This window comes from Misgurnus anguillicaudatus, chromosome 22 (genome assembly GCF_027580225.2).
Source record: "Misgurnus anguillicaudatus chromosome 22, ASM2758022v2, whole genome shotgun sequence".
Taxonomy (NCBI): domain Eukaryota; kingdom Metazoa; phylum Chordata; class Actinopteri; order Cypriniformes; family Cobitidae; genus Misgurnus; species Misgurnus anguillicaudatus.
Window position 1 is genome coordinate 42,027,119 of NC_073358.2, and position 72,089 is coordinate 42,099,207.

A 72,089-nucleotide genomic window follows, 5' to 3' on the forward strand; every position below is an offset into this window, starting at 1 on the left:
AAATGTAACTAGTTTTAAAAAACATGCCTTACTAAAAACATTACTTGTGTGCATTTTGAGGCAAAACAAAAGGCACTGTATTTAATGATATATCAGTGCAAGTTATTTTAGGCTACGTTTACATGGAAACAATCTGAAAAGAAACTGCAAAAGTGGCGTTGCGTTATCACTTTTTATTCTGCGTTTATACAAGCATTTTGAGGGGGAAATCTGCGTGCATATGGTGACGCAAAAGTGTGTGATATGTAGTATGCACTCCAGGCGGCTAGGTGGCAATGTGAAGCACTGACACACAACAACAACAAAGCCTGCGTACAACCTTCTTCCTGGTTCTCCCAGGTCTCGTCCAAAGCCGTCTGGTTTGCCTCTGACGAATTGGCGCATCAACAGTTTCACCGAGATAATTAATGCGCCTTCTCTGATCAGTAATACTTGCTGTGAATAATTCGTACAACTGCTGGAAAGACTTGTACATTTATCAGAGCTGCTATGGCAACTTGAAGGTCCGACGTATGGAAATAATCTGACATGTTTGTTGTTATTTTCCTGAACTGGTGCATGCCTTTGACGTAAACGCGTACGCGACGAGAGCCACCGTGAGCAGACTTTTGCGTTTTTACTCTTTAGACGAGAACGCGATGGTAGATCGTTTTTAAGATTTCCACTCTGAAGGGTGGTTTCACTTTTTTGCGTTTTTAAGCCCCCAAAACGCCGTCGCCGTGTAAACGAAAGGCACATCCGATAAAATATTTTTACGTTTTCATCCTCGAGCGTTCTCGTGTAAACAGGCCCTTAATCTAGGACTAGTCAAATACCTGTTCAGGAAACCACCCCCAAAACCACAATATGAATCTATAAAAACTGAAAAATGTTAATAAAGCAGAATCTAAAACAAAATGTCTTGGATTGTTAGACAAATATTCTGTAAAAGACATCACACGATTTGAGGTTTCATTATTTCTTTATTGGTTTCTCCTGCCTGGCAAGTTAGTGACTCAAACCAAAACAAGCCAGACAATATTACAGTGTGGTCAGCACGTGGGTAACCACAGAAAACCCTGCACACTAAATACCTAATATTCACTAACACTAACCGGGTGTTTAAAACACAGCCCAAACACAAGACCTAAAAAACATAGGAAATTAAACTACTATTCTTTCAGGGTGGATCTGAAGCAAAACTCAGTGCAAAGCTGTAAATTGAATGTGAATGTGAGAACTGCCATTCAGTCATTCTTTTAAGCTAAGTGACTGACAGTGAAGTAATTACAGGGCAGCCGCCTGGAGCAACCCGAGGTTGAAGGTAGTTCACTCAAAAATTAAAAATGTGTCATTTATCTCAACCTCAAGTCACTTCAAACCTGTTTGACTTTATTTCTTCTGTGAACAAGAAAAAATTACTATTTACTAAAGCACCAATAAACAACTTCTACTAGTAAAGTAATGGACTACATTTTTCAATGCATTACATGATTTACTGAATAAGACGATTTTAAAGAACATCGATATCCCCGTATTACATTTGAACCCGTTACCTACACTATCTAGAGCAAAAATTACAATATTAAAAGCCCACCTGACATAAAAAACACTTGAAATGTGCAGCTACGTTTAATGAATTGACGTAATTTCCACTAAAACAAAGTTAGGGTGGGACAATCTGAGTCCACCCCCCACTCCCTCTTAAAATACCCCGTAGCGTTTAGTTCACTCACTTATTGGAATTTGACGAGTACATAATGACGTCAAAAATATCACTGATCCATATTGGAGGAATTGAGCGATTGTAAGTTTTGAATGCTTATATATTCTTAAATGTGAATTGTGAATGTTTTAGAGCACACTAATTTACAGACATCCTTAAGGATAAAATATTAATAGTAAATTATACTAAAAGCTGAAAAACATTGCATGGGAAGTGAAACGAAATTCCAAGGGCTTCTACGGAAAATTACTGACTATACTTCTTACAAAAAGCCCTCTAGACAGAAATCATACTCGATATACAGTTACACAATCTTGGATATGCTTGGATAATCCACACCTACAGGAAGTTCGAGCAAATTACTAAACGTGTCGTGCAAGCTTATCTTACATCTTCTACGTTTGAAACATGACTGCGTGTTTAGTTTTTGGATTGAATTGATGATCCTACAGTTCGACTGGATATTGTTTAAGTCCCTTTATTAAATCCTAACAAAAAATAAACAACTTTTAATTTTGTCCCACGGGTCAAACCAGTGCAGCAATTTTTAAACTGACAGCTCTACTCGCGCGAACAAACCAAGCAATAAATTCATAGGCAACTTGTGTGGCTTATGTTCACAATGACTGGGTTGGTAAATAAAAGTGTTTAAAAATTAGTTTTTGTTTAGTGGCCACCAAAAATCTTCACCTAAACTTATCTACTAACAAAAATTCCTACATTTAAAACCATTCGTTAAACTTAAAAACCTCAATCCATCTAAAACAATTCACATTGTCAGATATTAAATCACGATATTCACATATGTCAAATATTTAGGAAACATTTCAAATGATTAAGAGTTCATCATTCAAACAAAACAAGATCAACTTTTGCTTTAAAACATCAGCGACGTTCAAAATGAACTGAATAGCTTTCAGTGCATTAAATAAATGCATTAAAATTCCAAACACGATATAAAGCATGACTCAAATGACGAATTTGTTATAGAAATCCAGAGTTTTGAGCACTGAAGATCCGGCCTGATCCACGCTGCCATTATCCATTCGCATGGGCAGATTTTCAAATCCAGCAAAGTTGCACTTACGCATACCAACTCAAATCTTCGCCTCACGCTACAAACATTGCACGAGATGAAGTATTTTCTCACCCTTACCTTCTCAGCTGTCGATGAAAAATATATATCCCTGTCCGACTGTATGTTTGCGATATAGTCGGCTGTAATTTCCCAGTCGCAGTCCCTGATCGCGCGAAGGTTCCCTGTGACTCTACCTCACGCAACTTGTCTGAGAGGCGCCGGAAGCCACGCCCTACTTTATCTTTCCCCGCCTTACCAAAACACGATTGGATGAATATAGAACGAGTGGCGTCAAAGATGACCAATCACGGAACAAAAGATTGGTTACCCCGCCTATTCGACGAGTAAACAGGTATGAAGTTCAGTGTGGACGACGTGACTGCATTACAAGCAGAACCGGTTTATTGTTGCTGACGTCATAAATACATTAAAATCGGTTATACTTAAAATATTAATTTTATTATATAGAGTAGTAAGCTGATAGTTTACCAACGAGAAAACAGTGAGCTGTAAACACAATAATTAATATGCAAATTGATGTAATGAGTTATGTAAAAAATGTGAAATCAAGTATTAGATATTTTTTCTAGTCTTATTTAATGTATGTCTCACTTCAATGCCATGCTGATATAAAGGCATTGCCACAAGATGGCACCATTATGCCAAAATAATCAATTTCGTGAGAAGAAATAAATGCAATGTTATAAAAATGTAAAAAAAATCTTATTGATTAATTTTTAAAATGTGACAGATATTAACTACAGTTTCATTTATTTTCAAGCACTCTCAGTCAAGCATTGAAAAAACCCTTAAGGTTTCCACCCTTTAAAACGTTTTGCATTGCAAAAGCACTTTCCTTTCCAGACCAACTGTCTTACCTTTTTTCACTGAAGCTTTCCTCTCTGGCACTTTGTCGGGTGACTTTTTCGGTGAATCAAATGCTGCTTTCATCTGTGCTACTTTCACAGACTGTGTTGGATCCAAGTTCAGGTCGACCCGGGTCTCTGTAGGCTTGGTCCACTCCTTCATCTTCTTCTGCAACTCAATGGTTTCCTTTATCATGTCAGAAACATGTCTGCTTTTGTGGACACCTTGTGTTAACTCCATAACTGTGGAAGCAGCATCTGCGTTCAGGTTGCTTTGAGTCGCATGCTTATCGTCAAGCAGACTTGAAGGTTTCTCCTCCGTATTGGAGGCGAGCACATGCAAAGTGTGCTTGCGCTGCACATTATCTTGCGTACTTATTAGGTTGCACATGATGGAGGAATGTTGCACGTCTTGTGCGGCAGATGTGTTCGTTGCGCTGCCTGATAATGCAGGTCCTGCAGCACATCCATCGTGGACTTGATCGGATTCATCTGTCGGGCTTACTGTGGAATGGGCTGCCTCATTTGTTAAAGTCTTTGTGAAATCTTTTTTGTAATGTTGAGGGGAACCAGACAGAGCAAATTTAGTCTTCTTGTCCACACTTGGAAGAGGTGGTGTGATCTTTGGCCTGTCTTTGGGATCTGGATCTGTCTCAGGCTCAGCTATGAGCTCAGAGGAACCGGTTGCAGATGTTTCCTTATCTATCTGTAAGCTAATGATATTTTGATTCGACTGTCCGTCTTTGTCTCTCCCTGATGACATCACATTATTTGAGCTTTTGTTGAGGTTTAATTCTTGCTGGTCAGTAGCATCAATCACTGCATTATGGAAAGAGGTACGATTATGTGTAGCATCATTTAATGTCAAAGGCAGGGTTAGTATTTCTAGCTTTGGACCTTCTAGACTTTCCTCTGTGTATACTTTGGCCTTCTGTGAAAGAGGGGAATCCTCAATTTCGTCTTTTGGAGTAACTTGAACATCGGATTTAGAAGGGGGGTGAGAATCTGTAATGTCTTCAAAGGATGTAGCACATCTCTCATCTTCATAGCTTTGTTGAACGGGTTTGTTTTCAGTCGGCGTACTTACGTTAGATGTCACACAATAACCCTCCTCCGATTTTGTTCCATGCAGAGAAAGATCTTTAATCTCGTTTTTCATTGCATGGGAAAAAAGCAGGCCCTTTGAAGCACGCTCCAGATTTTTTATTTCTTCAGCCTCCCTTATGCCATCTTTATTTTTTTGACCTCCAGCAGGTGATCTCTCCAGTGAACGTTCCTTTGTCTCAAAGCTCTCCAAGTCTGACACATTAAATTGTTGCTCATCCTGTGCAAGTTCGCCTGCAGTTATTTGCTGATGGCTCTCAGTTTGACCCAGGGGTGATTTGGATGCCACTTCTAAGGAGCTGAACTCCTTTTGGCTCACAGTGTCTATGACATCATCTGCTGGTTGAAACCCTGCAACATTTTCTTTACCTCCGCAGACACTTTTCATTGTACATCCCTGAATTTCAGCGTTCATTGGGGAGAGTTTAGTGTTTGGGTTTTCCGCTACATCCTTATCTGGATCCTCTGATGGGTTCTCGATTTCTTTTTTGACTTGCTGAATTGCCTCATTAATGTCCTCTGAAGTCTCAGTTGGCGAGTTCATCCCAGGGTTTGATGTTCTGGGCACATTTATCGGCCTTTTGTTGTGTGATTCATCTGGGCTGTTCTTCAACGTAACATTTTCTTTGTTTGTTATGGAAACAAATAAGTGAACTTTTGTGTTGGCAGGTGATGTACCTGTGTTATGATCTTCACCTTCCATGTGTCCATCAGCTTTCAGTGGTTTTGGATGGTTCTCCTTCTCCAGAACCTCAGAGGTCACATCAGCAGGCCCTGTATTTGTTAAACCAAAATCACAGGCACCTTTCACAATCCTGCTTGTATTTATATTTAGGAGATCTGTAGCGCCAGCTTCTAGTTTTCCGTTTCCTTCTTGGCACATAAGCTTGTTTTCAATTCCATAGACAGATTCCATTTTGTCCTTTACGTCTGTTTCCTTTTCACTCCCGTTTTCTTCTTCATGAGGCCATTCAGTTTCGTCTTTGCCAACAGGGTAACAACTAAGGTTCCCCTGATGCTGATTTTGTTGTAGATTATCTTTTAGCATATACTCCAAGTCTACTAGTTCACCAGCTTTTGCTTTTTCCATATCCTCTCTCTCGTGAACAGGTTCACTAGATCTGGCCTCCCATATGGCTTGCGTGCTTTCAGACCGCCTGATTTCATTCATCTGCTGTGGAGCCAGTGGTTCGGCTCTGCCTTGCTCACAACTCTTTCTACCTCCCTCTTTTTCTCCATCCCCTCCCTCCACCAACCCCCCATCCGTGGGAGCGCACACCTTATCATGAGATTCCAAACCCGGCTCCAGCGTAGGTGATGTTGACTCCCTGCCTGGGCCTTCGTCCAAGCTTCCACTGGCTGCTTTCTCTTCGTCTGCCACAACATTACGAGTCTCAATGGTTGGATTTCCTTCCTCCGATGCTCCCCCAGGGTCTGGGTTTGGTCCCTTTTCCTCTGGTCCTGCCGTGCTGTTGTCCTGCCCTGGCTCCCCCTCCTTTCCCTGGTTTTGTCCCATTGCATTCTATGGAAAAAGAAAAGGTGTTATTGGCAGTGTATTGTGGTGGACCACAAGATGTTGATGATGCCATTGCTGTGGCATGCAGGTTGTGCCAGTGTTTATCTAATTACCCTTCACTCCCCGGTACATTGTTTAGATTTTACTCACTTTCGCTAACTGTCTTTTTTATATTTCTGTTTCCACTTTTGTCATTTGGCACAAGTTCATTTCTGTAGTTGTATAAACTTACATGGCGTTTTAGCTGCAAAGAGGACATTTTAATTCCAAAGAGGCTTGTAGGTGACATATTCATAGATTTGATAGTTTAATTTCATTTTGATTCAGTTTTATATACAAGGCCAGTTCTTGCCGGGTATAGAAAGGTGGGCTGGCAGACTGGCAGACTGGCAGATATGCTGGGATTAGACAGACGATGAGAATTGACGTCAGATAGATGTTGGGTTTTGACCTCAAAACCCAATGCCATTCTGATGTCAAAACCCAACTTCATCCTGATGTCAAAACTCAACGTCAGTGTGACGTCAAAACCCAACGTCCATCTGACATCAAATCCCAACGTCGGTTTGACGTCTGAGATCGAAACCCAACATCCATCTGACGTCAAAACTCAACGTCGGTTTGACGTCTGACATCGAAACCCAATGTCTGTCTGACAACAAAAACCAACGTCGGTTTGACATCTGATGTCGTCATTGAATGCCGGATTTACGTCAAAACCCATCATCCGTCTGACATCAAAACACAACGGCGGATTAATGTCAAAACCCAATGTGGGATTGACGTCAAAACCCAACATCAGTCTGACATCAAAACCCAATGCCGGATTAATGTCAAAACCCATTGTGGGATTGACGTTAAACCCAATGTCTGTCTAACGTCAAACCCAACGTCGGTTTGAAGTCTGCTGTCAAAACCCAACGTCCGTCTGATGACAAAAACCAATGTCGGATTGCCGTCAAAACCCAACATCCATCTGACATCAAATCCCAACGTCGGTTTGACGTCTGAGATCGAAACCCAACATCCATCTGACGTCAAAACTCAACGTCGGTTTGACGTCTGACATCGAAACCCAATGTCTGTCTGACAACAAAAACCAACGTCGGTTTGACATCTGATGTCGTCATTGAATGCCGGATTTACGTCAAAACCCATCATCCGTCTGACATCAAAACCCAACGGCGGATTAATGTCAAAACCCAATGTGGGATTGACGTCAAAACCCAACATCAGTCTGACATCAAAACCCAACGGCGGATTAATGTCAAAACCCAATGTGGGATTGCCGTCAAAACCCAACATCCATCTGACATCAAAACCAAACGTCGGTTTGACGTCTGAGATCAAAACCCAACATCCATTTGACGTCAAAACTCAACGTCGGTTTGACGTCTGACATCGAAACCCAATGTCTGTCTGACAACAAAACCAACGTCGGTTTGACATCTGATGTCGTCGTTGAATGCCGGATTTACGTCAAAACCCATCATCCGTCTGACATCAAAACCCAATGCCGGATTTATGTCAAAACCCAATGTGGGATTGACATTAAACCCCATGTCTGTCTAACGTCAAAACCCAAAGTTGGTTTGAAGTCTGATGTCAAATCCCAATGTCCGTCTGACATCAAAACCCAACGTCTGTCTAATGTCAAAACCCAACATCTGTCTGACGTCAAAACCCAACGTCGGTTGATGTCTGACGTCAAAACCCAACATCGGTTTGACGTCTGACATCAAAACCCAATGTCCATCTGACAACAAAAACCAACGTCGGTTTGACATCTGATGTCGTCATTGAATGCCGGATTTACGTCAAAACCCATCATCCGTCTGACATCAAAACCCAAAGGCGGATTAATGTCAAAACCCAATGTGGGATTGCCGTCAAAACCCAACATCCATCTGACATCAAAACCAAACGTCGGTTTGACGTCTGAGATCAAAACCCAACATCCATTTGACGTCAAAACTCAACGTCGGTTTGACGTCTGACATCGAAACCCAATGTCTGTCTGACAACAAAACCAACGTCGGTTTGACATCTGATGTCGTGGTTGAATGCCGGATTTACGTCAAAACCCATCATCCGTCTGACATCAAAACCCAATGCCGGATTTATGTCAAAACCCAATGTGGGATTGACATTAAACCCCATGTCTGTCTAACGTCAAAACCCAAAGTCGGTTTGAAGTCTGCTGTCAAAACCCAACGTCCGTCTGATGACAAAAACCAATGTCGGATTGCCGTCAAAACCCAACATCCATCTGACATCAAATCCTAACGTCGGTTTAATGTCTGAGATCGACACCCAACATCCATCTGACGTCAAAACTCAACGTCGGTTTGACGTCTGACATCAAAACCCAATGTCTGTCTGACAACAAAAACCAACGTCGGTTTCACGTCTGACGTCAAAACCCAATGTCCGTCTGACGACAAAAAACAATGCCGGATTGACGTCAAAACCCATCATCCGTCTGACATAAAAACCCAACGACGGATTAATGTCAAAACCCAATGTGGGATTGACGTCAAACCCAACATCCGTCTGACAGCAAAACCCAACATGGATTTGACGTCAGACAATAAAACCCAACATCCGTCTGACATCAAAACCCCATGCCGGACTAATGTCAAAACCCAATGTGGGATTGACGTTAAACCCAATGTCTGTCTAACGTTTAAAACCAACGTCCATCTGACGTCAAAACCAAACGTCCTTCTGACGTCAAAACCCAACATCCATCTGACATCAAAACCCAACGCCGGATTGACGTCAAAACCCAACGTCGGATTGGCGTCAAAACCCAGTAAAATGTGAGTTACTATTGGGCATTTTTCATTTTGGGGTAAATGAAGTAAATGAGATGTCTAAAAGATGTCATTTTTGGTTTTCTTTCTTATTGGTGCATTTAATTAATGCAAAACTAATATTTTAGAATGAATAGAACAGCAGTAATGTATTTGGCTCTGGTGGAAAGTGTGTTTCTATTCCTCTGTCTTGTGACTACAGCCTATCAGAGCAGCCATTCATGCTCGCCTATTACATGAACTGTAACGTCAGCAAGAAAACAAGGAATTAGAATCACAAGATTTTGCAGGGGAGCTCTGCGGTTAAAGAAACTTTATGTTTACACTGCATAAGATATTAAGAGAAATGTTTCGCCATCAACTACATTCTGCATGTGTGTGACAGCTAACAAGACTGAACAATATCCCAAATTCAAAAACACACCACATGAAAGTTTTTTTCTTTTATTCTTCGTTAGAAGGTTTTCTTTCAGAGTTTTAAAGGATCTAAAAGTTTTCATGCAACAATGTTTCTTGCTGCTGACAGTGATGTTGATGAAGATGGGAACATTTCTTGTAATCCTGCCCTCTGTCACGCCATTTGAAATACTTATGGGCTCATGAAAACACGCTGATGAAATCTATACTTCCTCTCTGTTTCCCCTTTCTGCTTTCCCCAAAAATATTAGATGCATCTGTCTTTAATACCTCATTTCTGCCTGACAACAGTGATCCACAACATGCATTTATTTTTTAAATTTCAATGTCAGCATTACAACATTATAGGCCATTTCATATTGAGTAATATTGCTTCTAGTAACCGATGTCAAGGAGGGCAATAACACACCAACAATCTTGCATTTAATGGACAAATATGTCCCCAACTTTGCCTAAAGCTTGTAAGTTTGTCTAGTATATTAGTTTGTGTATTTATCTTCTGCACCTAACACTGGTGCAGAAGATAAATACACAATAGATGAGTCTCTACAGTCACAATATGTTTCCTGTTCACTGTCTACTTCATGACAGATTGCAAACACATTTACAGGAACTCGCACACAGAGCTGCCGGCATCCACGTCATATGACAGAATTCAACATGTTTTTGGTTCTGTCCCAGGACGAAGAATAGACAAACTGACAACTTTAGGCACATATTTGTTGGGAACAAATGTTAAAGCCACAGATTTCATATTATAACTTCTTTTCACTGTCCCAATTTTAAATTTCCAAGATTGTTGGTGTGCATGTCACACAGTCCTTGTCCAATATTGTGTAAGCAGCAAAATTCATTTATCAAACTTCTCTCATTTAACTTCCAGTATAAATCCATCCCATCCAAACTTTTCACAACTGCCTCATTGTGTTGCATCCGTCATCCAGACACTTAAGGCAAGTCACTTGATTTCCTTGTGGCTCACCGCCTCTCCCACGTATACAGAATCGAACATGAACAGACAACACAGTGAAACGTGTCTCATCCGTCTCCGCAAGTTTATTTTCCCAATCAAGTGTTCAAATCAAAGCAGAGCAATCGTATTGGCCTCACTCAATGGAAGGCAACTTAATAAAAGGTTACATCTGAAGTGGATACTTACCGATACTCATACGACTGCACCCGTAACTCCAGGGACAAGACCACTCTTTGTTGGATAGATGGATGTTTTGGACGACTTCTGCTGGCAAATGGGCTTTTATTACTTTTCGTGTGATGTCACAGTCACATTTGCCTCATGCAGTAAGTTAGTCCTCTCATCACATCAACCATCATGTTTAGGAGCTATTTATTAAAGGGGATAGTGTAATTACATTTACGCATTAGACAGACACATTAATCAAAGCTACTGTATACATTTTTATTAACTGGTATGTGTGATCCCTGGGAATCAACGCACAGCCTTTAGCACCGCTGATGCAATGCGTTTCCAACTGAGCAACAAGAACCCTACAAATTATAATGTCACCTTTATATACCTTCATCAAATCTAAATGACTTTCTACTGTATACAATAAATTCACAAGCTATTTCTTTTAAAGGGATTTTATATATATGGGTTAGAAAATGTAGGTTGAAATTTAGCAGTTATATGGTTAATCATTCCCTGCCTGCCGTCATTGTACCCTACACTGCAAAAAATGATTTTCCAGAAAAAAAATTCTTAGTATTTTTGTCTTGTTTTCAGTAAAAATATCTAAAAATTCTTAAATTAAGATGTCTTTTCTTGATGAGCAAAACGACCCAAGAAAATAAGTCTCTTCGTCAATAAAATATCAAATTTAAGTGAGTAAAATTCATCTTAATTTAAGACTTTTTAGATATTTGTACTGAAAACAAGACAAAAATACTATTTTTTTTGCGTTGTAAGTAAAATGTACAGACATTTTGCTATAAAAAGCTATTTTGTTTTTCATGTTGGTAAAATAAAAACAGAATTTAAATTTTCAGATAAACTGATTGCTTTAATATTAGATCTGACACAAGCTTAATGCCTCCATATTGTTTGTGCATAAAACAAGCAAAAAATCTGCCAGTGGGGTAAGCAAAAAATATTTTTTCTTAAACACTAAATTCAAGAAAAATTTGCTTACCCCAATGGCAGATTTTTTTGCTTGTTTTATGCACAAAATCACTTAAATTTGATATTTTGCTCTAAAAACTAGACTTATTTTCTTGAATCGTTTTGCTCATCAAGAAAAAGTATCTTAATTTAAGAATTTTTAGATTTTTTTACTGAAAACAAGACAAAAACTAGAACATTTTATTTTTGAAAATAATTATTTGCAGCGTACCCACTCTTGTACACTGCAAAAATGACTTTCTTACTTAGCATTTTTATGTTGTTTTCAGTACAAATATCTAAAAATTCTTAAATTAAGATGCATTTTCTTGATGAGCAAAATTACCTAAGAAAATAAGTTTAGTTTTTAGACTAAATATATCAAATTCAAGTGAATTTGTGCTTAAAAGAAGCAAAAATATCTGCCAATGGGGTAAGAAAAAAAATCTAAAAATAAGTTTACGTTTTTCTTAAAAGTTGAAGTCAAGAAAAAATTCCTCACCACATTGGCAGATATTTGTTGCTTGTTTTAAGCACAAATTTACTAAAATTTTATATTTTTTTCTTGCTCATCAAGAAAATTCATCTTAATTTAAGAATTTTTGATATTTGTACTGAAAACAAGACAAAAATACTAAGAAAGTCATTTTTTGGCGGTGTAAGTAAAATGTACAGACATTTTGCTATAAAAAGCTATTTTGTGTTTCATGTTGGTAAAATAAAAACAGAATTAAAATTTTCAGATAAACTGATTGCTTTAATATTAGATCTGACACAAGCTTAATGCCTCCATATTGTTTGTGCATAAAACAAGCAAAAAATCGGCCAATGGGGTAAGCAAAAAATATTTTTTCTTAAACACTAAATTCAAGAAAAATTTGCTTACCCCAATGGCAGATTTTTTTTGCTTGTTTTATGCACCAAATCACTTAAATTTGATATTTTGATCTAAAAACTAGACTTATTTTCTTGAATCGTTTTGCTCATCAAGAAAAAGTATCTTAATTTAAGAATTTTTTGATTTTTCTACTGAAAACAAGACAAAAAAACTAGGACATTTATTTTTGAAAATAATTTTTTGCAGCGTACCCACTCTTGTACACTGCAAAAAATGACTTTCTTACTTAGCATTTTTATGTTGTTTTCAGTACAAATATCTAAAAATTCTTAAATTAAGATGCATTTTCTTGATGAGCAAAATTACCTAAGAAAACAAGTTTAGTTTTTAGACTAAATATATCAAATTTAAGTGAATTTGTGCTTAAAAGAAGCAAAAATATCTGCCAATGGGGTAAGAAAAAAAAATCTAAAAATAAGTTTACGTTTTTCTTAAAAGTTGAAGTCAAGAAAAAATTCCTCACCACATTGGCAGATATTTGTTGCTTGTTTTAAGCACAAATTTACTAAAATTTTATATTTTTTTCTTGCTCATCAAGAAAATTCATCTTAATTTAAGAATTTTTGATATTTGTACTGAAAACAAGACAAAAATACTAAGAAAGTCATTTTTTTTGCGGTGTAAGTAAAATGTACAGACATTTTGCTATAAAAAGCTATTTTGTGTTTCATGTTGGTAAAATAAAAACAGAATTAAAATTTTCAGATAAACTGATTGCTTTAATATTAGATCTGACACAAGCTTAATGCCTCCATATTGTTTGTGCATAAAACAAGCAAAAAATCGGCCAATGGGGTAAGCAAAAAATATTTTTTCTTAAACACTAAATTCAAGAAAAATTCAAGTAAAAACTGCTTACCCCAATGGCAGATTTTTTTTGCTTGTTTTATGCACAAAATCACTTAAATTTAATATTTTGGTCTAAAAACTAGACTTATTTTCTTGAATCGTTTTGCTCATCAAGAAAAAGTATCTTAATTTAAGAATTTTTAGATTTTTTTACTGAAAACAAGACAAAAATCTAGGACATTTTATTTTTGAAAATAATTTTTTGCAGCGTACCCACTCTTGTACACTGCAAAAATGACTTTCTTACTTAGCATTTTTATGTTGTTTTCAGTACAAATATCTAAAAATTCTTAAATTAAGATGCATTTTCTTGATGAGCAAAATTACCTAAGAAAACAAGTTTAGTTTTTAGACTAAATATATCAAATTTAAGTGAATTTGTGCTTAAAAGAAGCAAAAATATCTGCCAATGGGGTAAGAAAAAAAAATCTAAAAATAAGTTTACGTTTTTCTTAAAAGTTGAAGTCAAGAAAAAATTCCTCACCACATTGGCAGATATTTGTTGCTTGTTTTAAGCACAAATTTACTAAAATTTTATATTTTTTTCTTGCTCATCAAGAAAATTCATCTTAATTTAAGAATTTTTGATATTTGTACTGAAAACAAGACAAAAATACTAAGAAAGTCATTTTTTTTGCGGTGTAAGTAAAATGTACAGACATTTTGCTATAAAAAGCTATTTTGTGTTTCATGTTGGTAAAATAAAAACAGAATTAAAATTTTCAGATAAACTGATTGCTTTAATATTAGATCTGACACAAGCTTAATGCCTCCATATTGTTTGTGCATAAAACAAGCAAAAAATCGGCCAATGGGGTAAGCAAAAAATATTTTTTCTTAAACACTAAATTCAAGAAAAATTTGCTTACCCCAATGGCAGATTTTTTTTGCTTGTTTTATGCACAAAATCACTTAAATTTAATATTTTGGTCTAAAAACTAGACTTATTTTCTTGAATCGTTTTGCTCATCAAGAAAAAGTATCTTAATTTAAGAATTTTTAGATTTTTTTACTGAAAACAAGACAAAAATTAGAACATTTTATTTTTGAAATTTTTTTTTTGCAGCGTACCCACTCTTGTACACTGCAAAAATGACTTTCTTACTTAGCATTTTTATGTTGTTTTCAGTACAAATATCTAAAAATTCTTAAATTAAGATGCATTTTCTTGATGAGCAAAATTACCTAAGAAAATAAGTTTAGTTTTTAGACTAAATATATCAAATTCAAGTGAATTTGTGCTTAAAAGAAGCAAAAATATCTGCCAATGGGGTAAGAAAAAAAAATCTAAAAATAAGTTTACGTTTTTCTTAAAAGTTGAAGTCAAGAAAAAATTCCTCACCACATTGGCAGATATTTGTTGCTTGTTTTAAGCACAAATTTACTAAAATTTTATATTTTTTTCTTGCTCATCAAGAAAATTCATCTTAATTTAAGAATTTTTGATATTTGTACTGAAAACAAGACAAAAATACTAAGAAAGTCATTTTTTTTGCGGTGTAAGTAAAATGTACAGACATTTTGCTATAAAAAGCTATTTTGTGTTTCATGTTGGTAAAATAAAAACAGAATTAAAATTTTCAGATAAACTGATTGCTTTAATATTAGATCTGACACATGCTTAATGCCTCCATATTGTTTGTGCATAAAACAAGCAAAAAATCGGCCAATGGGGTAAGCAAAAAATATTTTTTCTTAAACACTAAATTCAAGTAAAAACTGCTTACCCCAATGGCAGATTTTTTTTGCTTGTTTTATGCACAAAATCACTTAAATTTAATATTTTGGTCTAAAAACTAGACTTATTTTCTTGAATCGTTTTGCTCATCAAGAAAAAGTATCTTAATTTAAGAATTTTTAGATTTTTTTACTGAAAACAAGACAAAAATCTAGGACATTTTATTTTTGAAAATAATTTTTTGCAGCGTACCCACTCTTGTACACTGCAAAAATGACTTTCTTACTTAGCATTTTTATGTTGTTTTCAGTACAAATATCTAAAAATTCTTAAATTAAGATGCATTTTCTTGATGAGCAAAATTACCTAAGAAAACAAGTTTAGTTTTTAGACTAAATATATCAAATTTAAGTGAATTTGTGCTTAAAAGAAGCAAAAATATCTGCCAATGGGGTAAGAAAAAAAATCTAAAAATAAGTTTACGTTTTTCTTAAAAGTTTAAGTCAAGAAAAAATTCCTTACCCCATTGGCAGATATTTGTTGCTTGTTTTAAGCACAAATTTACTTAAATTTTATATTTTTTTTCTTGCTCATCAAGAAAATTCATCTTAATTTAAGAACTTTTGATATTTGTACTGAAAACAAGACAAAAATACTAAGAAAGTCATTTTTTTGCGGTGTGAGTAAAATATACAGACATTTTGCTATAAAAAGCTATTTTGTGTTTCATTTTGGTAAAATAAAAACAGAATTTAAATTTTCAGATAAACTGTTTGCTTTAATATTAGATCTGACACAAGCTTAATGCCTCCATATTGTTTTTCAAAACAAGAAAAAAAGTCCACAACTCTGGCAGAATAGGTTAGTAGTACCCTTTAAAAGGTCGTAATATGTACAATTTAGATACAGATATGTATATATTTAGTACCGAAATCTTAAATGATTTTTTTATTGTAATGTATGTTTCCAATTTAACTATTTGTGTGCTGCTATTTGCACTATTTGAATTGATCATTCATTAATATTTGGCAAGTTAGCAAGACAGAATTTGTTTGATCTACACTCTCGGAAAAAAGGTACAAAAGCTGCCAAGGGGGCGGTCCCCTATAAAAACGTAAACATTTGTACTTAAAGAGCTTATATAAGTACCTCAAAGGTACATAAGGGTACTAAATGTATACATGTCTGAACCTCAATGGTACAATTTAGGAGCTTTTAAAAGTCCCCGTGAACTAGAAGTCATGATCGACTTTACTTTTTTGTTGTGTTATGTTGACGTATTTTTGAGTGAAACTGAATATCACTTAGTAGGCATGGCTAGTCTTTTCCAATGTGCTTTGATTGGATATAGAAAAGTAGGCATTTCTTTTAGAAATGAAATGTCAGACTGACAGTCGGAGGGGCGGAGTTAACACATTTTTCCTATTTTGAGTTTATGAGGCAACATGAATAAAAAATAATATTGACTGACATGGATAAATAGTTTATAGTAAACACTGCAATATTACATTAAAAAATAAGAATTGTCAGTTTTGATTTCATTGGGACTTTAAAGGGTACTGTCCCTGTCCCTAACCCTATTAAAGAGCACCTATTGTCCGATTCACGTTTTTACATTTCCTTTGGTGTGTAAGTGTGTACATGTTAGCGACATGCAAAAGATACAAACCCCAAATAAACAATGATGTGAGTTATCGTCTCCAACGTAAATCTCTTTTCTTGGATTACAACAAACACACGGATTGTAGGCAACAGTTTACTTCCTGGGATTGGTGATGTAGACAAGACCGACATTATCATAATTGCTCCCGCATGGACTCACAGCCTGTAAGTTAACTCCTGTTAGCATTGCATTGTGACCGAATCTTTCAAACATGGTAAGGAGCGTCACATTTCCGGTTGACGTCAGAAGTATTCAGGCCAGTCACAACCTACAGATTAGCTGGCCAATCAGGGACACAGAGCTTTTAAAATCGATGACTTTCAGGTAGAGAGTGAAATCGGGAGCTACAAAAATGTACGGTATGTGGAAAATAATGTTTTATTTAACTATAAACCACACGAACACATTGTATTATACTAAATACACAAAATAACGTTGTTTTTTGGCAATGAAATAGGTGCTCTTTAAACACAAACTCCTCAATGCCTTAAGGTTTCTGAACAAAGGAATAAAGATTCTCCCGAAGATGTGGTGAGAGAACAGATACTGAGTGCAGTTTGCCCAATAAGAGACTGCGAAAGCAAGTGAACAAAGCCATTCAAATCTCTCTGTTTTGTGCATGGCTGTCATGGAAACCATCATAACAGGATGCTCTCATTCTCTCTCAGATAATAATACAGGAGAAATGACTTCAGCGCACAGTTCAACAGGCAACATTCTGAAGTTAAATGAGAGAAAACAGGACAGACGAAAGAAGAATCGCAGGCTGCTGTCGAGAAAACCCAAGGTCACCGCTTATCTTAAGAGGGTGTGAGACATTTTCATGTTTAAGATCTTAGCACACAAATCACTTTAAAGGGGACATATCAGGAAAATCTGACTTTTTTCCATGTTTAAGTTGTATAATTTGGTCTCCAGTGCTTCTATCAACCTAGAAAATGTGAAAAAAACAACAACCCAGTAACTCAGTTTTGTTAAACCATTCTCTGCAAGCATGTGAAAAAATGTCATTGAAATTTTGCTCCCCTTGTGATGTCAGCAGGGGATAATACCACTTCTTAATCTGACCTATCCAACCACAGCACTGCCATTTAGTGCAGAGATCAGCTCATTTGCATTTTAAAGGACACACCCAAAAACGGCACATTTTTGCTCACACCTACAAAATGGTAATTTTAACATGCTGTATTTGGAGCTAAACCTTCACATACACACTCTGGGGACACCAAAGTCATCATTCACTCACTCTCATGTTGTTACAAACCTATATGTCATTGTTGTGATGAACACAAAAGAAGATATTTTGAGAAATGTTTGTAACTAAACCGTTCATGGACCCCATTTACTTCCATAGGATTCTTTTATCCTACTATGGAAGTAAATGGGGTCCACAAATGGTTTGGTTACAAACATTTCTCAAAATATCTTCTTTCGTGTTTATCAGAACAAAGAAATTGATGCGGGTTTGTAACAACATGATGAGGGCGTAAATGGTGACAGAATTTTCGTTTTTGGGTGAACTGTCCCTTTAAGTTACCTCCAAAGGTAACAAAACGTATCAATACAATTGCATGGGATTGCTTAATATCAAAGTGGCATTTAATTGATATAATGAAAGCACAAGCCCTGCCTGTATAAAGCTCAGCTAAATTTATATTTTTGTGATTTACCTACATAAGAGCATTTTATACATACAACCTTCATATCTTAAACACTGACTAAGGTCATGTCAAAGATTGAAATCAATGTAAAATTATGTAAAGGAAATAAAATTTTTATTCTCCTCATCTCATTATTAGATTATGATACTTCATTAGATTTCACAGACAGGGTCACATATTTGCATGCTCACTGATTAAATTAATTCTGAAACAAACTCTGGCATGATTTGATTTTAATATGCCAGTTGGTTTGGTTCTTTGGTATTGAGATCATCTATAACATCCATGCGTTTTAGTTCCAAATAGGTGTAATGTACAGTACAACTTGACAAATTGTAATTACTATTGCTTGCTAGAGCAAAAAATTAAACCCTATTCCTATCCACGGAGGCAACTGTCCCGAACATGAATTAATAAGAAAAATAACCTTCAGTAACGACCCACTGCATGCCTTGTGTTTAATGCTCATTTATCAAGTTGTCTACAACCTCAAATCTTGCAGTCATGTCTGTGATGTCACGCAGCCAGTTGCATAAGCTAACAGCAGACTGCACAGATGGCGACCTCTGATGGCATAATCCAGTTACTCAATCATGGCACACTGTCAGGAAAAAAATTGTCAAAAAATCATCCCAGCTATCCCTGGGGCTTCATAAAGTACACATTTGCACCCACTGAGTTCATATTAGTACATCAAAGATACATATTTGTACCAAATGTATACATATCTGTGCCTAAATGGTACATATTAAGACCTTTAAAGCACACTGCTGTTCCAGTAACAGTTGGCACGGTTCCCACACTTTAGTTAACTTTAAATTCAAGGACCTTTCAATGACTTTCCAGGTCCAATACCCTGAAATTCAATGACTAAATGTGGGGACACATTTTAAGTGAGAGCAAGTTTACATCGTGTTACCTTTTAAGATACATTGTTACCGTTCCCAGTTCGAGGGAACTCGCTCTGGGTCACGGCGGTGACACCCTCCAGGGGTAAGTGCGTCTGAATGTGTATATCAAATTCAACCAATGGTGAGGCTTAATGACAAAGACACGGTGACGCAGGAGCCAGGTAGTATATCGCTATCTGAAATATTGCCAAAGACAGCGTAACAGGTACGAAGGAAGTATGGCAAGGGAGATGCAGCGTCTCGTTCCCTTCACAGGGAACAACAGTTACATGCGTAACCCGAGACGTTTTCATGTGTCAAACACAACTAAAAAAGCATTTTGGAATGAATCAACATTCGCATACAGAAGATATGAGCATTTAAAGTGAACAGTTTAGCACTTGTGCTTAAAGTATAGATTTTTATGATATACTCCTACACTACACAGGGAATAATATAGATTTTTTTCCAAAAAACTTCTTGCATAAAATAGATTCAAGCACTTTTAATGACCTGTATCCATGTATGTACATTTTCAAAATTTTTTCCAGATTCACAAACTTTCAAGGATTTCAAGGACCCGTGCAGCTAGGGACTGTTGCTTAACCATTTTTTTCCCAAACAATGCAGATCCTTTTTTTACCGGATGTTTGATTTTGTGTTTAATTGTTTTTAAATCTAAGAATCTGGTAAGCAACGATTGAAAGTATTTCACCATATAAAATACAAAAACACACTGAAATCATATGTAAAAGTTTATTTTCATAATAAACACATACAGTACATCATTTCAACAGAATGTACAAAGTGCAAAATGCATTGAAACTACAGCAAATCTGCAGTACATCGAACAAATTATACTGCATACTTGAAAGCGATTACAAAGGTGACAAAAGATGGAGAGAGAGAGGGACCACTGCTAATTCGTGATCACTGCAGTTAAACAGCATTGCTTATTCACCAAAATGAGGCTCTATTACAACTCGACAAGTCTATCGATGGATGATTTACAACAAACATCCAGTGTGACATCATGAAAATCGCTTCCGGGTAAATAGCTGACAAAACCTCTACGGCTGTACCTAAAGAAACAGCACATGGCATGTAATATTGATCATTAACACACAACTTTGGTCATCAATTAGCATAAAATCCTTCTTCACTCCTTTGGAAAACCTAAACAGTCATGGCAACTCCAACATCTCTTTGAGTTTGTAGTGCTTTAAAAGGCAAAGCGAATATGCCAAACACCAATGATCTACAGCAGGGGTAACCAACTTCGATCCTGGAGTGCCGATGTCCTAAAATTGGAGCTAAAATCTGCAGGACATCCAGGATCGACGTTGCATACACCTGATCTACAGTAAGTATATGTGCTAATAAAACAACACAAAACATGCTGCCAGCTATGTAATGTGCCCATGTATCAAGTGAAAATCAATGCCTGTAGTGATTCTGCGTAAGGCACTTGATGTTGATGATAAAACAATGCAGGCAACCAACATTTCATCACTAATCTCCGATTTAAACATGGCATCCGATGCAAAATCTTTGTCACTGTGTGCATTTCCTTCCAAGAAGGACATAGTTGCAGTTTATTTTACAATTCATTGGGTTTCGTCCATATCAGTTTTAGCCCCACAGGGAAAATGTCTTTAAAATAACAGCATTCAATCCAAAATCATCCATGCAAACTCGCAGGCAGCCTTGTACGGTGGAAATGTTTCAGGTTAAGAATTGACTATTAAGTACCATGAACTTCAGCAACCCTGTTATATGACCGACATACAGTACAGTATTTACATACAGTGTATTGCTGTGTAGAGGTGAAGATGTGTATTATGAGCCTGCTCATGTGTTTGACATTAAAGCGCACACACACTAACACTCAGAAAGGTTTCATTTTCATAAATAGTTCACAGTAATGGTGTAGCCGCACCACTCAGACACATCCACATTTCAGTTCCTCAAACATGATAGCATAGATAAGCGTACAAAATCAGTAAAAAAAAATGATTAAAAGAAACTATACTGCGCAATAAACCTCTCAATGCAACTTATGTAGGTAGGTAGCCAAGTGATGTTTTTTACACCAGAAATACATTTGATCTAATGCATTAAGGGGGTGTGCGTTTGTTTTCAAAGCTTTTGTGATTACATTAGTTGGTATGGCAGGTGTCTTTAGACACATACAGTGTGGTCCTCAAAGTCAAAGGAAAGATACTAGCAATTGAAGTACAGTAAATAAACCCTGTTTTCTGGACCATTTGCATTGGGACATCTGCAAATTCTCATTTTACATTATTGTTTTTTATGCTGATTTAAATATAAACAATTGCTCATTAAATTACAGCATTTTTACTATAATACAGTAGAAATTTACTATGAAACAAAAATGCTAATCGAAATAATGGGTATTGCAAAAGACTTTTAAATGCAAAAGGGGAACTTTCTACTTTTAGATTGTGGTGAAATGTGATATAGACATGTCTATATCGTCTGATCATGTTGTCTGATCTCAGTTCAGCATTACAGTTATCATTTTCTATTTCTGTACACTTAAGAGGAACGGCTGGGTTTTTTTCAACCCAGCGTTGGGTCAAAAAAGGACGAGCCCAGGCCTTTGGGTTGTAATTTAACCTGTTTCAACTCAAAATGCTGGGTTGTTTTCTTTTTATCACTTAGAATTTCTGAAAAAGGCTAAAAAAGGCGTAAAAAGGACACATATTTTACCTGCTGTGTTGATTGTATCTTAAAACGGTTTACAGCAAGATTTTCAGCTTTCCAAAGATATGTGACATGTTTAGCTAGAGTTGTTGTATTTGATAAAAAAAATTCAGTCAAAGAATGCAGTGTCCCTCCCACAGTAAACTGGAATTTTAGGGGTTAACCCATTGTTGGGTTAAATATAAAGATTTTCAAATTTAATTTAACCCAACAGCTGGGCTCGTCCCTTTTTAACTCAACCTTTTTTAGAGTGTAAAGATCTGGATACATTTTTTTACAGCGTACATAATATATTATTATGAAAAGCTGACTGTAACTACTGCTAGAAGTACAGCTAAAAACTTTAGCATTGGGTCAAAAATAGACTAACCAAGCCGTTGGGTTTAATTAACCAATTTTTTTGCATTTGACCCAACAATGGGTTAAAACAAACCAGCATAGGTTAAATTCGTCCCTTCTTTACCCAACGCTTTTGGAGTTTTTACGAACTATTAATATATTGCTGTTGTGATTCTGTGAGCTTGGAGACTGCAGTGTACACTGTGAGTTTATCAATGTTCGCTTACGGTACATTCACACGGGGCACAAGCGTTGACGCTTCCCATTCACTTTTAATGGGTGACGTCATGCTGCCCGAACTGAATTGTGGATCTGTCGGTGCCGCGTCACTGCCGTTGCTCGCAGCAAAGTTGAACATTTCTCAACTTTTCAAGCGGCAATACGTGTGTCAGCCAATCAGATCGTCTTATGCAAATAACCTAGCCAATTACGTTTTAGGAAGATTGGAGCATGTGTAGCGGCCACTGTGATTGGCTGTTGGCCACGCTTCAGACAAGCCTTCCGTCAAGCGTTAACGCTTCTGTCCCGTGTGAATGTACCATTAAAGGCGGGGTGCACGATTTTTGAGAAATGCTTTGGAAAGTCGGGCCAAGTAGCAAAACACACTTGTAGCCAATCAGCAGTAAGGGGCACACATGTCTACTAACCGACATCGTTGCCTGGGTTGCGTATGTGGGGGGCGGGTCTATAAAAAGAAGGTCCAGATTCTATTGGCGTAGGGCATGTTTGTTTAGGTGATTTCAAATATCAACATTGGCTTTTAAACATTGTGCACCCCGCCTTTAAATGTGTGATATGAATAAATAGTGCTCATAAACGGCTGCTTAAATGATATCCTCTATTGAAATGAGTGGAGGCTTGGACCCGAAAACAGTTTTCCTTACATAATGACTTAAAAACAAAAGTCTCTTTTTACCTCTACAAGTAACTGCAATTGGAAAGATAAAGTTCCTCTATCGCTTATGATATTAAAAACAAGGTTGTCTCAATTTCATACAGTCTAAAAACATTTCTGGGTTATTTTCAACCCAGCATTGGGTCAAAAAGAGTCGAGCCAAGCCTTTGGGTTAAATAAACCCAGAAAATGTTTATATTTGACCCAACAATCGGTTAAAGGGATAGTTCACCCAAAAATGCAAACAATGTCATCCATGACTCACCCCCATGTCGCTCCAAACTCGCAAGACCTCCGTTCATCCTCAAAACACAGTCCAAGATGTTTTAGATTTAGTCAGAGAGCTTGTTGACCCTTCATTAAAAATCTATGTATGGTATTCTGTCCATGTCCAGAAACGTAACAAAAACATCATCAAAGTAGTCCACGCGACATCAGTGGGTCAGCCAGAATGTGTTGAAGAATCGAAAATACATTTTGGTCCAAAAATAAAAAAAATACGACTTTATTTAGCATTGGCTTCTCTTCGGCGTCTGTTGTGAAGCGCATGCGCGAGACCAAAGCCACGCGACCGCAGTGACGCGGATGACGTGCCATCCTCAGACATGTTTTTTTTTCAAACTTACAGTGTCAGACTGTAAACGAAACTCGGGCACTAAAAAAAAAAACAGCTGGGGCGCACCAGATAACACGTCAGCCGCGTCACTGCAGTCACGTGACTCCAGTCTCACGCATGCGACCCACAACAGACGTCGAATAAAGACGTTTTTGTTATTTTTGGACCAAAATGTATTTTCGATGCTTCAACACATTCCAACCGACACACCGATGCCACATGAACCACTTCGATGATGTCCCCATTACCCGTTCTGGACATGGACAGTATACCGTACATAGACTAAATCTGAAAAAGATCTTAAACTGTGTTCTGAAGATCAACGGAGATCCCACGAGTCTGGAACAACACGAGGGCGAGTCATCAATGACATTATTTTCATTTTTGGGTGAACTATCCCTTTAAAACAACCCATTATAGGTTAAATTAAAACACAAGGGGCTAGGCTCATCCCTTTTTGACCCAACCTGTGTTAAATCAGTATATGCACACTGACAGTACTCTATGTTTTTAAAAACTAAGTGATTTAGGTAAGTGACCCCATGATGTCAGATAAATCCCACCGCTCTATAGAAATACTGGAAACAAGCAATCAAAAATTCATGCTACACAGTTGCATTCTTCAGAGAAACAACAACTGCATCTACAAGCGTTTTAGTGAAATGAGGTACTCGATTTCCCTTCACTTCTGAATGATTGTCTTTCATAACACCCTCATCGAGAACAAGATGAAGATTTAAAAAATAAATCTCCTCTTGGTGATCTAAGTGACCCTTCACACACACAATGCACTGTGAACAGTCGCCATGTTTTGCTATCTGTATGGGCCAAATTCGCCCCTGGCCCTGCATCAATACCTTGTCCCGAGTCTCTGGCCTACAAACATTACTGTACTGTAATGAGGTATTGATTTGAAGATTTGTGTATAAATGATCAGTGTTCTGCATATGATAAAAGAGAAGTATGTGGATGAACTGAGGTTTCTCGTGCACATTCATAATGTCTGTCAGCACGCAAAGAAATTTCCTAAACAAGACTTCTTTTCCTTTTACCGAACATTCAGGAAGTTCATTCAGTAGGAAGAATGACTTTAAAAAAGCTTTTCAACTTTGTGACCATGTCTGAAGGAATTAGTGACTCATTCGGGGTCAGAGATAAGTGATTTGTAGCATGGTAAATGGGCGGACTGATGGAAACATTACACAATGGTCTATTTTGACTCTTTCTTTAACAGCCTTTGGAATAAGAGTGCTTGTTTTGCTTTCAAAACAGCAGGAATGGTGAGTGTGCAGCAATGTGCAACATTTAGATTCCATGTAAGAAAAATTTGGGATAACTTCCTTAAAGGTATAGCGGAGGATTTTCTCGAATTTTAGAAAAGAACCGCCTTCTCCACTTTTTAAAAAAAATGCAATTGCGCAACACTCCTGATTGACAACTAGGAGGACCAATAGCCTTGATGATCCACCCGGAAAAAGAAAATCCTCCGCAATACCTTTAAATTATGTTTATAACCATAACTAATTCAAAGGAATGCTCAACACATTTTTCCCATCTTAGGCGACCTTACAGATCTTTATAAAAGTGACTGAAATGTTCAAAACATATATAAATATTTCCCCAATGGTTGCATAACTAAATCCAAAAATCGTGTTACATTTAAAATCTCCCATTTTTGACGTCAGCTCCCCGACTCCCCAGATCCCGTTTGGTAGGTGCTACTTATGTTGGTGGATGTTGAGGGAGGGGAAGAGTGCCAGGATCTGGCCCAGTCTGGGCTGACGGATCGCTCGGGCTCCGGAGACAGCGAGAGCATGAGAAGGGTTTCTGCATCGGAGCATGCCGAACACAAATCCTCCGAGGAGAACGTGAGGCTGCCCAGTTTGGCGAGAGAGTTGGAACGTTTGAGGTGAGACGGTACGGTAAGTCCCGCCAGACGCAATCGAGCCTCGATTTCTTGCGCGCGCTGGCGCACGAGTCCTGGTTTCCCGCGGACGCTGCGGAGGCTGTCGCTACTGGAGCTGCGGGTGAGAGTGGAACCGTGCGGGGACGAGACAGGCGTCAGCCCGCCTGAACCTAGAGCGGCCAGCAAGGTCTCGTTGGTCAGTGGCACCGCAGCTTCAGTGGAGAAATCTGTCCGTGTCCGACACGAGTCGTTCGAATTGTTTGTTGCATCCTCAGCGCAACGATGCTCGTTCGCACGTGCACGCTCCTGGAAAAGACCGGAGAGTTTTTCCAAGCGTTCCGTGCGGCGGCGAACAAGCCCGGATCTTTGCAATTGCGTTAGAGTTTCTAGTTGCTGTGGTGAGCAGGTAACATCTGAACCTTTAATGTCTCTCTCATTACCAGGTAGACCCTGTGTACCAATTTCTTTTTGCTTTAAATCTCCATCCGCCTTGTTCACCTGCTGTGGTGTCCCATTATCCTGATCATCGATGGATTTGCTTTCTGGCTCTTCATTATGCCTCAAAGGAATTGCATTGGCATCAAGGCACGGATTGGAGGCATGCTTGTCACATACAGAGTTGGCACAGGCTGGTATTTGAATGGAGATACTGGGCACGCTGTGAAGGGGTAAAGGGGCGAGGCCTCGTCTGTTAGCCTCTAACAGAGCACTCTGGGTGGGCTTGGAAATGATCGGTGAGCCAGGACCAAACCTTTCCTTAGCCTGCAGCTTTAGATGGACACTTTCCTGAACATGAAAAGAAACAAAGACACATTAATGCATGTCGGGTCAAATAAAAGCAGAATATACATTCCCCCTTGTTTTAGGTTTTTATTTTTGGTTGACTATCCCTTTAAAGGGACACTCCACTTTTTTTGAAAATATGCAAATTTTCCAGTTCCCATAGTTGAATATATGATTTTTATCGTTTTGGAATGCATTCAGCTGATATCCGGGTCTGGCGCTAGCACTTTTAGCATAGCTTAGCATAATCCATTACATCTGATTAGACCATTACCTACGCGCTAAAAATAACCAAAGAGTTTAAATCTCAACTTTAAATTTTCTGTCGGTCTTAGTACATGATGTAACTAAAGAAGAGTCAAGAGTTAAATAGGAAAAATATTAAAAGTCTTTGGTTATCTTTGAGCACGATGCCAACGGTCCAATCAGATTCAATGGACTATGCCAAGCCATGCCAAAAGTGCCAGCGCCAGACCTGAAGATCAGCTGAATGCATTCCAAAACGGTAAAAATCTAACGTTTAACTCTAAGGGAGCTGAAAATTAGTATTTTTTCAAAAAAAGTGAAATGTCCCTTTAAGAGAAGATATCGTGCACTCACAGCGAGATGGTGTTTCATTCTGATGTGATTGTTGTTGTTGGAATTCTCATTGCACAGATGATTCAGGCTCGCCAGATCGATACCCTTGTCACTCGATGACTCCTCATTTTCTACTCTCTTTGCTCCTTCTGCTAACGCCTCCATCTCTTCTTGCTCTTTCTGAGCTTCCTCCTCATCCTCCTCCTCCACCGTGCTGAACTCCAACCGCAGACGTAGTTCCTCCAGGGGCTCCGCCCCTCGAGAACAAGTCTGGGCGGCCGTACCTTCCCCAGGAACGCCGATGTGGGGTATAGGAAGACTTTCATCGAGAAGCGCGTCTTGCTCCACATCTGCAACCTCAATGTAGAGGCGACCTACATCCACCAAAGGTGGTGCCTGAAGGGGCGTGGATGGTTCGCTGTCGAGGGCGGAGTCGGACAGACGGCGGAAGTAGTAATGGAAGTTTTGTGGGTGGCCGGGGTCCAGATCCAGGCTGATGGGAGAGGAGTGGGCCGCAGGCTCACAGCATATCGTCACCCCAGGAGTTGTGGGGTTGTTGGTGATGTGACCGACAGTCTCTGCATTTAAACAACAAGGGCCAGCGAGTTGCTGGCAGTCAGGGTGATCACATTCAGAATCAGGATGCCACAGACGGTTATGGCGCTGCTTACTAAAGGGAAAACCAAGAAAGAGAATAAGAGTCATAAAACAATGATTGTATTTATATTTATAAACAAGTGGGACAGTATATTATTTTAAACCATTAAAATATGAGGTGTATGGTGAAAAATGAATAAAACACTAAACGTCTTAAGTTATTTACTGGACAAAATCATTTGCAAAATATAGGGTATTAGGGAATCTGGGTTGTATTTAAATATAGAAGATATGCATTAAAACAACAAAAAGCTCAAACTAAATCAAAGCATTCACTGACTAAAATTTTATCTGTTAGTAATATTTGTTGATCCTCTTTTCTGGTGACATTTTGTCCTGGGCTATGTCTTTATAAGCTCTGCACATTTTTTAGCCAAACCTCCTTAAATCAAAGCTGAGATTCAGTTTATACTCCAAACACACCAATGCAACATGCATACATAATTTTTAAAGAATATTTATAAAAATATTATAAATGTAAAGAGCAAAGATGTCAATGGTTAAAGTTGAACATCACTTTTGGCCACTACTGTAAAGAAATTACACGGGTGATTCTCACGAAACCATTGAAACACCACAGCACTAATGATTTTAGCTTTAAAATGTGTAATATAGTAACATTAAAAAGCATCAGAATTAACACAATACTGTGTTCTACCTTGCACAATGTGTGATTTCAACATAAGAATTTATAGTTGTAAATTTTATCTCATTTTCTGCTGAACTCTCATTACCGCAATGTGTCCGGCTGTGTTTGAAAATGCGTTATGTTGTAATTTAATCAAATTAACACAAAAATATTAAGAAAAAAAAATAAATGGATGTTTTGCTAGACTACTTTAGATGACAGAAAAAATATTTACTGAATATTCATGTATAATAATAATGAAGAAAAATTAGGAAAATTATGTGTCCATGCCTGATGTTCTCATCCTCCGCAACACTTTTTGAGAACAGTTTAAGCACACATACAGAATTTTAATAAAGTTTGATTTTGAGTGACCAAGCACATGGACCAGTTACTTCAAGATGGCTACCAGGTAAGATCATTTTTTACAGTTAATTTGAAATATTGTCTTGTCAGAATGCTTACACGACATTTTGATTATCATTACCGCAACAGATGCTTATTAAATGTTAATTTAATTAATAGAAGCATAATACTTTGATTTTAAATGCATGTGCAGAATCTCCAAATTATGTTCTTTCAGGTTTGTCATGTCATTTTGAAAATATGTCAGTGTTGATGTTTTCTGACTGTTGCGGTAATGAGATTTTTTAGGACTAATTTTTTAAATTATGTTACAAAAAGTGTTAAATGATAAGTAAAAGTTTTTAAATTAATGTTCCCATTTACTCCAGACTTTGTTTTTCAATGTCTGGTGGGAAAAAAATAAATGTAAGCAATTTTTACATTTTCATGCTTGACATTTTAAAACCAAGTTTTCGTGAGAATCACCCACACATACAGTACTGTAGATATATCTATATATTATACTGAAACGTCTGTCATACCTGGCATCCAGTATGCCCTCATACTCCGCCAGCTGTCTCATGAAGCTGGCATTGGGACGGGCGATACTGCGTTTCTGCTTGACAAAGTTATAGGCCTTCTCCAAAGACCAGCCGTATTCTTTCATTGCATATGCTATAACTGTGGAGGCAGACCGGCTTACACCCATTTTACAGTGAACCAAACATTTGGACCGATTTCTTCTGCAGGGTAGGGAGAAAAAATGGTTTGAAGTGAAATATCTCACAATTCATTCATAAACAAATTAATTGCATTGTCGTCAATACAGGTACGTCTGTAAATCTTACTTTGCTTTGACAATGAAGTTGTAAGTTTCGTTCCAGTGTGCCAGTAAATCTGTAGCCTCATCGTCGTACACCCTGACATTGTGGTAGCAGAATGTTCCTGGGAAGAAATTGTCTATTTCCCTCGTAACATTCAGGATGTAGCCCACCCTAAAACAGCAACGAACAGATCCCAATACATTACACATGGACAACAATGGAAAACCAAAAGCATGCAAGTTTATTCTTATTTCCTTCAGCAGAGACAAAAATAAACCCACTGGAGCTGCTTATTCCTGTTAAAGAAACACCTTTGCACCAAACTAAATCATGGAGCCTGTTATTATATGGCACCCGTTATTACACAATTTGTAATTTTTCCACTGGGATGAGGTTTCTATTTATCTATCTATCCATCTATCTATGGAATCCTTGATTCTGATTGGCCAGAGGCGACATTCTGAAGTTTGTTATTCCGCAGTAACACTGTCAGTTAAGGAGTGCCATCTGATATGATCTCGTTAATACAGGCGCTGCAGCTCCCCCTTGTGTTTTTTAGAGAGATGTGCAATCATTGCGGTGATCTGAAATCATTGCGATGAGGTCAAACAATCGCGATGAGACGATTATTTAATCATTGTGACAGCCCTAAAAGGAATTGTTCGTGGAGCCCGAAGGTGAAGCCGCGGTATTACACTTCTGGCCCAAACGTTTGCGCTCCCAATTCAACCACGCCCCTTCAACTTCTCATTTGACTGGCTTGCTTAGTTGGATAGTTATTATATACACATTCGGTCGGTGTGAAATAACACAAAAATCGAAAATTAATAGTTAGTTATATCTTTAAACTTCCCTTAAAGCTCTAAGAGTCCGCGCTCAGAGAAGCTGTCAATCATAAATGTCAATCATAACAACACGCCTCATTTCTATAACATCAAATTACTAGCTAAAATGAAACGTATTACAAAAATTAACAATTGAACATACACTCACCTAAAGGATTATAAGGAACACCATACTAATACTGTGTTTGACCCCCTTTCGCCTTCAGAACTGCCTTAATTCTACGTGGCATTGATTCAACAAGGTGCTGAAAGCATTCTTTAGAAATGTTGGCCCATATTAATAGTATAGCATCTTGCAATTGATGGAGATTTGTGGGATACACATCCAGGGAACGAAGCACCCGTTCCACCAAATCCCAAAAATGCTCTGTGGGGGCCATTTTAGTACAGTGAACTCATTGTCATGTTCAAGAAACCAATTTGAAATGATTTGAGCTTTGTGACATGGTGCATTATCCTGCTGAAATCAGGGGATGGGTCATGGTGGTCATAAAGGGATGGACATGGTCAGAAACAATACTCAGGTAGGCCATGGTATTTAAACAATGCCCAATTGGCACTAAGGGGCCCAAAGTGTGCTAAGAAAACATCCCCCACACCATTACACCATTGCATTAATGAGAAATTGAACAGGTGTTCCTAATAATTCTTTAGGTGAGTGTATATCAGCTTGATAACAACTACGTTAAAGGACCAAAAACGTCTTTCTGAAAATTTTATTGGAAGTGTCATTTATTTTTTATTTTGAACCGAGTCAAGTTTGTTTGCATGGAGAGGGCGGGGTTTATGACTTGTACTGCAGTCACCAGTGGGCAATCAAAGAGCCAGCAGCTTCACTTTTCAAGACATATGAGGCACACCCAAATAAAACTCACCCAGTTTCTTGAAGTTCCTCTAGGTTTGACGCGTTCCATTCAGAGCCCTAAAAGAAGGCGGCAGAAAACAAATGGTTAAACTAAAATGCTTAATATTAAGAAGTGAACTGCAAGATTTTTTTTCTTGTGTATATACAGTATATGAATTTCTCTTTGTTGCCTTCTAGCATCAAAAGACTTTCATGTTGCTACCATGACAAATCTCAAACTTTCAAACTGACACGCACATTCTGGTACGACTGGCAAACATCAACGTCTAAAAAGGAAAATAGATGAAAGTGGACAGGCCAGATTTATGCAGCACAAACCAGATAAAGATGGTCAAAGATGACAGTGGCTTTGTCCATCTGGCCGAGGATGAGCAGCATCTCGTTGTCTATGAACTCTTTGTACTCCTTCAGATTACGGTTCATTTGCTGCTCCAGCACGATGCGAATCTGAGAAACACACGTAATCGTAAGTCAAACTTTATCATCTGCGTAGAGTTATTATAGTCCATGCATCAACTCGATTTCCTGCTGACCTCTTTGGACGTGACGTTTTCCAGGTCCTGGCACATCATGATGCTCCTGAGTTTGGTTTTGATTAGGCATTCGGTTCTTTCTCTCTCCGTTGGCCTGCAGAACAGAAAGTAAACACCATTTAGTGTAGGAGTTCAATAAAAAGCATCAAAGAAGGTCTTATTAGCGCACCACCTCACTTCCTGCATACGATCTTATGTATCACACAGATCAAACGTCTATGAGATTACACCATGACAACCCGTAACAAACACGTCCGGTTGTTGCTTGCCGTCTCGGTCGGTCGCAAAAGAGAAATGCAAGAATAAGGCAATTCCAAAAACAAATGTTAATTCGAATCGTCTGCCGGGATTAAGCGATGCCAAAAAGCCTCGGCCTTTATTCCTGGTTTGCACTCACTTGTCTGCGAAGGCTGCCGGAGAATCCGGCCGTAATGTTTCCAGGTCCTGCATGGCGTTCCATTCATTGATGCAGCTTTGATCGGAGCTGATACAGCTCTCATAGTAACCCATCCACGTGAGGGCCATGCCACCGGGAAAATAGTTATACCTGCGTGATACCTCACACACTTTGTGCAGGATCTGTAATGCTGACCTGAAGGAAATGCAAGGAAAACGTGAGCTATAGTTATTACAGATTATGGGTTATAATGTAGCTAAATCAGAGAAAAATAAATCTATTTAGTAAACAATAAGAACCCCTAAACGAACAGATGTCACCAGCCTGATCTCATGGGAATTTGTACTGAATGTATTCTACGAGTTGGCTTATTCATAAAAAGTCAGACAAAGTGATTAGTACAAAAAAAACCATATGATTACTACAGGGTTCCACACCTTAGTTAACTTCAAATTCAAGGACCTTTCAAGGACTTTCCAGGTCCAATACCCTCAAATTCAAGGACTTAAACATTTCAAGTGAGAGCAAGTTTACATCGTATTACCTTTAAAGATACATTGTTACAATTTGTGACACTTTGGGGACGCCTCTAGGGGTGAGTGCGTCTGAATGTGTATATCAAATTCAACCAATGGTGAGGCGTAACAACAAAGACAGGATGACGTGGGAGCCAGGAAGTATATCGCTATCTGAAATATTGCCAAAGACAGCGTTACAGGGACGCAGGAAGTATGGCAAGGGAGACGCAGCGCTTCGTTCCCTTCTCAGGGAACAACACTTACATACGTAACCCGAGACGTTTTCATGTGTCAAACACAACTATGCAAAAAAGCTTTTTGGTATGAATCAACATTCGCATGCAGAAGATAAAAGCATTTAAAGGGAACAGTACAATACACTCTTTGAACGGATGTGTTAAATATTGAAGCGTGAGCGGTCTTTTGCTGTCATATTACCAGAAACTTTCAGAAGTGGGCGCTTGCTCTGACAAAACGTGTGGCACGGGAGGCGTCAAAACGTGAGGCGTTCGGTGCGGATAAGCAGTACGCAAACAGCAACATTCACTGCCCATAGAAAACCATTCAAAAAAGCACCCGGCACTGCCATAAAGGCTTTCTGTGGGATCCGCCCCGTGTAACCTCTAATGTCACAGAGATGAAAGCAAATCGCACAAAAACATACAATTTGGTAGTACAAATTAATGCGAATTAGCCACCTCGTAAAATACATACGAATAGTTTGGTCAATTAATTTTAGTTGAATAAACTGTTATTAAAATAAAACTTTAATAAACTAAATTAAACTTTAGTAGACAGCTGAACTAGTTCTCCACAAGCATAAAACCCAGGATAAAAAAAAGAAGTGGCACCATGTATTACCATAATGGTATACCTGCACTATGGTACTACTATAGTTTTTTTTAAATAATGTTGGCGTACTGTGCCAACTCCACATACTGCATATAAACAAGAACATGTTTATCATTTAAAATAAAACTTAAAATTCAAGGACCTTTCAAGGACTTTCCAGGTCCAATACCCTCAAATTCAAGGACTAAATGTGGGGACATATTTCAAGTGAGAGCAAGGTTACATCATGTTACCTTTTAAGATACATTGTTACAGTTCCATTTCGAGGGAATTTGCGCTGCGTCACTGCAGTGACACTTTGGGGACGCCTCCAAGGGTAAGTGCGTCTGAATGTTTATATTATTTCCACTAGTAGCATTGCACTACATATCATACTGTGAAAATTGTGACCTTGCATGTGAAAACCCAGGTAATGTCATTTTTTGTGATTTCCAGTTTTGTACACAAAATCATTAACATAATATAAAAAAAAAGATTATATGAAAATCTAAGATTGATTACTTTTAGTAAGGTCATAATTATATTATAAGACTTTAGTCTGGATTTTACAGACGGAGCCACAAATAAAACTTCACACTTATGATCAGGCGCTGCCATGGTATTTTTCTAACAGTCACCAGATGGCAGTGTGGAGCAAAATTTTTTAATAGACACCAAACTCCTAAAGCACCTGTAAACATGTAACCCTAGGGTGGTCCTTATTTTTTAACTTTTAAAAGTTAATGCTCTCACCACACCAATATGTTTGAATAAATAAATAAATAAATTGGACAAAATGTTTTCAATATTAATTAATATTTATTTAGATGTTGCTCAAGACCTTTGAAGATTAACATATTCGCGTATTATGTGATACTTTGTGCTATCATGTATAATTGTTTAATAATATATACTTATGGCAGCAATGGACTTATTTGACCATACTCCACGCAATTAAAACTCCTGTTTTAGTTGTGATATGTCTTTCAAAGCAAGAAAGCTTCAATGTAAAAAAAGCACAATAGACAACGACTACACTGAGACAATAGCTGAAGCAACATGAAGCAAGTCCGCTATATGGTTACTCGGATCAGAAGAGACTGAAATAACTGGAACAAAGTTACGCTCCAAGAAGCAAGTTTTATGTGTGTTGTGCGTTTTTAAATGGTACAGTTTTGCAAAAATATGTGATTTCGAAAATATTCAAAGGCTTTAAGCAACCTCTAGATATTGCAGGAACAATTTAACATTTTGCACAGTGTGTTTTTATTGATATCCTAACACATCTGGGGGTGAGAGTTGAACATTTAAAAAATTGACCCATTATAAGGACCACCCTAATGGAACCTCCTCCAAAAAACTAAACAGATGTCTACCTCACAAACAACTGTGTAAATTCATCCAGCCTTTTACAGTACATTTTAAACACTTTATAATAATCTGCTAAAAATAGCTGACTTCTCTGCATGTTATTAGGGCCCGAGCACACCGGGGTGTGAGGACCCTATTGTTCTTCAAGGAGTTATTATTTTTTTTTTTTCTTTTTCTCCGACTTCAGCGGGACTTTAGAGGGCCTAAACATACTCGAAAACTTATGAAATTTTGCACAGATGTCAAGAGTGATGAAAATTTACATGTGGTGTATGCTTTAGAATTAGGCGTGAGAAAATGGCTCTATAGCGCCACCTACAAATTTTCAACGAAGCAGCCCTCGGACTGTGTTTGACGTACAAATACGAAATTCGGTACGCGTCTGTAGCATGACAAGACCTACAAAAAAGTCTCTTGGAGCGAAGCCGTAAACCAAACAGGAAGTCAGCTATTCTGAGTTATTTTTGTGATTTGGGCGCAGTTTTTGTCATTTCCAGGCGTCATACTTTAACTAACTCCTCCTACAGTTTTCGTCGGATCATCTTCATATTTGGTGAGTGTCATCTTAAGGCCTTTGTGATGCTAAATTGCGAAGGATTTGACTCTACGTAAAAATTTGTGTCGGTTCTGGCCCGACAAAATTTGATGTTTTCCAATGAAACAGGAAGTTGCTGGAACTCATGCATACAGTGTCCGATCTGTCCCAAATTTCACATGATTGCTAAGAGTCCTGACCTGAACACATCTACATAACAATTTTCATTTATAGCCATAGCGCCACCAGCTGGCAACCTGAAGGAACATGTTTTAGCGCCACTTTCAAATATTGAATGAAGCAGCCCTTGGACTGTGTTTAGCTTACATGTACGAATTTCGGTATGCTCATGTATTATTACAAGCCCTACAAAAAAGTCTCTTGGAGCAACGCCCTAAACCAAACAGGAAGTCAGCTATTTTGAATTATTTCTCAGATTTTGGCTCAGTTTTTCTCATTGCCAGCAGTCATACTTTAACTAACTCCTCCTACAGTTTTCGTCGGATCATCATCATATTTGGCGAGTGTCATCTTAAGGCCTTTGTGATGCTAAATTGCGAAGGATTTGATTCTATATTAAAATTTGTGTCTATTTCGGCCAGCCAAAGTTTGATGTTTCGCTATGAAACAGGTTGCTGGAACTCAGGCATACAGTGTCCGATCTGTCCCAAACTTCACATGATTGCTAAGAGTCATGACCTGAACACATCTACATGTCAATAGTCACTTATGGTTATAGCGCCACCAGCTGGCAACAGGAAGTGACATGTTTACAATGATTATCCAATGTCTGATCTGTCCCAAACTTCACATGATTAATAAGAGTCCTGGACTGAACACATCTACATGTCAATAGTCACTTATGGTTATAGCGCCACCAGCTGGCAACAGGAAGTGACATGTTTACAATGATTATCCAATGTCTGATCTGTCCCAAACTTCACATGATTAATAAGAGTCCTGGAGTGAACACATCTACATGTCATTAGTCACTTATGGTTATAGCGCCACCAGCTGGCAACAGGAAGTGACATGTTTACAATGATTATCCAATGTCTGATCTGTCCCAAACTTCACATGATTAATAAGAGTCCTGGAGTGAACACATCTACATGTCAATAGTCACTTATGGTTATAGCGCCACCAGCTGGCAACAGGAAGTGATATGTTTACACTGATTATGCAATGTCCGATCTTTCCCTAACTTCACATGATTAATAAGAGTCTTGGACTGAACACATCTACATGTCAATAGTCACTTATGGTTATAGCGCCACCAGCTGACAACAGGAAGTGACATGTTTACACTGATTATGCAATGTCTGGTCTGTCCCAAACTTCACATGATTAATAAGAGTCCTGGACTGAACACATCTACATGTCAATAGTCACTTATGGTTATAGCGCCACCAGCTGACAACAGGAAGTGACATGTTTACACTGATTATGCAATGACCGATCTTTCCCTAACTTCACATGATTAATAAGAGTCCTGGACTGAACACATCTACATGTCAATAGTCACCAGTGTTGGGCAAGTTACTAAAAAATTAGTAATTAGTTACAGTTACTAATTACTTCTTTTAAAAGTAACTGAATTACTCTACCGGTTACTGTATATCAAAAGTAATTAGTTACTTAGAAAAGTAACTTTTAAGTTACTTTTATGTCTGCTTTTTAAATGTAAATATGAACAGTACTGAACAGTCAAACAGTAAAATGATATGGATGGGCTATTTTACACGTAAGACTCTAATATATCACATACTGTAGGAGCCTATTTTGCTTTAGATTCAACCTTTGAATATTTTTGTTAGAAATTATCTTAATATTTAAACTTAGTTTATTTATGTATATCATTTAGACCATTTAGACAAATATTCTGCATGTTTACAAAAATATAAAATGTGTTAAAATTGTGTAGTGTCTCTTTAAAAATTTGGAGACAATTGTGTCAACATGTCAAATTTTCTAAAATAAATTATAATTTTTCTGATTTCATATTTATTTTAATAAGTTAGAAACGTCTCCGCTGTGTCCTGCTGACAGGCACGATGCGTGTGCAGCAGATGAGGCAAATTATGGGTCCTCCGAAGGTTAGACCGTCTCATTTCAGTTCTCTTCGCGAACTTCTGAGCGCCTTGAATGGGCAAGTGCTCACCTTTTATTGCATGCTTAGTAGGGTGCAGCACTTGAATTGGAACACAGCTTGTGAAGCTTGCCACAGGGACTGCGCTCTTTGGTCATATATTGTTTGTTTTCTGTTGGATTTAAATGATACACAGGATTAAAGGAAGATATTTATTCAGAAAACGGAGTAGGCTACGTGGATTGTTTTGTCGGACGGACACAGAGCGAGTGGATTGTTTTGTCAGATGGACAGTAGCGAGTGGATTTTTTGTTCGGATACGGAGAGACTGAAACTAAAACTAAAAGCGAGCTCACACATACTATGGAGTTTTAACACGGGTGTACACCGCAGTGTGAATATTTTAGTGGAAACAACAATCGCGGATCGTTCTCTTCCATGAAGCCGATGTAAACATCTAAGAATATATGATCATTTCTTAGATTTATTACCTTTGTGGACTACAAATGCAAGTAGATGTCATACTGCGATTGCTTGGTGAAGATAATTTACAAACATGAGACCGGATGGATTATGACTTGCGCACAATTTTTAAACAAAGGTATGTTGTCCCGTTTAGATTTTTCATGTTCATTCTATATGCACTGTCAGCTATGATGAAGTGTAATGAATCATTGCGCCGCCAACTACAGTCCTGCGACGTCAGATATGTCTTGTCTATTTTTTACAAAATAGAGTAACGCGCGTAACGAACTCATTTAAATTTCAGTAATTGTAATTGCGTTACTTGATTTAAAAAAATAGTGGAGTTACAGTAACGCGTTACTCCCATCACTGATAGTCACTTATGATGCCAATAGTCAGTTACGGTCATAGCGCCACCAGCTGGTAACAGGAAGTAACATGTTTACAATGATAATGCAATGTCGGATTTGTCCCAAACTTCACATGATTGATAAGAGTCCTGGACAGAACACATCTACGTGCCAATATTTACATGTAGTCACTCATACACACACACACTCGCTCACTCACTCTCTCTCATGCTATCTTACACGATGCTACCTCGCTGTCATTTGTAATTAGCAACAGGAAATGTGGCACATTATACTACACTTTTAAATGGTTCACCTATGTTTACATGCTTAAATGCCTATTTACTACTGTTCCCTTTAATTCTTCTCATGCCACGGCGTGGCGGTGTCAGGTGTGCGAGGGCCCTTCCATCACTGCTTGCAGTTTTAATTATAATATGAGGCTTTCTAGCAAATATGTGAAATAAAATCCAAACCTACATGCAAACACAAAGAATGTTAAGACCTGCAACTAAATTAACAATTAGTTATTGGATTAATTTCTCACCACATGGCCTGGACTGACACAGGCTTGAAGATGTGCATGCGTCCTGCTGTAGTCACACTGAAGCCCCTGGAGATATGACACAAGAGGTTAACTAAGGCCATCATACGTCATCACTTAAGCCTCTATATGTAACACTTAAAATAAAAGGAATACTTTAGATTTTTGTCATTGTTTAAAAGATTTGTTTATAATCCAAATGAATGTGCTTCATAAACATAGATCTGTGCACCAAATGTGAGGGGTCAAAGGACCAACAGCCTGCATTTATTCTCAGTGTCCAGAGGGGGCAGCACTCACCCATCGCCATCTAAATGAATCTTGGTATCACTCCACAGGGGCAGCACCATCCCTATAGAGCAGTTCTTACTGTGAATGACAAAAAAACAAAAAAATTACGGTTAAAAATGACAAAGAAATCACAGGGTTTTAGTTCACAGCTTTGTGTTAGACACACCCACTTCAATGAAATTTTCTGTACAGATCTGTGGCATTAATTAAAGAAATAATTTACTTAACTTTTATGAATTTTGAAGTCTAAGTTTTTCTTCTCTAGTGAAGGCATTTAGATAGAGAAAATTCAAAAGTGGTGTTCATCTGTAAATATTAACTTGCAGGACCAAGTTGTAATTGTCAAATGTCACGTTTATTTCAGCGATAACCCAAAAATCTATGGGAAAAATGAATGTGCTTTTTTTAGCGAGGAAACCATTGTCCCACTAACTTTGGCCTAAAAAAATAAGTCATCACTGCGGCACACTATAGCAAGACCTGTTATTTTGAATGGTAATGCGGAGCGAGAGGGTGGCTTTTGGGGCTCACGCCCCGAATGTTTTGTCAAAACCCCGAATCTTTTCAGAACTGCAAAATGAAATCATCCAGTACGCTAGGTGGCGGCATTTAGCTTTAAACTCTCTGGTCCCCCACTCCAGTGATAACAACTGATAGATTCGCATTTAAGGCAAATTAATATTCTGAATATCCCAACAGTAAACATTTTCAACTTTTTTATTATTACAGTGCCTTCGTTATTACTATAAAAGTATACTAATAGTTATGTGATAAGTAAATACTGTTAAATAGCGTCAATTGATATATTATCTGCATGGCTAACGGCTACTGTTAGCGCTCTTACATATGCCTTTTTTATAGATGGATATACTATTTATCTTTAAGACGTCAGAAGTAAGAAGGTGAGAATAGTTATTACTTAATTAGGCAGCTTATGTTTTGCCCATATGCATTTCTCTGAAACTCGCAATGATTTCACCTCAGAAATACATTGATAGACAGTTATAAAATGTGAATCCTCAATCTCTTACATTAAAATATCCTTATGTGTCAAAATTGTTGTTCTTATGTAGCTTTATAGTTACTGGATTAGCCTACAAATTTAGCCTTTTTTTGGATAAGAGAAGTTAAAGTGTCATTGTCAAAATTTGTTATGTTACAGTTTCAAAATGACAATACAGAGAACCTTGCTGTGTTCTCTGTATTGTCATTTTGAAACTGTAACATAACAAATTTTGACTATAGTCCCTTTCACACATACAGTCTTTACTGGTAATTTACTGGTAAATTGCAGTTAACATGTCATGTGTGAACAGAACCTTTCCGGTAAATCAGTGCTCCCAATTTACCAGTAAGACAGGTTGTAAGATTAACGGTAATTTGCCGGTAAGCGCTGTGTGTGAACGAAAAATATAGCATTACCGGCATTTAGATGACGTCAGACCGCACTGACAGATCGGGCGGGCCAATCAGAAAGTTTTTTATACAGGTGACGCGGTTTCCCCCAGACTGTTTACGGACGTTTCCACACACATGTTGCTTAAAAGTCGAGCACACCTGAAGTTAACATCCACATTTCTTCACCAAAGTTGTTTAAAACAGCTTACCATCTAATTGCCAAATTGCAGACGTCCTTAGCACACCATCTGTGAAGCCTAACGTGCAAACGCGCATCCGTTTGACGCCGCCTAACGCTATGTTGTTTGGTCACGAGCAACTTCGCGACCGCTTGCCACAGATGTGAAAACAACAAAATACGGACCGTGGGTATTAAGTCATAACCCGCCGTTTACAAATACGACACAGACAGAGCTCGCCGGCCGCGCGCCACAGGTAACTTCCGCTTTCTCTCCGAGTTTACCGGTATTTTGATACTGATGTGTGAATGATGTCTTACTGGTAAAAAGACGGAACGTCACTGCATGTGTGAACAGCACATTTTTGTATTTACTGGTAAATCCATTCTGGTAAATTCATGGTAATTTACCAGAATTACTGTGTGAAAGAGGCTAATGACACTTCTCTTATCCAAAATAGGATAAGATAGGATTAAAAAATAGCAGTAAGATTGAAAAATAGTTTATAAAGCTGCTGTAAATGGAGAAAAAATATTAGCAGGGGATCATGCTTTGAAACCCCTAGATTTGGGCTAAGCCCCCAATGTCTTGCTCCGCCCCGGGTAACAGAGACCCTCCCCCAGATAATGTCATCCTTTAATGGTTGACGATTGGCTCTTTTTATTAGAAGGCAGGACGAAAACAGCCATATTGACCGTTGTGATCCCCCCTATTCATAGCAATAGCAGTGACGGATCTTTTTAAATTTTAATATTTTTGCTGATATCAAATGGCATTTGACTTTTCTGTCACCTGTCTTTGTTGCTGAAGTCCATGCCCAGCAGTATGTGTTCTTCTGTGTCCTGCCGACCGTTTGTATAGACCACCACCATGTACCGCACACGATCTAACCATGCGCTCTCTAACCGTACCGCCTGTGGATTACAAATGAACAACCATGTAATTAAAATAAAAAATCAATATAAGTTAACTCCAGAATCAAAATTTTGGAGTTGTTATTAATTACTCATTCCACACCTGTAACATGCAACTCACAACTTTCAATGCTCAGAAAGGCAGTAAAGAAATAGTCCACATGACTACAGTGGCTCAATCTTTATTTCATATTTCAGCCATAGATATATGCAGGGTGCGATTTGTGAAAAAAACAGAGGGGGGGATGTTTTCATAGGCGTCGATTTTGGCGATGGTGGGTACCCACCATATTTCGTCATGAGTCATTTTGTACCCACCACTAGTTTTAACTTTTTTGACTGTTTTCAGTAGTTATGAAGAGCAATATGAGAGAGAAATTTGGTAATCATTGTCCGACCTAACAAAAATCCATTATAATATTATTATGTTTTATATATTTCTAATTAAAATATTTCTAATATTCAGAAATGCGCTCTCCGCTCACGACCTCTGATCGGAACAAACCCGAACTTTACTGTCTGCTGAACTTGTGCAGAAACATAAAAATATAACCAGCTTTTCAAAATGGTTTTAAAACTAAACATTTATACTATTTTAGCACAAATTATGAGCTTATTGACGATTTTTTATAATTCTAATCTTGACATAATGCGTCTCTGTCCACAGCACATTTCAAAACATTTTAATTCATAAAAATAAATCATGAGAACATGAACTCATCACTGCATTTGCAGGAATTGTAAAATCTTTTTTCTTATTAACTCATGAAGCAGCCTAACGCAATATTTTTACTCTAATAGCTTATCTTTCCCCACACATATGAACTGTGATCATGCACAACGAAAAAACACGCAAGAATTAAATCTTGAATGGCAAAACTATATGGCACAACGTAGTGTCAACTTAAACATAAATATGAACAATGTATTGATTGCAAAGTTAAACCATTACAGTAGAAACTGTTTTAATGCTGCTTTTAAAGTAATAACATTAACTTTACACCGCGATGCTGAGCTACAGTGAAATGATAGAGAAGTCAGATGCATTATGTGTTAGTCACTTAGCCTCATTTGCGCAAACTGGACGCGCCCGCGCCTCGCTAAATGCCTCATCGGCATGTATCATGTGTAACTTCGGCCATTCTCAATGGTGTGACTGGGACACCAACTCTGCTTGTCATCATAAACAGATAATCAGATTATTATGTTTATTCCCGCTTTATTAATATGCGGCTGAATATGCTGCATTTCATCGTTTCGACACACAGCTCCATAACCATCTCCAAGTGTTGATAGGCTATTACTCGTGAGGTGTAACCAATCAGATAGCGCCGTGGGCGGGACAATGAGCAAGTCTGCAGAGTGGTGAATACAGAGATGCTGCGCGGCAGCTGTATCATCAGAGCCAGCCAAAGTAGTGCATTTTAAAACAAAATTGACTTTAATAAAACCACGGATCCGTGATAAGTTTTGTGATCCGTCTCGCCACTAGTGTGGTAGCACTGATCACTTTGAGGGGGGGATAAATTTATCCCCACCGGGGATAAAAATAATTAAGCAGAGGCAGGGATACATTGACCAGAAAGGGGGAAATCCCACGCATCCCCCCTGGCAAATCGCACCCTGGATATATGTATACATAGATGCACAGAAAGGCTCCGAAAGTTAGTAATGAGAATGTTAAAATAATCCACACAACTACAGTGGCTCAATCTCCATTTCATGAAGCAAAGAGAATACTTTTAGTGCTTATAAAGTTATTCTCCAAAACGTATTAACTAGGGATGCACCGATATGGAAATTTTGGGCGATACCGATAACCGATAACTCATTAAATTTGGGGGGCGATAACCGATATCTATATGCCGATAAATATTCATATTATTTTCACAATGAAAAACTCGCAGACCGCGGACATCTTGTCTTTGCGCTAGACTAGCATACTCTTCTTAAGCCCGCAACACGTGTCATCTTCGTGCTATGTCACAGAAAGCACCAATCAAAACTCCACATGGCCAGCAATGAGCAAGTGAAGTGGTTCAACAAACCAAAATAATCCATCATTTATCGGCTTTCATTTATCGGCCTAATTTTGCTATCAGACCGATAACCGATAATATTAAAAATAAGCAGTTATCGGACGATAACGATATTTCGGCCGATATATCGTGCATCCCTAGTATTAACGTATCCGCTCCATAGATGGAAGCCATCAATTGGCATTTATGCAGTTTGGATGTATACATCTATGGCTGCCAATTAAAACACATGCTGCTTACATGAATACGCATTGGAGATTGACTTTGAGCACCAAAGTATTCTCGTTGCTTCATCAAATGAAGATTGAAAATGTTGTCACAATGTCACATGGAGTATTTTAACAATAGTGGGGTTTCCCCACGTTTTTCAAAAATGAAGCAAATTTTTTCAAAATTCGCAAAAAAAAAAAAAATAGAATTAGGTACGTTGTTGTTAGAGCGAATGATGGAGGTATTGGTAACTTAGTAACCAACAGTAAATAAAAGAAGGCACGATTAGAAAATGGAGACACGACTGCATTTAGTTACAATTGGGTGATTCCTGCGAAATTAGACTTATGAGGTGTCATGAAACATTTGATAAAAAAGTAAATGCTATCAAAATAAGAAGCATACAATTACAAACATCTCTTCATGTACTTTTTTTGCACATGATTTCAATTGACATCTTACAAACTAATTTTGTTTTTTTTACATTTAAAAGGAAAATGTTCATTACCGCAATGTGTCCATAACTGGATTTGGGTTCTTTGACATGGAAATATTTATAATTTAAAAAATCTTAAAAATCAAAAGCTTCAGTGGATGTTATACTATAAACATTTACAGTAAAGAAACATGTGGTATTTAGTGATTATTGGTAAATGGAGAGACAATAATAAGGAATATAAATGTGTCCAAGACCAATTTTCTCTTCCTCCGCAACAATTTTCAATCATTGTTTAAGCCCTCAATGAACTAATATTTTCAAAAAAATAAAATAAAAAAAAATAGTTGGAAGGGACATAATTGACTGTGACACTCAAGATGTCTACCAGGTAAGCAGTTCTTATTTCAAACAAAGTTGAAATTTTGTTTGTCATAGTACCAAGACAACTTTTTAGTTCTCATTACCGAAACATGAGTTTGTAAATGCAAATATTTCATGTAATATCATGTTGCGGTAATGATACTTTTTGATAATGATAACCTAAAAAATTTAAATAATTCTATAAGAAATATTTTTTATATTCTCTAAAAATAATGGTTATAGTAAGTTCAGACCTTTATCTTATATGTGCAAAAAAATTGGGCTTCAAGGGCTTTTTAAAAATTCTGATGCTGGACACCTTCTAAATCTGGATTTCGTGAGAATTACCCGATTGGGCAAGTTATACATTTACTAGCAGCTTGTAATTGCCAAACTGAATGCTGTGCAAAGAAAAAGAAATGCTGAATTTTTGATGTAGGCACTAGCAGCAGGGGCATTGTGTCAGTCATGCTACTTCAGAATATATTTGGCAAATGTGTTATTTGCTTTTCCTCTTTTTCGTACAAGTCAAAAACCACCTCAAGCGAGCATAAAAACCTTTTGCGAATTATACGATTTTTATTAGAAATTCAGCTTTTTCATCACTCGTTTCTTATGCGATACTTCAAAATGCGAATAAAATTGGGTGGATGGAAACCCAGCTAATGTTTTCTTGAGCCTTGAAGTATAGACAGCATTGCCGTCTATAGGAGCTCTCAGATTTCATCAGAAATATCTTAATTTGTGTTCCAAATGCACAATAATCAACACACTGCATGTGAATGGCACTGCTATTGGTTTATATTTCACCAAGGAAACGCTCAGAAACAGCTAGCAACACATATAAATGAGTTTCAGGGTTTAATAAACACAATGAACGAAAACAGTCTTTCAGCAACCTGTGGACAATAAAATCCATTCAGGCTGACTCACTGCCTTAGAGTTACTGACTTTGTGTGTGTGTGTGTGTGTGTGTGTGTGTGTGTGTGTGTGTATAAAGGTTTGGCAACACTTCCATAGTATAATATAGTTTGGCTAAATTGCTCACAAGTCACAGGGTTCGGCCCTTATAAAAAGGTACATGAATCAGCCAATACATTGTTTGTGTGCGTGTGTTCTCACCAGTTTGATTCGATCCTCCGAGCGAAGAATGTTGATCATCACCTGTAGATGCTGAGGTAGGTCACCTGTTAAGAAAAGCAATCATTGTCAACACAATACTATTCACGCTGCCATCCTAATCCTTTTAAATTATAACAACCATAAAATTAAATCACTCTACTAAAGATGACATAACCCAGCTACGCTCAGGAATGAATGATTCCTGAGATGAGATCTTGGGTTTATCAAGAGCAGGCATGCCAAAAATCTCCGCATTATGAATCGGTCTTTACATGTTGGGTGTGAATGTGGATTTCATTAATGTTCTTATAGCTCTGTTGATTTTACAATTCTGCAGAGTACAAAGTGTCCAACACACACAGATGTAATGTTAAGGGAATGTGCTGTCAGAAATTAAAGGAAGGAAGTGTTTTTGTGTGTACATATATATACATGTCTTTATAAGGGAGTTTACTATACTAGTCAACATTTAAAGTGGATCAAAAAAAGTTTATCAAAGTTGTCCTAAGACAAGGATGGGTATTAGGGATTGGTTTTATGTAAAATAGTAGTTACTATACACATTACTACACTAGGAAAAAACATTCTTTTGGCTGGTTTACGTTCAGGAAGAAAAAAAAATTTCACCTCTTGTGCAAATAAAGGTCAACCTGTCGGTTTTCTTATTCTAGCACCTCCTCTTTGAGTCAAGTAAACATATGATCTTAATTTCATTTATCTTCACACGGACAAACGAACCTCCTTGACCTTGATGTTGCGTTCCTGCACAAACAAACCCCTCTTGTTCTTGTACATTTTGGCAGAGCCCATGAAGCTCTGATGTAACTCATGTGGGAAGTCAAGTACACAAGGAGGTTATAAACAAAAGCCGACACACGGAAATGAACCTCATAGCCCGACGTACACATTTATCAAAACAGATGATGTCTTTTATAGTTTGCTTATTGATTTGCATTTGCGACATACAGTATATAAAAAGAGAGCTGTTTTCTTTATATACCAAAACGTGCCTTTGTGGTCTTCTAATGTATCTCAATGAGATGAATTTACATAACTTTACATGTTTATCTAATAAAAGCTGATACTGTATGTAAATGATTGGCTAGGGCAACACAGAGATCTGTGATAGTAAAAATTTGTTTGTGATGAAGACAACAAGCAGATATATGCAACAATTACTTGTGCGATTATCATGAAAGATTCGTTTTCCTACAATCTTGTTTTGGCAATTTTGATTTATTGTCATGGGTTTCGTCATTGTAAGTCACTCCCTGTGGCTGGAATTGTAATAGGCTGTACAAGAAAGTACTCTTAAACACAAACATAATTCAAACGGGTGTTGTTATGAGAAATGTATTTTTCTTTTACGAAATTAAGACTTTATGTGTACTATGAAAACATATGGTAACTTTCAGAGCATAATTTATGTACGGAATTTAACATTATTCTGAGGTAATGAGGAGAGATTAGGATAAATATTATTATTATTATTATTCCTTATCACTACACAAATGTAAAAACATTTGCAAAAAAGTCATAACATTAAAGGGGACAAATCACGAAAAGTGCTATAATTGGATCCCCAGTGCCTCTATCAACCTACAAAATGTGAAAGAGATCAACCCAGTTACTTAGTTTTGGTAAACCATTCTTCACAAATGTGAAAAAACAGGTAATTAAAATTTGGCTCCCCTTGTGATGTCAGAAGGGGATAATACCGCCCCTTAATCTGCACTATCTAACCACAGCACTGCCATTTAGTGAAGATATATCAGGGACACCAAAGATTTATTTAGTCTGATGAAATGTCCCTTTTAAGAAAAAACACTCCCTTAACACTAAACTCTGGTTACACATGAGATTAAGCAAGTATCTGGCAAACGTGACCGTATCTTTTATCATAAACCCCTTCGAAGCGTCTGCAGCAGGCACATATTTTGACATGACAAGCCACACACATGACCGCCTAAATACATGTTTTGACGAGCTTCGCATCGTGCGCCCTCGAAAAAGAAGCCACCAGCCACCACTGGGACAGACAGTCAAAATTTTGGCTGAAAAGGCATGGACATACAGTACTGTGCAAAAGTCTTAGGCCACCACCACCAGATTTGTTATTTTAGAAGTTTTAATGTCCATCCATATTTATTTTTCGATCTATTTTATTAAGACACATACAGGAAATATGTATAAAAAAATTTAATTTAATTTTAGGACCTAATGTCTTCTTTAGGCATCGTCTGTGTTTAGTGTGAGCTCTCTTGGAAGTTGGCACTAAACACATCTTGGGCGCTTTTGAGCAGAATGAAGTTAAAAGACTAATCTCTTTAAAAAGGATAAATTAGGATTTAATTTTATTTAGGTTTAAGATATCCTGCAGTCTCCTGCTATTGCTCAAGTGGAAGGGGAGTTTACCCTTGAAACTTGCCACATCAGTTTACATTTTTTAATACTATATATACATTTCCTGTATTTTTTGGATGTATTCTATTAAAGAGACTGGCACGGTGGCCTAAGACTTTTGCACAGACAATACTGTAGTTATTTTTGCAACTGACCTTATTGCACATGCATTTGTAGGAGTTTCCCTTTTAGACGCAAAATGTATGGAAGGAGAGTATTTAAATGAATCACTCCACGTGGTTTACTCAAGCCTGGAATATACTTAGTGATTAATACTTAGTGATTAATGTACTTAATGTGTGAGAATACACGCATGATTGTTCGCACAGCGTTGCAAAGCATAGTTTACTTCACTCATACATTTACACAGACGTTTGACGCATGCACATTGCGACAAATTGCAATGCCTCTCCTGGCCTACATACTACAGTTCATACTCCTGCACGTGCATATGCAACCAAAGCATCCAAACTACGCACGGTTACAAAAAAACTGACCTTCAAATACGCGTAAAAATGGGATTATACTTCAAGCTTAAGGCTTGTGTTCGTTAATTTACTGGTATTTGCACCATCATTTAACGCCTAAAAGCATGTCTTAAAGGAACACTTTCAATTTCTGGCGTAATAATCAATGACTTTGCTGCTGTAAATGGCTGCAGGAGGCGCAATGATATTGCGCAGCAGCCGAAAATAGTCCCCTTAGTAACTTTCAATGACAGGGGACTATTTTCGGGCAGTGCGCAATATCACTACGCCTGCTGCAGCCATGTTACAGCAGCAAAGTCCTTGATTATTACGCCAGAATGAGAGTATAGTTCCTAGCCATTTCTGCCTAACTTTTAATTTTCTGTCAGTCTTGGTACATGATGTAACTACAGAAGAGTCAAGTTTTAAATAGGAAAAATATCGAAACTCTTTGGTTATTTTATAGCGCGATGCTAATGGTCAAATCAGATATAATGGATTATGCTAAGCTATGCTAAAAGTGTTACTGCCAGAACTGGAGATCGGCTGAATGGATTCCAAAATGGTAAAAATCAAATGTTTAACTCTAGGGGAGCTGGAAAATGAGTATATTTTCAAAGAAAGTGGAATGTCCCTTTAAATTGCATATGTAGTTATGGAAATTAAATTTTGTGCCTGTGTGCGTTAACGTGCACCTTGTCAGTAAATCACACGCAGAAATTTCCACTCCCACTGGCAGTTATTTAGATTTACGTTTGCGCGCTAATTAGCCCTGTTTAGTAAATCTGTCACCTATATATAGTGTCAAATATACTCAGCAGATCTGTTTATATTATAAACTTTGATACAAAAATATTGCAAATTCATTTACAAATATTTATGACGCATCTGGCTGTTGGAGTTTGGAGGGTGTTTAATTTGTCAACACAGACAGTCTTTTAGACTTTCTGGCGGCATAAGGATGCAAATGAGTCACATGAGGAGACTGATGATGTCAAACTAATAAAAAGAACCCTAATCTATATATCAGGAAAATCGAAGACATATAAAAACGTCAGCACAGAGAGCAGATACAGTATTTAAGAGGTTAATTTGTATTCAGAATGAGCACAGAGGATTTACTTAATGAACTGACGTCAACATTGTAAGAATGTTTAATGAAATAATTAAAAAAGCAACATTTTGAGAACATTTAGTTCCTAGACTGTTACACTGATTGATGTAGATAAACCCTACAACATCTATTCTAAGATGGTCATCAGCTGTTTCTCAATTGAGACTTCTCCAACTTTTATAGTGTTGACGCAACAATTATTCAAATAATTGTTTAAATCTAATTCAAGATCCTCCAGACAGATGTCCTATGACACACACTGTGGTTTGCAGAAGTCCCTTTTGTGTACTTCCTTGTGACTGCCGGGTAGTCGAGGTCTTATTTCAACATTTTACTTCCAAGAATCCAATGAGGTTAAAACCCTACATGCCCTCTGGCCAGACTCGATGTAAAAACAAAGGTACTCGTTAAACCTGCGCTAACTCGCTTTCGGTTACTGCTGCCAATGCGTTCAAACCGGGCACGTCAAATGTAACCCTATAGCCCAGACAAAACCAGACGACAGCATAATAATAACCGACTGACAAAACAGATGCGTGAAAACATCAGATGATTTGAATAGTTCATAACAACAACATGCAAAAAAAAAAACTGGTATCACACAACAAACTGTCTGAAGGCGTGACGATAGATCATGACTCCATATACCTGAAGGGCTTGTTGTGTCTGCACGGTGATAGTTTCGGTCATAAAATACCCAAAGCAATGTTCACTCTTCTGTTTAACAGTAAACATGACCTACAAAATTAGCGTTCCGCACGTGTTAATGTAGAAGCTGTAGGACGTCTGAAGTCTCAAGTCCATATTTTGCATTCCCCAAAAAGACAAGAGGTTGAGTAAATGACTTAATTTTGTGTTAAATCAGGACGTTATAGCATCAGGTCCCTAAACTATCACTGTGTGTAATGTGAAAAGATGGATTTTGAAACCCTTTTCATGCATGGACTCACCTGCATGTTTATGATGCGGTTGACATCTCGGACCTTGCGGACAACTACCCTGCTGCAGAAACAGCGCTGCCCCCTTCACCATGAAGAAACTCTCGCTTAGAATGTGACATGAAAAGACACAAAGGGCAGAGAAAAGGAAAATGTGAGAAACAATGACTACAAATTATAATTGCATGAAATGCATTTACATTTATGCATTTGGCGGACACTTTTATCCAAAGAGACTTACAGGTGTACATTTTTTATCAGTATGTGTATTCGGGTTCGAACACATGATATTTTGCCCTGCTAATGCAATGCTGTAACACTGAGCAATACAGGAATAGATTTAGTCATTCGATCAATGCAAAAGACAAAAACTCTTATCACTTATATACTGAAAAAGTGGATTTGGCTTTTAAGAAAGAGCAAAGTTTTTTATCCACAATTTCTGAAGATAAGTCTACTGTGTGCTGTTTTCTGATTTATCTATCAAACTCTAAATATGTTTTATCAACAACACTAAATAAGTATAAATAAACACTACACCACATTATTAAAGGAATACTCTACTTTCATAAAAAATATGATCGTTTTCTCACCCCTATGTCATCCAAGATGTTTTTTTTTTTGTTTTGTATTTTGAGGAAAATATTCCAGGATTTTTCTCCATATAATGGATTTTAATGGACCTCAAAAGTTTACAGTTTCAATGCAGCTTCAAAGGGCTTTGAACAATCCCAAACAAGGCATAAGAGTCTTATCTAGCAAAACGATCGTAATTTTCGCCAAAAAAAAATAAAAAATATGTACTTTTAAACCACAACTTTTCATTTTGTACATAAAAAATTAATTTTTCATTACATAATCCAACGAAAGGTCACGCATGACATATGCACTCTAAAAATGGCTGGGTTATTTTTGACCCATAATGGGTAAATATTGGACAGAACACGTGCTGGGTTAAAAATTGACCCAATGCTGGGTTGCTTTAACCCAACTGCTGGGTTTTTATACCCCATGGTTGCATAACAACTACCCAACATTGGGTCATTTTTGACACAGCATGGGGTAATTTTTAACCTAGCACGTGTTCTCTCCAATATTTACCCATTATGGGTCAAAAATAACCCAGTCATTTTTAAAGTGTGCAAACTACTGTTTACAAGTGGAGAAAGAGGACCGTTCCGATGTTGTTGTATCGGAAGTGGAATGATACTAATTAATGTCTTTGTGTCAGTTTATTGTTTAAAATGGTCCACAAGTGTGTGTTTTACATAGGTAACGCGTGACTTTTCGACGTGATTACGCAATACGTAAGATCGCGCTGGCGCGTCACACGGCTAGCGCAAGACGAGAAGTTGTGATTTAAAGAGCAACAATGGTCCGATTCACAATTTTAATTTCCTTTGGTGTGTAAGTGTGTATTAGTACATGTTAACGATTTGCAAATTTTCTACAACTACAACAAACACATGAATTGTAGGCAACAGTTTACTTCATGGGCCTGTTGACGTAGACAAGACCGACATTTTTGTAATCTCTCCCATAGCGCTGGGAAAAGATTAATCGCGAATAATCGCATACAAAATAAAATAAAAATAAATACAAAATAAAAGAAATTTTGTCATAATATATGTGTGTGTGCTGTGTGTAATTATTATGTATATTTAAACACACACATACATGTACACATTTCAGAATTTTTTATTTATATAATTAAAAAAAAATGTATATATAATATAAATAAATATATATACACATGTAAATGTTTCTTAAATACTTACATGAATGTGTGTGTGTGTGAATATATATATATTTCGTTGCAAAACGAGATAAATCCATTTTTTAACATTTTTGTCAAAACATGTTTATTATTATGTTATCATGTTATTATTTTGTTTTATGGTGCTACTTAGCTGTATTTTTAAAGTTATGAAGGTTTAAATCAAAACAAACCAACTGCAGTTGTATTGAAATTAATTGAAATGCACAACCAAAAAACGAGATTTCTGAACAATTAAAAAAACGGTGGTTATCTCGTTTTGCAACAAAACTCTTCATATATATATATGCAGTATATCTGAAGCAGTAGTTCAAGTTCAAGTTCATTTTATTTGTTAAGCGCTTTAAAAAAGGTTGAAACCTACCAAAGTGCTGTACATAGTCCGGCATACAGTAAAAACATAATAGTAAGGCATAAAACTTAAAACACACGACAACACAAATTAACAGGCAGGGTGTCCATGGCTAGTTACATAATACAATAATAAAAACATAAAAACATAAAAAATAAAATCAAAAATAAACCCTTCGGTGTCAAGTAAAAGCACAATTAGAAAGAAAAGTTTTCAGCCTCTTTTTGAATTCTGATATGGTAGAAGCCGTTTTAATTGCCAAGGGTAACTTATTCCAGAGGGTAGGACCGGCTACAGCTATGGCACGGTTACCTCTTGTCTTTAAGCGAGATTTTGGAACTTGCAAGAGGAACTGATCATTGGAACGAAGGCTCCTATTAGAGCTGTAACGAGAGAATAGAGTAGATAGATATGGGGGGGCGTGATTATTTAGAGATTTATACACCAGTAGTAAAATTTTGAACTCAATGCGAAACTCAATAGGTAGCCAGTGCAATGATCTAAGAAGGGGTGTAACATGATCATATTTCTTGTAACCTTTTAGAAATTTAGCCGCTGCGTTTTGTACTAGTTGAAGTCGGGAAATTTGGAATTTTGCAATGCCATAATAGAGAGAGTTACAATAATCCAGCCGCGATGTCACGAAGGCATGGATAGCAGTCTCCAAGGAATGCTCAGACAAGAATGGTTCAATTTTAGAAAGTGAGCGGAGATGGAAAAAACTAGAGCTAACAACAGAACTGATCTGTTTATCGAAGAATAGATTTGTGTCAAATATAACCCCAAGATTCTTTACATGGGGAACTGTGGTAGGATTAAAAGGCTGAAGATCAGAAAAGTTGTGTGTTTTGGCATTAGATGGGCCAAAGACAATGATTTCAGTTTTATCAGAATTCAAAAAGAGGAAGTTTGTAGAAAGCCAGGATTTTACCTCATTTAGACAAGAATTCAGGGTGTTTAAAGTACATGTGTTTTTCTTCGTTACAGGCAGGTAAATTTGCAGATCATCTGCATAACAGTGAAAATCTACATCATATTTCCTAAGGATAGAGCCAAGAGGAAATAAATATAAGGAGAATAGCATAGGAGATAAAATTGAGCCCTGAGGGACCCCACAAGTTAAATGCCCAGGAGAAGAATTAAAATTTCCTATTTTCACCGAAAAGCTACGATTGGTAATGAAGGATTTAAACCAGCTGAGGACTTCGCCTCCTAACCCCACATAATGTTCTTACCGGTAGATAAGAGTTTCATGGTCAACAGTATCAAAGGCAGAGGATAAATCCAGCAGAATCAAAATCACAGAATCACCCAGGTCTGTCGCCATTAAAATATCATTAAGAACTTTTACCAGTGCTGTCTCAGTGCTATGTAGTGCTTTAAAACCCGATTGAAAAATCTCATGGATTTGATTTACATCTATGTAGGACTGGAGCTGAGTAAGTACAATCTTTTCTAATATCTTAGATAGAAAAGGCAGTACAGAGATTGGTCGAAAGTTTGCTAACACAGTCGGGTCAAGGTTAGGTTTTTTCAAAATAGGTGTTACTGTTGCCGTTTTTAAAGTATCCGGAATTTTCCCAGAGTTCAGGCATTTATTTAAAAATGAAACCAACTCTGGACTAGAGATCGACCGATTTATATGTTTTCCGATATTTTCCCCGATATTTGAGCATTTTCCGATGATCGGATATCGGGTTTGTAATATCGGATTGACCGATAAACGAGAGAATTGAGAATTGCGCGCTGGACACATCTGAGGAGAAGAGCTCACAGCAGCAGCAGCATGCACAGCAGATATGACGGCGGAGTGACGCGACTTCATATACTTACTTTGCATCTGAGGCATTTATAACCAGACCCGTCGCCAGACCTCAGTCTTAAGGGGGGCATATGAAATGCATGGGAGGGCACACTTATATTAGCCTACAGTACGTATACTTATAATAATATATACTCTATTCGCGCAGCACGTAATCATCACGTTAAACAACTATCAGCAATATGACCAGATAGCCTATAGCCTACACACCACATTACATAGAAACATTTTATGAATATCCATAAATCTATACAACATATTACATGTAACACCAGAGACATCTCTCAAACATTGCATTTTAAAGCAGTCAACAGAGGGATATGCATTGCCATGAGACGTGCGCACACACACACACACACACACACACACACACACACATTCACACACACGCACGCAGACTTTGAACCTACGGTACTGTGGAGGCGAGGCAGCGCTGTCGTCTCTCCCTTCCCTCCTGTCAGTACAGCGGCAGGCGGCGTTTCTCCGAGCAGAAGCTCCTCATTAATAAAGTGTCCACTCGGAATTAAACTTGTGAGTGAGGTCCTTTTCAGAAGCAAGCTGAATCACCGCAGTGAACAAGTCCATATCTTCTGAATGTAGCTTAGTCTGTTAGGCCCGGGGTCGGGCTCCACGTTAGAGGTCTTCACGGGTCCACTTAGATCCGAAAACCCGAGGTCCGACCCGAGACCCGATCGGGTTCGGGTCTAAACGTTTCACATGTGCCTCGGACACGGGTCGGGTACAACAATAGCGGCATCGGGTCTCGGGTAATTTAAAAATGAATGTGTTTTTTCTGAACGGACCCGAGAAGACCCGAACTCTCTCGCCTTTGTGCGTCAATGTCCTTTTCAAACCTCTCATCTGTTTGCCAAGAGCGCTTGCGACATTGTGTGGTTGTCGGAAGGTTCATTGTCGTTGAGACAAACATGTCAGTCAATTATAAATGTACATTTTAGCGACTTACGTTGGTGTCGTCGTCAGATAACAAAGTAAAACGAATGGAGCAGCTCGCCAAATTGGTTGCAAGGCCACCGGAGTTTCTTTCTGACTGCTGCGCGTCTTTTGGAGACTGTTGTTGGGCTTTTAACCATTTGCGGATAATATATCCATCTTAAAGCAGTATAGCTAAGCGAAAACTCATCCAGTTTAAAAAAAGTGCGGTAACTGTTGAGCGGCTACACTGACGTAGGCTACGTCACGTACGTGTCGTACGTAGCCTCGTGATAGGCTGTTGCAGTGTAGCCCATCAATCAAACAAAATCACACCATTGTTTTTTTATATTTTTAATGTTTTAATTATAAAGAATACAACATTAATGCAACACAAAATTAGCAACATTAATAATTTAAAATGACAGTATTTTTTTTAATACGGGGGGGCACAAGCGTCCTTGAGGGCGGGCCCGGCCCCCTAAGGCCCGCCCATAGCGACGGGTGTGTTTATAACACATCTTCTTTGTGCATTAATGTATGTTATGTTGAATAAGTTGATATATTAAAAGCAATGTATGCAGTTTGTCCAAGAATAGAGACGAACTAACAAAATCACGTGCTGTTCACTTACCGGGGTTGAAGGCTGAAGCTTTTAACAAGATTTACCCTAAGTTATATTAAAATTTACCAGATAAACATTATTTTGCTAAAATATCTATATAAATGTCTGTGGATATTAATTAATTATTTATTACCTCCGCAAGCGGTCACAGTTTGATACAGTTAATGCGTGAGTAAATGCATAGATAACAGCGCTGTCTCAACAGCCACTTCATAAGCTATAACAACAAAATATTAATTATTCTGACATCAAATAACATTACCAGTTAAGAAATTCAGTGATATATAAGCCGTTTTGTTTGTAACTTTCCTGAATGTAGTATTTCAGTCAGTGATATTATTTGTAAAACCTCTTTGCCAACTACTTGTTGGACTGCTGAAGGCTACATGTTGCTGGTCAAAACAACCATATTATTCCAAAAAAGGCACTTAATCCACCTGTTTTACTCTATAAACTATGTATAACAAAGCAGCCAACTCCGCTATAGTTTTCTCTCTCTCCCGCTGCCAACCGCTGCCGAACTTTGGATCAGTCCATTTCTGACGAAATGATAGGGGTGTTTGGAATGGTCCATGTATTGGGAATATAGTTTCTACATTATTCATTAAATTAATATTATTCTTCACTCTTTCAGACCCCTCTATTTATTACTTTGTATGCAAAGAGGGAGTGATTGTGATGATGATTATTATTATAAGGGTTTGTTCAGTTTAGTAGTGTTGTAGTAATTATTATGTCAAAAACAGAAGTATAACAGTAAAAAAAAATCGGTTTAGCATATCGGTTATCGGGCACATAAGCATCCAAATATTTGTTATTGGCATCGGTTTAAAAAAATGAGTATCGGTCGATCTCTACTCTGGACCTATGGTGTCAAGCATTAACCTTAGATAACGGGGATGGATGATATCATTAGAAGAGAAGGAGGGTTTTAGTTTTGCTGTAATTTCTTTGACAAATTGCAAAGGGACAGGATCAAATGTAGACCAATTGTAAGAGGGAATGACATTAGGCAATGGTGCGTTATCAACAACCTGAATCTGAGCTCTTAGATTTATGATTTTTGCCTCAAAGTAAGACCTGAAATTATCACATAGAGCAGTAGAGGGGTTTTGAAAGCTATTAACAGGAGGGTTCAGTGCAGTGTTTATAACAGAAAACAAAATTTTTGGTGTATGATGATGTTTCTCAATGAGGTCTGAAAAGTAGGCGTTTTTGGCCCTCTTTACTGTGTCATGATAGCGTGTATATCTGAAGCTACAAAATTGCACGATATGTGGAAAAAATTTGTTTTTTAAACCATAAACCATGCACACAAACACATTGTATTATACCAAATACACAAAATAACGTTATTTTTTAGCAATAAAATAGGTGTATTTTAAAAGCGGTTGGATTCGTTTAGATCCCTTTGATTGGGGAATGAAACAGCAATTTTAAACTGCATTGAAACAGCAATTTTAAACTGCATTGAAACGGCATTGAAACTGTAAACTCTTGAGGTCCAATAAAATGTATTATATGGAGAAAAATCCTTAAATGTTTTCCTAAAAAAATATATATATATTTGTTCTCGAATGAACAAAGACAAACAACTTGGACGACATGGGGGTAAGTAAATTATCAGAATTTTTTTAATGAAAGTTGAGTATTCCTTTAAAAGTCCGATAAAAAATAAGACAGACCACCATTCATAACACGATTATCATATCATGACCTACATATTTAACATCACTGCTAACCTCTGGCCCTGCTTCTGAATGACTGCAGACATCTTTATACCTCTGAGGTTGTAATTTGCATTTTGTACAACCCACCTAACCAACACTGACCCATAAGCTCACGACAGGTGCTGTAGGTATGTGATCCTAGGTGGGGCAACAATTAGCCTGACATGTTATTAAACACGCTCATTGAAATGTGAACCGCCTGAGGCTCACTATTATTCGAATGCACTGTGTCACAAGTAAGTCTACCTGAAACAAGATGTTGGGAAAACCGAACAAACAGCACAAAAGCATCACACTGAGCTGTCATGAAAAAACTCTTGACCTTATCATACTGTAAGTGATGTTGTTAGAGGTTGACAGCTGAATGAATCCTGGGTGTTTGTGTATATGAATGCATGACCTCCACTTGCCCTAGGATGGTATGCATACTAAAAACACAGAAAAATGAGAAACTTTAAGGTCACGGGTTTGAGTCCCAGAGAATATAAATCTTATGTGATTTACTGTTTTCTACATAAAATGAAAAAAAAAAAACATTCTGTGAAAATATAACCTTGTTATCTTTCATATTGATTGAGAAAGGTCATGTCAAAGATTGAAATCAATGTGAAATGTATTTGGGGTTTGCTATATCTTTAACACAAAAATTCCTTTTTGTCTATTTGGGAACGTCATCTTTAAATCACTGGGGGTTAGGCAGCCAAAACATTTCGTGGTCACATTTTTTTTCACCCTGCATTGGTTGTGACCCCTGACTCAGCACTTTATTTTCCTGACTGGACTTCCAGTGTCTTAGCATCCAGACAAATGATGCAGCCCATCACATGACAAACAAGCAACAACAAAACTTGCTTTGTGCCCCAGCACCCCCTCCCCCATTTCTTTTCTTCTACTTCCTTCACCTTCCATTCTCTCATCCCCTCTTTAACTTTCTCACCCTCCCTCCGAAGTCCTCAAGGGTGTCAGCGGATCACAGAGCCTTTTGTTTCCATCCTTTTCTCTTTTGTTTTTCCCCTCCCTGCAGTTTTTTCCCCCTGTCCGCCCCTCTGAGCGATTTATGCGAAGGCTGGAGGCAGCTCAGCACTGTAACTTGATGGATTGAGTCACAAAAGTGAAACAGACAGCTGAAAATGACAATGCACAAACGAGACTTACTCATCGCCAAGGGTGCAATTATGAGAATTGTGAGGAGAAAATGCTATAAAACATCTTTGTGTTTTAACTTCGGCTCTTTAAGAGATAGTTCACCCAAAAATGAAAATTCAGTCATAATTTACTCACTCTAATGTTGTTTTAGACCTATAGACAATTTTGCAATATGTAAACAACACTTGTCCAGACGCACTTCCTGTTTTAGTTTTTTAACACTACATAAACGTTGGGATAAAATGCAACCAAAGGAACATATAGAACTGAATCAAAAAGTAAAACAGACATCTTTAAGATCTTTTTTTATATGTGAAATAAAGAAAACAGTTACAAACTGAAACAGGAAGTGTTTGTGGACCAGTGTTGTTTACATCTTGCAAAATGGTCTATATGAATTTCTTTTTCTGATATACTCAAAAGATGAAATTTTGAAAAAAGTGGAAACCATTGACTTCCATAGTAGAAAAAAAACAAATACTTTCGAAGTATTGTGATAAATTATATTTTGATAAAATATGGTAAGCACTGAGTTGATGATTCCCATTGAATTCCATAGGATTTGTTTTTCCTACTATGAAAATTAATGGCTTCCACCAGCTATATATTTACCATTATTTATCCAAAAATATTTTTTGTGTTCATTAGAAAAAAAGAAATTCATACAGGTTTTAGAACAACATTAAAATTATTAAATTTTCATTTTTGGGTGAACTATCCATTTAAGTGGATGCGCAATACCAGGTGTGACCTGAACGGGCCTTCAATGAAAGATTTGAAATCGTAAGTTTAACAGGAATGCAACGTTTTAAATATCACAAAACCTTAAGTTTTTAGAACAGGCCTGGTGTCCTCATGAAGTTTAACACCATTGAAACTTTACCTCGGGGGTACTTTTGCACCTATGGCATGCACAAAGCACTTCTGTAGCTCATTTGGTAGAGCACTGCATTACCAATGCAAGGGTCATGGGTTTACTTCCCCGGGAACACACATACTATAGCTAGAACGCATTGAATGCAAGTCACTTCAGATAAAACGTCGGGTAATTGTAGGTAACACACAACTGGCAACAAAAACACTGTGAAGACTTTTCTAAAAGTCATGCGGTTTATTCAAAGATGTCTAACAGACTGCCGCAGGGATGATGTATTTTTAATAGGCAAAACCCGGAAATGAGTTAGCATTTTAGCACTTCCGGTTCCATCGTCCCAAAGTCAACGGGTTCTTTTTAATGGGGTTTTGACCAGGGGTGGCATCAAGGGGGGGCATTCGCAAGCCGTGCACCCCCAAAGAGGTTATTGTGCCCCCCTACACAGTTTCTTTATTATTTTTATATATATAAAGAATAAATAAAATAAATTAAACATTGAATGTTTCATGATTTCTAATGTAATAAAATGAGGAAAATATAGTTTATATATGCTTTTATTAATTAAAATAGACCAGTTTCTCTGATTGGTTGCATTGCGGCGTCTCATGCGTCATTACGTCTTTAGCATATTAATGTGACTTTATACAAGCAATGTTTTTTTCGCGGCGTTTTATGGATCGTGTAAAATATGGATATTAGAAAACTTTTGACTAAACGCCTTAAATAAGATCTTGGGTTAACACAAGCCCAGTTTATGTTCATTATTTCATATTATATCACTTTATTCTATTACATAAAAAAACACCAGTAATCTCGTTCATGACTTATTAAAACTTTTACGTGTCTTAAAAAGGGTGGTCGCAAACAAGTTGCAAACTTGCTACATGGGACAATAGACGTTGTTGAGGACTTTAAACATCATCACGGATGATGTCCATTAAAAACGACGCAATATGAGCACAATTCCCAACAAACATTTATCCAAAATTATTTCTTAGCAGGTAACATGTTTTAAATGTTTTTAATAAAGTTTGAAATAGTTGTCAGAAGCTTGGTGGTAATGACATAGAATTTGAGTGACCATGATGTAGCTTCTTTTTTCTAGTAAATGCATTAAGATTTCAAAATTCATAAAAGTTGTGTTTATAAAGTTGTGTCCTAAACTTTTGTTAAACACAAAGCTTATTTTTTACGATAATCCAAAAGTCAATGGGAAAAATTAATGGGCTTTTCGGTGAAGGATACTAAAGAGGGAGACGCGCACATCCAAACACTAGCATGTGCCGGAATCCAAAAATACAACTAAATAAGACAAAAAAGGAATCCGCACACTGAACTCACAAAAATATAATGATTTATTAAATAACCAAAGTAACGTTTCGGGCTACCGCCCTTCTTCAGACAGGAACCAGTGTCTCGCTAACTTCCGGTTGGCCTACTGCAGCACTCTATTTTAGCCAAATTTACATTTTCACAAAAGGCATCCTATAATGCATTTTGATAAGCTCAGTAAATACCTAAATACAAGATGTTGTCTGAGGTGAGAAATACAAACAAACCCATTTAATTTTATCCTAAAAATTACTAAAATTACTAAAAACACTATTAAGTCCTTAATAAGCTACATATAAGAATAAGTCCTGATGCTTTTAAAGGGACAGTTCACTCCAAAATTTTAATTCTGTCATCATTAACTCACCATCATGTTGTCCTAAACCTGTATGAGTTTTTTCTTCTGTTGAACACAAAATAAGATATTTTGATAAATTATGTTAACCATAACCACACACCCACAACACAACAAATACTATGGAAGTCAATGGGTAACGTCATGTGTGTGCTTACAATCATGTATCAAAGTATCTTGTTTTGTGTTCAACAGACTAAAGAAGCTCATACAGGTTTAGAAAAAGATAGGGTGAGTAAATGATGACAAAATTTTTGGGTGCACCATCCCTTTAAGGGATTTCAACTTTCTCTAATACATAATCCAAAACCACAATACAGTATCACACGCTGTTGTGTTTAATACACGACCAGCCTAATAACTCTATATGACTGTCAACATAATTCATTCTGACCAACATACAGTAGACAATATTTGGGAACTGACCATCTGTATCTTATATAACACATGGGTGATTCTCACGAAACCATTGAAACACCACGGCACTAATGATTTTAGCTTTAAAATGTGTAATATAGTAACATTAAAAAGCATCAGAATTAACACAATACTGTGTTCTACCTTGCACAATGTGTGATTTCAACATAAGAATTTATAGTTGTAAATTTTATCTCCTTTTCTGCTGAAATTCTCATTACCGCAATGTGTCCGTCTGTGTTTGACCATGCGTTATGTTGTAATTTAATCAAATTAACACAAAAATATTAAGAAAAAAAATAAATGGATGTTTTGCTAGACTACTTTAGATGACAGAAAAAATATTTACTGAATATTCATGTATAATAATAATGAAGAAAAATTAGGAAAATGATGTGTCCATGCCTGATGTTCTCATCCTCCGCAACACTTTTTGAGAACAGTTTAAGCACACATACAGAATTTTAATAAAGTTTGATTTTGAGTGACCAAGCACATGGACCAGTTACTTCAAGATGGCTACCAGGTAAGATCATTTTTTACAGTTAATTTGAAATATTGTCTTGTCAGAATGCTTACACGACATTTTGATTATCATTACCGCAACAGATGCTTATTAAATGTTAATTTAATTAATAGAAGCATAATACTTTGATTTTAAATGCATGTGCAGAATCTCCAAATTATGTTCTTTCAGGTTTGTCATGTCATTTTGAAAATATGTCAGTGTTGATGTTTTCTGACTGTTGCGGTAATGAGATTTTTTACGACTAATTTTTTAAATTATGTTACAAAAAGTGTTAAATGATAAGTAAAAGTTTTTAAATTAATGTTCCCATTTACTCCAGACTTTGTTTTTCAATGTCTGGTGGGGAAAAAAGTAAATTTAAGCAATTTTTACATTTTCATGCTTGACATTTTTAAAACCAAGTTTTCGTGAGAATCACCCACATACAGTCTGTGCCTTCAACAGAAACCAGGGCAAATACAACTCACACAATCAGACAACCACATGCCTTTCTTTCAGATATGCAAACATCTACCTCTCAGGTAACACACACAATCTCTATTACATAAGAGCAAATAAACTTTCAGGTTGTCTGGCCGAGACAGATTTGACGGGTTTAAGTGAATCTATAGACAATGACCGAACAACTGTACCTACGTAGAATAAGACAGTAAAGTGGGTCAAAAATCAATGCTTTTATTAATTATTTATTTTCTAACATAAGTGAAATACTTAAATAAAATGTATAAAAACATAATAATGTAGTAACTTATATGTCTTTCTTTTGCTTAAATAACAACATGCATTTCAGCTGGCATGGATTTTACAAGTTTGCGCAAACTTTTTTTGATGTTATTCCCACATGACATGAATATTAGTAAAAGCATCTTGTGTGCTTTTTCAAGCAAGGATCCGTCCTTTTGTAAAAAATGGTTTACAGTTTATGTTATACATTTGCCTACTTACTTATTAATGATTAGTGACTTAGAAACCTGCAAAACCTTAAACATGTCACAGTTTACATTATCAACATTTTTTAAAAAGCCTAACCTTAAGGTTTCGATAATTGTTGAATCTCAGATTTTAAGTGTGATCTCAGACTTTTGAACCCCAGTCCTGGAACGACACTCATCTGAAAGGGGCAATTTTTCATACCAAAGACAAACAAAGTATAGAATTACTCCGTCAGCACGAACACTCCCTATACTAAAAAGTCAGCTAAAACGTGTCAAACGTAACCCCGCGCATTACGGCTAAAATGAACTTGCATCACAATGAATCAAAACACCGCAATCTGATTCACTCACATGTGACAAATCTGGCTCTGTGTGACGAATGCATTATCCACAAAGTACGGCAGCATCTTCAGCACAACGTCCTGACAGGAGTCCACGACCAGATGCATCCTTGCCGGCTGCAGTGGTTCTTCCTCGCCCGGATCTGCAGCGGCGCGCAACGGTCAGATCTCCAGTCAATGACGAAAGACGGATAACAGCACGCATGTGAGAGAAGGAGCGTGTCTGCAGTCTGTAACTCGAGTGTGAGCAAGTTCCTGCTGTGCTTTCCTGCGGCTAAATCGCCACACGCACTGAAGCACTGCCTCTTTTCTCTCTCTCTCTCTCTCTCTCTCTCTCGTGCTTTGCCAGTAAATAGAGAGGAAGAAAAACCTGTTCCCTACTACTTGCAGTTCTAAGAATGGCTGAGGCTGTGTCTATCTGTGATATCTCTGAAATAAGATCACTCCAAACAACCCGGCAGGCTACATAGATCCTGGTGTCTGACTGGAAAAGCTTTACGAGATGGTAGAGGGAGGCGGAGAGATTGAGGAAAAACAAGTAGAAAACAAAGGAAAAGGAAGGATCTCTGTGTACTGGAGATCATGTGCTCAGCAGTTAAAAGAGGAGCTTGTTCTTGTTCCTAAAGATGACAATAAGAAGCGTATTTGTTGTGTTCCCAGCTACGAGCCAAGTGAACAAAAGAGGGACCAACTAAAAAAAGTTGATCTTCTTAGTGGGGGCTATTCAATGCCTGTCACGCCCCACAATGATCTGTCCCAGATCCTTGCATGGGCTAAGCATGGACAGCGTTGGCTCTGCACCTGCTACTTCAGTGGAGACTCTTGGAAATCTTATTAAGAAATGAGGTAGAGGATAAGTCCCCCCCCCCTGTCTGTATGAGTGCTCCAAGTGGACTGCAGTACAGTAAGTGCAGGCTATCTCTCCAGTCAGGCCGAATGTCTGTACTTGACTATTTGCCTGTCAACAATGCGGGCTGACAGGGAAGTGTAGTCTTTCTTCTCTTAGCTGAACAAAGAGTAAACCAAGACTGCAAGAAACAGAAATAGCCAGAGGACATACACAATAATAGGGGGAAGATATTTAGTAAGGAAGGAAGGATGAAGGTGGACGTCTAAAATAACCAAGAAGCCCAAATGAAGGAGACTGAATGAAATTTGTCACTTTCGAGATCACTGAAAGAACTCGGTCGCTGATTCCTCGACAAACAAACAAAATGCTGCTAGGTTTCAAAGGAATGTCCCGGGTTCAATATAGGGTTGAGCTCTATTGATAGCATCTGTGGCATGCTTTTGATTATTACAAAAAAACTCCCTTAGTTAAAAAAGTAAAGAGTGAAGAGGAGATGCACGCCCAATAGGAATCTATTAGGCGATGCATACCAGAAGGTCCGAAAAGCTCAAGTTTCGCTTATATAGCACTTAAATTATTTTAAAAAGTGCTATTTAGGGATGCTCCATTGGATCGGCCACAGATAGGTATCGGCCGTTAACGGCATTAAATGACTTGATCCGTATGCTACTTGCTAAATTTGCAGATTTCATGAACCAATCTTTCTGTTCATTTTTGTCATCACGGCTCCTGAATGCGGCTGTTGCTCATGTGCGTAGTGCAGATTTGGATTTCTTTCTTTGCCTTAACAGAGATATGTGTATTTTCTATGTTAAGTCAACGTGAAGACGCGTTGATGCACGTCTGGAGGTCTCGCGGCACGAATGAGGCGTTTAGTGCGGCGCGGTAAACGCGATTCCGCCCCATTCGCGCATCTAGTTCGCGCGAATGGTGCGAATTGAGCGTTGCCACGGGAAACACGTGAAAAATGTGAACTTTGGCAGAAAAACATGCCGCTTTAACCAATTAGGAGCTTGCTCTAGTAGTGACGTGATTACAGGAAGCGAGCGAAGTCGCAAAAGCCCCTCCAATGACGCGAATTTCCGTGTTAATATCTTGATAAGTAGAATTTCACGCGAGGCTGTCACACGAGAATGAAGCGAGTACCAGTGTTGTACCTGAACGAGTTCACTGAACGAAAGTTCATGAACTCGTTCATATTTTGGGTGAACGTTAGGGCTGGGCGGTATGACGGTATATTTCGTTACCGCGGAATAAAATGTCAGACGTAACAGATTTTTCTATTCCGCGGAATGCAAATAAGTGGCCGTGGCTAACTCTGCCCTCCAGCATGTTAGACTGAGTGTGACGGAGAAACATGTAAAATAGTTCACTTATTATAAAAATTACACAAATAACTCGTTCATTTTTTATAAGTGCCAGTGAATCCACCGCGGGTCACGCAGCGAAACTCTTGTCTTGCTCGCTCTCGCTCTCTCTCTCGCGCGCACTCTCTCTCTCTCCTCATGCAACAGCCGGCCAGTCTCAGAGGTCTCTCTAGGCAAGCGCAAAAAGCTGTGACGCCAAATAAAGAGTTCTTCTCGCACATAATGCTAATAGTTGTAAAGTTTTCTGAACTTAAGCTAAGACAAAACTCGCGTTTATCTCAGTGACACGGGCGCTGCTGGAGCAATGTAGTTTGACGCGCCATTTGCTTATACAAACATATTTGATCGGAAAGACGAGAAAGAGATGCAAATGTTAAGGTCTAATAGAAAGTAAAGGGCGTCAAGACCTTAAAACAAACTTTATGATCATCACATCATAGCACCTGTCACATTTATAATATCTAGAGTTTCTTCTCTCGTATTTATCCTGTCTGTAGGTTTTTGCATATATTTATACCTGTTAATTTGACATTGCATATGTTTAAATTATGCATAAATACAAAATACAATTAAAGCTGCAAGCAGCATTTACCGGGTTTCGAGCATTAAAGCACGTCAAAGACGTCAGACATCGTCGACCAGGCTGATCCAGCATCCACAAAAACAAAAGAGGTGGTCAGAAACGGTTCATACAGACTATGTATGCTTAAACACGCGTACACCTATGTGTCCTTAATGTGAAGTCATTCGCAGCTACCAGACACACGTGTTCAAAGTTGTCAGCAAAAAAGGTGTTATCATTCAGTGAAATGTCTCCCTCTCTTCTCACGGAACATTGACAAACAGAACACTGAAGGAAATGTTTGTGGTGCTTGCAGTGGTAAAACTTGGGTCACAAAATGTTAAAATAGTGTTAATGAGTCAAAAGAGCCGAACCCCATGTCTCTACGATGTTCTGATACAGAGATACAGCTCTTGTTAAATGGTTGCTAGGGTATTCTCATTGGTTGCTAGTGAGTGAATTGCAATCCACCAATGATTATACTCAAAGCCATGAAAGACATTATCCATGATGACTCATGATTTTAGATGTAATTTTGCAGTATTTTTAAGTGAAAAAAACAAATAACCACTAGGTGGCGCTATGACAGACTCGTGCATGCAACCTCCAGTTATGACTAGGGCTGCACGTTTTCAAGTTTTTAATTAACCGTTAACCGACACCCTTAGCGGTTAATACTCGGTTAACCATATTATGCGCAAGGCAACCCAGAGATACAGACACACGAGAAAGGGGTAGTTATTAATTTTTAACACCTTTAATAACTGGTTGGACGACATTTAAAACAAAATTAATTTATAGAAATAAAACGCAGTGGTAATGACAGAGCAGCTTAAGTATGTCACTGACTTTTGCGTTCGCGGGGATGGTAGTCTGGGCGAAGGTACTCGCAGGCTCCGCGGCCGCCTCTCTGATGCCCGGGTGTTGGCTGGGTTTGCCGCGATAGTCGGTGAAATGGGGATTGCCGGTGCTTCAGCCTCTCACCGGTTAGATCACTTGCCCACCCCGACACCGTCTTTCACCGTCGTTTTGATATTTTCTTGTAATTAAATCATTTAGCTTCGTTAGAGAGAGCAAACACTTATAACTGAATGTGTCTGCTGCATGAATTCACAGCGGAGCTGAACGTGAGTCACGTCACAGAGCAGCAGGTGTCAGATTTCATTAATTTCTGTCAGAGTTTGCAAAGCGAGCTGAATGACCAGACGATAGCAGAAGCTGCGTGCTTACTCGTTTTTGTTATACTGCACATATATGATGTTTAATATAAGCGAGATAGTTTTGTTGTATTTTTTTTCAGGAAAAATAATAAACCCATCATTCAAGCAGCGCTTTATGGAGGAGTAGCCGGTTGCACTGCTTGGAACTGGCGAGTTCTGCGAGAATTAACTGCGCACATTGACTCAAGCACTTAATTAAACCAGCTGTTTATTCATAAGCACGCAAAGTCATACGCGATTTAATGCAGCTTTCGCAAGCGCTGCATTTAAACAATTGCGTAATTCAAAAGTGAAAGTAAAATGCGCACGTCTTCATGCATTAACCAGTGGGAAAATTCTGTCACCGCAGCAACCCTAGGTTGTACATCATGAAGTATATAAGCACTGCATTGCAATACTTGCATTTTGCCCTGTCATTCTCTATTTTAAAGTGCTCCCACGCTGTGCTTTCTTTGCCCGCTTCATATTAGAAACTGCTACTACTTGTGGATATTACAAATGTCTGGGAGCACTTTTGCGGTCTCTGGTGGTGCAAAAATGTATTACAACAAAAATTTAATGCACGCCATTGATGCCAGTTAACCGAGCAAAATGTTTCACTCGGTTAAACAATTTTTAACGGTTAATCGGTTAACCGGTTAACCATGGACACCCCTAGTTATGACTGTGTTACTTGTAGCTAGAATCATGGCTATTCACTTTAGTTTAGTAAAGAAACAGTTGTATGACCATTGGGCTTACTCAATGTCAAAGGTTTTGTTTAATTATGAGGCCAACTAGTGGTGCAAGCATACCATTTTTTTTGTATTGCCTCAGACTCTGCTCAGACATCAGCGTATCAAATTTGGTGAAAAAATGTCATTTCGTTGCAGAGTTATAAGCATTTATATCTAAAAAACACAAAAAATGAATGTAATTTTTCGTTTTTTGCAATTTTCGGCCATTTCTGATGGAAATTTTAACATAACACCAATAGAATTTTTTGTTCAGAAGTTCAAGTTAATTTCTTCCTATGGTTATTTCGAGTCGATCGGAATAACCCTCGCGGAGTTATTCGCACATGTTTTTTAAGCGCTATTTTGCTGTGCAGGGCTAACCGTAAGGCGAAACCTGGCATGCTTGGTATCGTTGGACTTGGCAACAATTCAAAACTCTTAGTAAAAAAGTCCCATGAAAATACGTCAAACTCAGCCTAAGTTATAAGCATTTACATGATTCGTCTGACCACTAGGTGGCGCTGTGACGAAACTAGGCACGCAACCTCAGGCCATGACTGTCATCACAAATACCAAGTGTCGTGTTGATACTTCATTTCTGTCCCCAGTTATAGCCAATAAAGTCCAATTGGCTGCGCACACTTCAGACGTTTGGGCTTGGCATATCGACCGTGAGTCGAAAGTTCAACTTTTTTTTTATAATTATTGATATTCGAACTCCAAGGAACATTTTAGCACTGGAACGATTCTGATTGAGCGAAAAACCTAGGACTAGTTCGTTTTTATTTTTTTCGACAAAATCGAAAATACAGAAAAAAATTTATGACGGAAATAAAATCGGAGATACACATTTTTTAAGTTTTGAACCAGGGATTACAATGATACCAAACACTTGACTGTCTGATGTCCGGTTTAGGAGTTATGAGCACCAACGCGTCAGGCATTGCTATAGCGCCACCTATGTGCCGATTTGGCTGATTCACTGTATCTGAGTAGCCTGCTAATATACAACCAGTTGACCAAGTGGCAAGTTTCTACGACTTACGGTTTGGGCTGGGCAACGCGTTTTACCGTGGAAAAATAATAATAATAAAACAGACAAATACAATAGGTTTTCAGCACTTCGTGCTCGAAACCCTAATGAAGCCATACTATAGCTTCAATAGTCTATAAAATTAATAACTCAATTAAAAACAAGATTCTGTCTAATCAAGACTTATCTGTTCTTATCTTCTGGGCATTTTCACTTTAACATTATTAACTTTAAAGCTGCCGTCGGCAACTCTGGAGGATTGAGCAGTTTCCAAATGTTTACAATTTCATGTCCCTCCCCCACTACCTCCGAGCAACCTCCCTCAGAGCTCGTTCTCGTCAGCGCGTGTGCAAAAGTATTATTGTGAACGCATACTTAGTATGAATACTTATATTACTTACATAACACTCCGAAATACAATCAATGGTTGATAAAGCACAATTACCTGTTGAGAAGAAATGTGGCAAGCTCTGCATCCAGCTTGAAATCTCGTAGACTCCTTTCAAATGCCGGTCCGATATTAATCCTAGTTTTAATACGGTCACAGTCGCTTTCTATCTTTGTTTCCTTCTTTTCATTGGTTGTTTTCCTAGCTCTAGTTGTTAACCGAGAAATCGGAAGTTTGTTACTGAAAGTTCTCTCCGCCATCACGCTGTTCAAACCAAAACAACTATGAATTCAGGCGGATGCACGTGATATTGTAACGCGCGCGAGGGGGATGGGGATCTGTGGCGCGTGCAGGTACTGTGATTGACAGGCAGATTTTACACAGCCCTGCGCTGATTGGACCAAATGAACCAGCCTGCGCTGATTGGACCAAATGAACCGGGAGCGGTGGATTTTTGCAAAACAAATAACAGGCTCCAGGTGGAGCTAGAAGTGCGGGGTTTTTTCTTAAACAGTCTAGTTGATGTTGTTCTATCGGAGCATAGTGTTGGTTTCAGTGAATATGATCAAAAAATATGATAAAATAAGTTGCCGACCGCAGCTTTAAATTGCTCATATTTTAAAACTGTGGTGAGCATTTAGTTAAAAGCTATAGTGAGTGGTGTATTTCTGTAAGTTTTTATCATCACAAAACAATATAAACTGAAAAACATGTATACCGTAAAATATTCCGAAATATTCCGAAATAAAATGACTCATTCCGTGAAATAGATTTTTGGTCATTCCGCCCACCCCTAGTGAACGTGAACTGAACGTACTTGTATTACTGCCTGATGAACGTTATTGTGAACTGTTCATTCTGGTGCTTGTGAACTCGTTCATTCTGGCGCTTGTGAACGGCACGCTCTCTCAGTTTAACGTCGTTCAATAGGGTGCCAGATTTCTATAGTCTTCCAGGCGAAAAACACCCAATCTGGCAACACCGCCACCAGTCAGTGTTTCACGCTGCATCCGTCATCAAAACAAGACTGACTCTGGACGCTGCTGAAATCCCTGGCCCGCCACTCACATAGTTTAACATTAAATAACATCATATTTGTCCTAAATCGTTAATGATTAACATAAGCTGCTAACGCATATTCTGGATCTTGAAATATACTCACGCTATTTAACGTGCACGTGCGGTGTGCAATACCTGCGAGTTGTCCTACAAGCGACGACTCGCAGAACAGCGCTTCTCGCCCGGTATGCGACCCTCTTGAAACACCCGGCTAGCCTTTCAAGGTATGTGCAAACAAATACAAAAATTTAAAGACTGTCAATGCTAATGTAAACCCTGGTTGGATAAGGATTTAAAGATGGATATGAAGATGAAATCTGATGCATTTAGCGTCAGTGTTAAAACTGATAAAATAATTGCTGTCTGTGGTTCTATATGGGCTATAATGGCAATAATTTTTAAACAATAATATGGGATAAAAGTTAGTTTAGTTCAAAATTTTTAAATATGAACTATGAACTGAACTAGTTCATTTTTAAATTTGGGAACCGTGAACTGAACTAGTTCATCTAGAAAGTGAACTTTCCCAACACTGGCAAGTACACTCAAAATGTTCAATCGCCAAACTAGACGTGGTAGACGCGAATTTGACACCTCAAATGCATCATAACAGCGCGACGCGTCTTCACATCCCCATCAAATAGCATATACAACACAAATCTATCATGGACTATTGCATTATCATACCGAAAGTTTATTATTTGCATGTGTTTTAAAGTTTTGACAGTTTAAATTTTTATTTTCCTCACAGCTGGTCTTGTCCGCGTACACCTGACGTGTGCAAACACAGCAGCCTGTCATCAGTGCACGTGAACAGAGCGATCTCTCTTTTTAAAGGCATATTAAATTTCTCTTTGCAGAAGAAATAAGTGTTGTGCCAATTTATTTGATTAAAACAATAATATAGGCTACCTTAATTACTGCAAGTACTACACTCACCTAAAGGATTATTT

At 37.8% G+C, this 72,089-nt stretch overlaps 2 protein-coding genes across 4 annotated transcripts in view; both read right to left on the reverse strand.

Annotated features, from left to right (window-relative positions):
* LOC129439854 (coronin-1C-A) overlaps positions 1 to 6,275 on the reverse strand; it is a 59,789-nt gene extending 53,514 nt beyond the window's left edge. Inside the window, exon 1 of one of the 2 annotated variants that reach the window (XM_073860845.1) lies at positions 3,662 to 6,275. In XM_073860845.1, coding sequence (XP_073716946.1) covers positions 3,662 to 6,269 — 2,608 coding nt within the window. In that variant the 5' untranslated portion in view covers positions 6,270 to 6,275. Of the gene's footprint in view, positions 1 to 2,861; positions 3,021 to 3,661 lie in introns of those variants that run through there. The other variant, XM_073860847.1, reaches the window with a different exon arrangement.
* A 13,727-nt stretch (positions 6,276 to 20,002) lies between these two features.
* ssh1a (slingshot protein phosphatase 1a) lies at positions 20,003 to 50,891 on the reverse strand. Of its 2 annotated transcripts, XR_012365211.1 has the most exons (14): positions 50,789 to 50,891; positions 45,855 to 45,919; positions 41,563 to 41,684; positions 39,203 to 39,271; positions 38,906 to 38,971; positions 32,200 to 32,394; positions 31,803 to 31,896; positions 31,588 to 31,716; positions 31,280 to 31,326; positions 29,584 to 29,730; positions 29,278 to 29,478; positions 27,127 to 27,775; positions 20,385 to 26,529; positions 20,003 to 20,318 (listed from the first exon to the last, which is right to left on the reverse strand). XR_012365211.1 is itself a non-coding variant. In XM_073860499.1 (13 exons), the coding sequence occupies exons 1-13, from the start codon at positions 50,868 to 50,870 to the stop codon at positions 25,519 to 25,521; spliced, it is 2,877 nt and encodes a 958-aa protein (XP_073716600.1). In that variant the 5' UTR covers positions 50,871 to 50,891; the 3' UTR covers positions 20,003 to 25,518. The 2 variants fall into 2 exon arrangements, 1 of the variants encoding a protein (XP_073716600.1); XM_073860499.1 differs by having other exon boundaries at positions 20,003 to 26,529.
* Positions 50,892 to 72,089: the final 21,198 nt, after the last annotated feature.

Excerpts from the sequence above, each read along its gene's own strand:
- ssh1a (XM_073860499.1), bottom strand. The coding sequence starts at position 50,870 with ATGGTGAAGGGGGCAGCGCTGTTTCTGCAGCAGGGTAGTTGTCCGCAA. Across the intron at positions 39,272-41,562 it reads GACTTCAGCAACAAAGACAG|TAAGAACTGCTCTATAGGGA; the intron begins GTGACAGAAAAG and ends TGTCATTCACAG. Across the intron at positions 26,530-27,126 it reads GAATGAAACACCATCTCGCT|GAAAGTGTCCATCTAAAGCT; the intron begins GTGAGTGCACGA and ends TTTCATGTTCAG.